The 72089-nt window shown below is 36.6% G+C and overlaps 2 protein-coding genes across 4 annotated transcripts in view; both read right to left on the minus strand.

Moving 5' to 3' along the window:
- Nucleotides 1–24745: 24745 nt before the first annotated feature.
- Nucleotides 24746–49823, minus strand: snx10b (sorting nexin 10b). Its single transcript, XM_028818248.2, has 7 exons — nucleotides 49578–49823; nucleotides 40321–40359; nucleotides 34661–34747; nucleotides 34374–34474; nucleotides 30211–30309; nucleotides 26160–26375; nucleotides 24746–25772 (listed from the first exon to the last, which is right to left on the minus strand). Exons 2-7 carry the CDS (start codon nucleotides 40342–40344, stop codon nucleotides 25688–25690), a joined length of 612 nt encoding a protein of 203 aa, XP_028674081.1. The 5' UTR covers nucleotides 40345–40359; nucleotides 49578–49823; the 3' UTR covers nucleotides 24746–25687.
- A 20095-nt stretch (nucleotides 49824–69918) lies between these two features.
- Nucleotides 69919–72089, minus strand: part of LOC114664224 (chromobox protein homolog 3-like) — a 21122-nt gene continuing 18951 nt past the window's right edge. For all 3 annotated transcript variants that reach the window (XM_028818251.2, XM_028818250.2, XM_028818252.2), the window contains exon 5: nucleotides 69919–70569. In XM_028818251.2, coding sequence (XP_028674084.1) covers nucleotides 70443–70569 — 127 coding nt within the window. In that variant the 3' untranslated portion in view covers nucleotides 69919–70442. The remainder of the gene's footprint in view (nucleotides 70570–72089) is intronic.

The raw sequence follows: 72089 nt of genomic DNA on the forward strand, positions 1-72089 counted from the left end.
TCTGGGTCAGGGACTATAAAAGGACTCTAGGAAACCCCAGCGGACTGAGCCGAGTTGGGAGGAAGGGTGACTGAGCTGCTGGGAGTGGAGGATTAAGAATTGTATTATTGATTTGTGACTATTGAGGATTATGGAGTGTAGGTGCTTTATGCACATTGTTATAATAATAAATTTAATAATTGGACTTTTACCTGGTGTCTGACGTGTGGTCTGAGGGTTCAAGGGGACAACAGTGCCCCCTATCTGTCACACCTGCTTTACCCTACTTGGGAGATCAATGGAAGTTTGTTTTACGTTCAGGACCCAAAGCTAACAAAATTACTACTACTACTAATGTTACTGTTCAGCAAAACATACAGATAAAAACTTTCTGTTTTTTATTGAAACTGTTGACAATTCTTTCAGTATTAAAAAATATCTATCAGCATTACACTTTCTTTCTTAATTTTGGAGGTGAAATGTAAACCTGAATTGAATTAGCTGTGGCTGCACTTTTGTCCTTGCTTGACATGTCCATATATACACTTGGTGCAGAATGGGTTTGTGTCATCTTACAAAATAGCACAGTATAAGGCAGTATGGCACAGGAACATTCATTCACTCGTTAATTTTACAAACCTGCAAAGACTTATCCTTGTATCAACATGCACCAGTCTTTGATGGAACACAAGTCACTTACACACCCACACTTAATAATGTAAAAGCCACTTGGAGTTGCAATTCAACTTCATCTGCACGTCTTTCAGATCTGAATGGATACAAGAGTGCCCAGAGAAGACTCATATAGACATGAGAATAACTCCATATGGAGAGTGACTAGTCCTAGTTTGGCAACCACGGGATAAAGGTTGCCTTATTAAAATTCATTTGTAAGTTTGCATTAATTTAGAGACTGTGTTTAATTTACAAATAATGTGATGAGTTACTAATTTTTCTCATAGTAGAAAGTTAACCATCTACTGTATGTATAGCACCTTGACTACAGATAGTATTTTCACCAGTGAATCTTGTAACAAATATAAAACATGCTATGTGACCACCATACTATTGCCATTGTACTGTATGTATTTTTCATCAGTAACAACATGTATAGTAGTAAAATATATTTTGTTAAAGCTTAAGAACGCATAGTATAACAGTAACATGTTAATTACACATATAAAGAGCCGGGGGAATAACAAGGAATGCAGCCTACCATGGTTTTACCACATATACTGTATCACATCTTATTGATCATTATACTATAGACTACAAGAAGTCAATTCAATCCTCCTTCTGCCATCACTGAACAAATTAGGTACTTGAGTTATAAAATAGAACAAAGGCCTAGGAGGCCAAAGTTATATAGTAGGGTGTCTTTATTGCACACAAGGAAGGAAACAAACAGACAAAGAAACAAAAGTGCATAATAAACTTCTGCTTTTGTCCTGGTTGCATTACGACTCATTCTGACCGTTGCTGTACCTATTATATCTATCGACTGTTGCTAACAACACGTCATTTTATTCTTGATGTCATATTTATTGGCTGTTACTAGCATTGTGTCATTTCATTCTTGATGCCACTCTAGTTAAGCAATTACTTTAAGCCATGGAGACACAGTTATACCTCAAAGTGAGGAGAGACAGGGTCACCACCACCTGACCTCAGCAGTTTCCATATGGTACTCGTCATAGGCTGCCACCTGTCAGGAATTCATTAAAACCATTATTGTTTCATTGAATTTATTATTTTTAACAATATTATTTTTGTGACCAACTTTTTTTTTCTGTTTTTTGAGCCTCTAAATCTTATGAATATGGTCATTTTGTGTGTAAGGTTGCGATGATGCTGCATAGTTGCTAGACACATGACAGCAAATGAACTGAACAAATATTCTGTCCAAATATTTATAAAGGAAAAAACAAATGGAATGTTCCATGCAAAAGTAAGAACAAACTCTGAGTTGCTGGCTTTTAAAATATAAGAGTCAGATGTGCTTCAGGGCCTTCATACAATAAAGACTAAAAAAACCCTTGGAACTGGTGGGATTTTTACCAACTGTATAGAAATAGATGAAAGATGGCATCTATAAACCCTACATATTGATATTTGAGCAGTCACTTGAGAAAGAAGACATAATGGAGGGCTGGAAAGTTGCAAATGTGACTCCAGTCTTCAAGAAGAGAGACAAAATGTAATTACAGACCAATACATACTTCTATACCATGTAAAATAATCAAAATATAATAAGAAATAAATTAGAAAAGTATCAATATGAAAATAATACACTAAATAACAGCCAGCATGGGTTTATGACAAGAAGATCCTGCCAAACCAATCTTTTAGTTTATTTTGAAACGGTAACTGAAACAGTAGACAAAATCAAAAGCATATGACATAATTTACTTAGACTTTGAAAAAGCCTTTGATCTGGTACTACACCGAAGATTAAATCTAAAACTGCAAGCTGTTCTGAGTAGAGGTAACCTACAAAACTGGACCTCAAGTTGATTAACTGATGGGAGACAAAGAGAACAGATAAGAGGAGAATGTTCCATGTGGTCTGGGGTCATCAGTGGTGTTGCTCAGGAGCCTGCCCATTGGCCGTTACTTCTTCTGATTTATATTAATGATTCCAGTAAAACTGATTAGAAAACTTGTGAAATTAATTTAGTAGACTTGTAAAATTCACAGATGACACTAAAACTGGAGGAATGGCAGTGAAAACAAAACCTGAACAAACTTTAGAACTGGGTGAACACTTGGAAAATGCAGTTTAATGTAGAAAAGTACAAAGTGCTACATGGACAAAAAGAACATCAATTATAAATACAAGATGTAGATGCTATCCTACAGGAAGAAAACTTTTGTAATGAATTTATGGGTTTATGTTAACACAACATTTTAATTGCCTAAGAAATGTGCAGAAGCAATTAAAAAGGCAAATAAAATATGTTTTATTATAAAAACTGTTGAATTTAAATTAAGGGACATTATGCTTAGATAATGTAACACACTAGTGAGACTGCATCTGAAGTATTGTGTGCAGTTTGGTTACCGCACTTCAAAAAAGACAAAGCAGAACTTGAAGGTGTGCTTAGGAGAACAACCAGGTGCATCCAAGGACTCAAGGACATACAGACTCAAAATATTAAATCTGATTATTCTTGAGGAGATGTGACTGTGTGGAGACCTAATCCAGGTCTTCAAAATCCTCAAAGGCACTGATAAAGTAGATCTAGCAGAATTCTTTCATCTTAAGGTGAATTACATGTTTGAGGACACCAGTAGAAATTAAGGGTAAATGCACTTAAGTCTGAAGGTAGGAAATATGTTTATACTCAAAGAGTTGTGGGAATCTGAAGAAAACTACCAAGACATGTAGTTAAAGCAGAAACCTAGACAACCTTCAAGAAGTATCTGGTTGAGGAATTGGAACAGCTTATCAATTAGCTAACAAATGAGTTTGATGGACTGAATAATCTCCCTTCATTTGTCAAATTTCTTATGTTCTATGTTCATATGTTCTTATGTATCATGTGACCCATAACATCATGACTCTATGATAATTAAGATAGCTGAGCACTTGGAAAATATGTGTAGGGATTTTGAACTTTGCTTACATCTGACATTGGTTTTTGCCTTGGTTTTACAAATATACAATTGACCATTGTTTTCTCTTCTGCTCACAACAATCAGTTTAAACATTATGAAGACTCCATTTTGCTCATACTGAACTGTATATTGTTACATTGCTCACAGATTGAGTGGTTTCTATTAGGAGTGTGTCTTGGGGTTTAAGTGTGTGCCAGTAACAATAAGCTTGAACTCAGGGCTTTTATTTTCTTGTTTTCTGTTGTTAACTAGCCTACATTATAGGCTGTTACATAATCTTCATGTTCCTTGCTATTTCTTTGAATGTTTAAAATACCATATTGAATGATTTTTTTTCTATACCAATTCCCTTTTTTCTTTTCTAATCAAATTATTAATCACTCCATATTTTGCATAGATACATTAACAGCATGTATTATCACAACACTCTGTACAGGGCTAACAAAATGAATATGCTACAATTGATATAAAAACCAAGCAGTGCAATAATGTGAGAAACCCTGTTTGACATAATTCATCCATTTGCTATGCTTACTTTACCATTACAGAGTCCATGAAAATGGTAGCTTATTGTTAGCCACATCAAGGAGGAAGTAGGAGCCAAACCTGGAAGATATGCCAGTCTGGACAAGACACACTCATGTACACATATGTACACCCACTCCTTCTTTTCCCAGTTCTATGTAGGGTTGAGGTGCCTAATTTGCCTTATCCATACAGCTCAGTCCTGTGCCTTGTCCCCAGTCAAAACCTTTCCCTATCTTTAACTTTACTCTATCCATTCACCACTGATTTGGCCTCCCTCTCTTTCACTTCCTATATTCTTCCATTTCCATCACTTTTTTGTCTACATACTCACTGTCTCTCTATATCACATGTTCATACCACTTCAACCTACTTTCCTATATTTTCTTAGATATCTCTCTCACTTTTACTATAAATCTAATTGTCTTATTTCTTATTCTGTTCTTTTTTGTAATTCCACACATCCATCTCAACATTCTCATTTCTGCCACATCCAACTTCTTCTCCCACACTCACTTTACTGCCCACAGCTCCAAACATCATTTCTGGTCTTACCACTATCTTAAAAACCATACGTTTAACCTTCACATTAATTCTACAATCACACAATACTCCTGATACCTTCTTCCAATTGTTCCATTTATACTGCACTCTGTGGGTTATCTCTGCCCCCAATTCTCCTTCTTAGGCTACCCCTGATCCTCAATATTCAAACTCATCCACTCTTTTCATTTGCTCTCCCTGCAAGCTATCTTATGAATCCTGATTATCATTAAACCTCAAATAGCAAATTGAAGATTAATCAGAAGAAGACAGAGTACTATCTTCCACAGCCATTCTCCATTCTTCCAACTTCCTCCTTTCTGGAAGTCATTCACAGTGTCATTCACCAAGGGGATTGGTCTTGTAGCCCACAAGGCAACACATCCATAACCAAATCAAAGAGGTAAGGACTTGAAGAAGATCCCTAGTGCAGACCTACTTCAATGTCATCTAGCCACCAAGGAGGTAACCCAGCTCAACTTGGGGCTGGTCCCAAGCCCAGATAAATAGAGAGGGTTAGTTTCAAGAAAGGCATCCCGATATAAAATTTTAGCCAGAACAATAAAGATGGAATCTAAACCCACTCCTGTTGATCTAAAATAGAGTCACCATAATATGAATGTTATTGGTACAGATAGAGACAGCATGCAGACTGCACAGAGAGAGGAATGGGGTGGAGCTGTATCTCAGGATGCTGGGATTGAGACCCTGCTGTGATAGTCACTATGGCATCATTTTAGGGGTAGTATTAACAGTAATGAATAGAATTAAATAAAAGGGAAGGTCTCAGGAAGACAGAGAGCTGAACACAAAAGGTAAATACAATCTGTTTTGAAAAGAGTCCACAGGGTTGGCAGTCCCGGGCAGCATGTTATACAGAACACCTTCTGCTTTGCATTGCCTCCACATCTTCTAGACACCACTTCATTATGGTACGGTTCTCATTTTAGCAAACATTCTACTATATTTGTTCCCATTGAGAATGTAAACACCTCTCTCAGGCGCCACTCTTAAGCTACACAGATTCAGCATCTCAGTTGTTTTATTGCATGTTTAGCCCCTTTGACCCAGCTTGTTCTGCTAGCTCAAAAAGATCCAGCACAATTTATCAATTTATTTTGCTCTGTAACTTTATTCCTTTCTACCCTTTTTTGTAATGTTATACTATGTGTGATTTGTATAGATGGCATGTCAGGTATACTTCAGTTCCTCCTTCAGTCTGTCATTCTTGCTTATTTTGATTTTGATGTGATTTTGTGGTACTGTTTAGTTTCTCCATTTGGTAGTGCATTTTAATCTTGTTTGTTCTATAAATGGTGCATGGTATTAAAGGCGCAATATAAAGCAAAAATTGATTGATCAACTGATTCACTGTTAGATGCATAGAATCATTCCTCTAATTTTGTGACCAGCACTGCACTCTTTACTTCGAAGGAGACCTCACTAGAAGATTCACTTCAGAAGAGATGCATGAGCTCTTTATGCTGGATGAAACATCAGAATGAAGATCATGTCAGCTGTGGGTAATTGGCTCAATAAGCTGAACCACTAAAGGATGAGAGTCCCAGTTGCAAAATCTTATTATGATCTGTTCATCATAGTTTTTTTTTAAGAAGCAAAATAATATAATTTATTAAATGCATAGTTCAATTTGTCTGCTATTGAAAAAGGAAAAAAAAAACCTGCCAGAAATTTGTCAGAATGACTGAGGCGTAGATGAAGACATTCAGTGAAGGAAATGACATTAACCAGTGCCGAGTGTGAATGTGCAGAGTATCCTGTCAGTGTGCTGCCAGGCCGCCAGTGACATGATTACAATAAACTGGGCTGACACTGGCTTATCTCAGGGGGAGTGGATCCCACTGCCTCCTCCAGAGAGTTCTCGTGAGCTTCCTCCTGCAAAACCTTTCCGCTAAAGTGGCAGTGCACCCCTCTGAGGTCTTATTAAAAATTTATTCCAACATCATAAAGTATGTTGTGTCAGGCAGATGACAACGCTCTAACAGTTTTTTCCCTTTGTATTGTAATAGAGAAAAGGCGAACGCAGTCATATTATGATGGTGCAGCAAGAGACTGACACTGAGTTGCTAAACTGCAAGGTAGGCAGTTTTATTTTTTCTTACCAAAAAAAAAAAAAAAGATAATAAAAAAGCATGCTATAGATAGAGATCCACTTAAAGGGCCCCAAGACTCGGCACATGTCTGACCATCATTAGAAAGGAGGCTGAGAGGTTTTTCAGAAGTACGCATGGGGTTTGACTTAGCAGGCAATTAAAAAGACAAACGTGGAGAACCGAAAATGTGAAGCACGTCAGTCATTTTAAGTAAATGATTACATAATAAAGATGATCAGTATAAGTGAACTTTGTAAAAGTAAGATCAGATTCAGATTAAGCCTCATTTACGTAAGACCTTTCAAAATCAGACACATCAAAATATATTGGATGATGATAGCCCTGTGTCGACAAGTGAAGAATTGCTAGTACTAGACATGGAAATGTTGGGCTGCCAACCCAGTCGTCCCCATTTACTTCAAAGGGTTTTAATGAAAAATACAGGTGCCCAATGGTGCTAAGGTAACAAATCAAACCAAACAAACCAAATCAAACCAGTTGGGCTCATCTTCAGGTTATATCTCAGGAGTTCTCTCTGTGTTGTGCTCTGCTTGCAGAGTGACACCTCCTTCCGCCACCCCTGTGATATACAGCCAGGAAACCGGAAGGGGCAGATTCAGGTGCCCTCAGTGGGCGCCTTCTCTGTGCAGTGGCAGACATATAAGAGGAGATGATTAGCGACAGCACCCCCTCTTGAGCAGCGGTGGTACCCTTTTTTGTAGTGTCATACTGTGTGATTTGTATAGATGGCATGTCAGGCATACTTCAGTTCCTCCTTCAGTCTGTCATTCTTGCTTATTTTGATTTTGATGTGATTTTGTGGTACTGTTTAGTTTCTCCATTTGGTAGTGCATTTTAATCTTGTTTGTTCTATAAATGGTGCATGGTATTAAAGGCGCAATATAAAGCAAAAATTGATTGATCAACCTGTCAGATTCATTGTTCGATGCATAGAATCGTTCCTCTTGAGAGCAGTGGTGGTACCACAGCCCTGAGGGTGATCCACAAACATGCATACATGACACCTGATATTTCTACAAGATAGGAAGAACCTAAAGAAATGAACGTGAGAATTAACTGGAGATGTTGATCTGTCCATTGACTGTTCCTGCTTTGAGCACGCTACATGCTAAGATAGGCTCCAGTTTCCCCTGACCCTGTCTTGGATAAGGAGGATAGGAAATGAAATGGATGGATGGATAATAACTGTGAACAGTCATATGTATTGGCTGGCACATTGACATGATTATTAACACTGCTGCCTCACACCATCACAAGCTGAGCTTTGAATCCAACTCTGATCACTTTCTGGGTGGTATTCTGCAGTTTCTCCTTGTATAAGTGTGCATTTTTCCACCCACAACCCGAAGATGATCATGTTAGGTTAATTGGATTTGATAAACTGACCCTGTGTGGGTGCAGGTGCTGCTTCCAGTCTTGTGCCCAATGCTGATGGGTTCTTCTTCTCCACCATCCTTAATTGGAATGAGTGGGTCAAAAAATGGATGGGAGGACAGATGGTGCTCCATCAGCTGTATAATTTTGAGCAAGGTCAGTGTAGTACAAAAGTGTTAATTTAATGAGAACAGGAAAAAAGAAGTGAAACAGATACTTACAGATGGTGCCAGGATCAGATTACCTGCTAGTAAGAGGAAAATCCAAATTCAAGTCCCATCCTTAAGGATTAGGGCCTTCAATAAAGACTTGGTCTCCATTTAGTGATCCGGGAGGAACAGAAACTGACAGTTTTAAAATCTGAATTAGCAAATTTTAAAATACATATCATAATGCAACCAAGCAGAAATCGACTAAAAACAGAATTGTACAGTACAAAATGCCATTCATTAACCCTGCTTTGATAAATGTTTTGGTAGCACTAAATAAATGTAGTAAGTAGAAATTTAGAAACTGGTGATGGAGTTGTTTTGGAGAAAGGAAGGAAATTCGACTGCTTAGGAGATGATGGTGCCTGCCCAAAAGTGCTATCAATGGTGAGAGGTACATTGAAGACTTTCTGAGAGCTGTCCTCAATTTCAACTTCTAAAGGAGCCTCTCTAGCATTGAGGTGCAAAGTTTGTGAAAGCTGTGCAAGAGCAGGACATGGCTGATGACTGCAGAAAATGAAGCAAAGCCGTAAGGAATAGAAATGAGAATGATCAGACGGATGTGTAGAGTGTTACAGATTAAGAGGAAAACTAATGCTGAGTTAAGAGAAAGACTTGTGTGGAGGTGACAGCTGATGTGCTGAAGAGAAACAGGCTAAAGCCGGCTGCACCTTACCCAACTTCTAGACAGAGGGGTTATCAAACTTGATGACAACAATGGCTGATCTTGTTGTCTGAGGATGTCAGATTACAATGAGTAGAAATTAAATGTGATGACAAATTACACAACTCTGTAAGGACTTTCCAGCACTTTGTCACATTTCCAACATATAATGTTCTTGCCCCTTTTTCAGACATCCAATAATGTGCTGCCAGACCATGCAGGTGCCGTACAAATGCTTTCTAGGTATGTCAATCTCAGCCATAATCTCAACCCTTATTTTCTTTTTTCCATTCTGTTGTGGTATTTATAACACAAGACATCAGATGAGCTTCTCTTCTCTTTTGTAAGGTCCAAAACACCCACATTCCTTAATCCTTGCACCAGCATTACATGCATTGTACTCCTGAGTGGGCATTAATTGGTTCACAACACACACCCCTACAACTTCAGACAAAATCAAACCTGGGGTAATTCACAAATTGGTTGCACTGAGTTACTGGGAATGTCAGACTACACCACCGGTCATCATAGGAATGTGCGGCAGCTACCCCCAACTTCCTGAGATTAAGTAAAAGAAGTCTGTGACTGAGCATTGCTGGAAAAGTTGTGTAATGTGGCAGGGCCTTAAGGTCACTTGAACATGTAAAGCAAAAGGTTGAGACTGATTTGATGAAGAGATACACCATGATGGAGTTGGAGGAGATGAGGCCAGAGGGTGGCTGAAAAAGACATGGGTGGAGGTGATGGCTGATGACATGAAAAGAATGAATTCCACAAGACCAAAACAATTTGGGGATAACTGACTAAAGTAAATTCAAAAAATGATCATTAATCTAGCAATGATGATGATATAGCTACAGACACATAATACAGGAGTGGTCCTATAGTTCTTGACAAGGCACCTTAACTGAATACACTTCTCCACAAAACTAGGATGTCCAGATGCTTATACTTCTCGACTAACATTGGACAGGTCGGGGAGATGCCCTATAAGCTGAACCCACTAATGTTGTATTTTAAATATGATCACATCTGCATTTCAGTTTCAAACAATTTCCAGAACCTTGTCCTTTTCATGGAAATATGCAAAATTCTGAAAAGATGATCCCCTGACTGTATTCACAGCCTCACTGTTATCAGCCCTGTGAGGTTTTAAGATTAATCTGACACATGTTAAATTAAAGACGATATACATGTAAAGCAGGGTGTGTACAAGTGTTTCTTCACAAGGTTAAGTGCTGGAGTCATTGCTCATCTCGCTTCATTATTCTCTGTGCGCTGAAAATGTAACCTGCATTCCGTTCATTATAGTAATGGAAGTGCCATGTTTGAAAATATCCAGTTGCCAAAATACAATAGAAATCAGCAACAAAAAGTCAAAATTGGATTTAGACATTTTAGTTAAAAAAAAAAACTGCAAAATAACAGAGTTGCTGTGAAAAAGCCATTCACAGCACTAAACATAACATTTCAGGATGGTTAATAAAAAAAGAAAAACCTATCGTTGAAACATTAGGGAATAATACAAACTCAATTTTATGATACTAACAGCATGACTATTTTTTAAATAGGTTAATGGCGAGACTGTGAAAAATTATACATACATTAACTATGATGGACTCTGCCAACTGATGAATTGTTAAGATCTTCAAAGTGCCACATCCAGACTAATGGATAAGTAAACCATTTAACATTGTAGAGCAGCGGTCTCAAACTCCAGTCCTGGAGGGCCATAGTGGCTGCAGGTTTTCATTCTAACCCTTTTCTTAATTAGTGACCTGTTTTTGCTGCTCATTATCTTCTTTTGAATTCATTTTAATTGACTTTCTCTTGAAGACTCAGACCCCTCAATTGTTTCTTTTTCCTTAATTAGCAGCCAAACAATAATGAGATGTAAAATTAACCAAAACATGACCAGAAAACTGTGTCAATCATGCAATATCTGAAAACATAGAAAAGTGAAGGTCTCAGCAATGCTGATCTGCTCAGGTCCACAAAACATTATAACACTGCTCTTAGAAAAGAGAAAATCAATAATTTTGGAAATTTATGCCATTGCACAATGAGAGCAGCAACAAGCCATAGAATTAAAGAACGGGTTTAATTAATAACAAGAATCAGCGCCTAATTAAGCAACTGGTTAGAGTCAAATTGGTTGGAGTTTCAGGCCCTGACTTAGTTGGTCTTCTGTTGGCTCACTCACTTGTCATTTCATTTCTGTTTGGGTGCCATTTAAGAAAGAAACAAACGAAGCAATTCGGAGGAATGATGACGAAATTCAGGAAAACAAATCTTAAAAAGCAATTCAATTAAAATGAATTCACGAGAAGTTAATTAGCAGCACAAACAGGGCACTCACTAAAAAAAGGGTTAGAATGAAAACCTGGAGCCACAGTGGTCCTCCAGGACCGGAGTTGGTGACCCCCGGTTTAGGGTGCTGTTTGATTTTTAATGTATTACTTTCACCATCCATCCATTTACAGAACCTCATGTGTCCAATTCCAGGGCTACAGGGAAACAGCACCTCCCAACCAGCATCAAACACAAAGCAGGAACCATTCCAGAAGCAGACCCCAGGTCAACACAGGACCACCTCCACTTATTAGTATACATGTTTAATTGAGGACATCGCTCCAGTGTAGTTAATTTTGGACTTAATTTACTTTCTGAGTAGAGCTCAGGAGTTAATTAGCAGCAAAAACTGGTCATCAATTAAGAAAAGAGTTAGAATGAAAACCTGCAGCCACTTCGGCCCTCCAGTGGACTGACTGCATGAAAGGGCCTGATGCTCACTAGAGTAATACAGTCCATCCATCCTTCTGTTCTCTGCCCTAGATGTTTCCTTTAAAGGGCTGGGGTAACCTCCTTTATACCGGTCATCAAATAAACTACCTCCAGCATCTTTGAGATGTGCCAGAAATATCAGACTACCTCAAGTAAACTCATGAAGACACGGTGAGAACTTACAAATTCCAAAATGCCTGTGCCAGAGTCCCGGTCTTTAGACCTATGAAACAGCTCTGCTATCATTCAACCAATGGGCCACCCCAAATAATGCAGTGAAAGCAAATAAAAACATGACGTAAGATATATAAAAGTCCATCCGTCCATCCATTATCCAACCTGCTATATCCTAACTACAGGGTCACAGGGGTCTGCTGGAGTCAATCCCAGCCAACACAGGGTACAAGGCAGAAAACAAACCCCAGGTAGGGCACCAGCCCACTGCCGTAAAAGTAAGTCTGATTTTTAAATATAAAAGAATGAATGCCTGTATCAGGTATATTATAAATAAGTATCCATCTGACACCTGTGGTATAAACTACTTGATATATAGACACTGCAGATCAAAGTGAAAGGCCGTAAATAGATAACAGACACCAGCACAGACAAAGTATAATGAATAAACAAGAACATCTTAAGGCTGATTGGCAAAACATCTTCTTTTTACAATGTCGAAGTGCAATTCAATATGCCCTCGGTTCAGTGGAATGGTATTATGATCACATACAACAAATACAAAGAAAACCAAACAAATCACAAAGCAGATGAGCTGATTGAACAGCACAACTGTAAGCTTCTGACTATCATACATGGCAGACTTAGAGGTCATATTAAATGATTCCACCAGCCCAATCCCCAAGCTGATGGATAAAATAAACATTTGATGCATCTGGTACATGACTTTACCTACAAGATGGTTTAAGCAATAAAATGCTGCAAACCAATACATTATTAAGTGGAAAGAAATGTTTGGGTGCATTTAATTACATTCCATTTTCAATCATTAGAGTGTTTTATGGAAGTGCTGTATTTAATAATATTTTAGTAAAAGTATGTGTGTTTGGGACATTGTGAGCAAACGACTGGCTAACATTGTATTTGAATAATGCAACATGAGTAACGCGAGATTGTTTTCTTGGACTTTGGATTTTGTTTGCTGTAGTTCAGTGCTGGTCATGATCGATACTCTGTTATACTAGAAACTTTGTTATCTCCTCTCTGCAAGAAAACATGAGATTAATTTTTTTTCCTGGTCATCAATACAAACAACATGGGTTTAGGTACAGAAAATATCATTTTCGGGTGGAGTAGTCCTTTAATATGACATTTAATAACTGAAAAATAACTTTGAGGGTAATCCTTTCTCAAGGAGCAAGACACGAATAGAGACAAATTGTAAGAGCAAATATTTCAATTCATTGCAGCTGTAAGCTTCACTATCAAACAATGAAAGTGAAAACTCATGGCTGTTCGACTGCTGAGCGCCAGTGAGAGGGGACTCAAATGAGCGCACCTGTTCTAAAGCACGCCAGTATACAAGTGACATCACCCTGAGGCGTTCAAAAGCTCCAGTGCTCACTTGCCCTGATGGAGCTGTTCCCCGAGCTTGACTGGCTATGACGTGTATTTTCTACCAATCTGTCAGGAAAGCCAATAAGCTGTTTGGACCGAAGTGCATATTTCAAATGGGGATCAGGCTTGTAAGGGGTTAAGTATACTCTCTGGCAATAGCACCCATTTATCCCCCACTAGCCATACCACCTACACTTCAGAACAAGTAATCCACCTGAAGCTAAGCATGTTTGGGCCTGGATAGTACTTGGATAGGAGACCATCTAGAAAAAGTTTGTGATGATGAGGCCAGTGGGGGTACTTACCTTGTGGTCTGTGTGTGGATCCTAATGCCCAGTGCAGCACAAATTGGCACCATCCTTTAGAGGATATGTAAAAGTGAGGGCCTGACTCTCTCTGGTCATAAAAGATCTTTGAGTACCATTCAAAAAGTGTAGATTGTTTCTTGATGTTATAGCTAAATTGCCCACCACAGCCAGGTCATTATGGCCCCCTAATCATCCCCTGTCCCTTATAGACCAACTTTCTCTCTCAACCCTTCACCACCTAACAGCTAATGAGTGGTAAGCGTAATGGTGCAAGAATGGCTGCCATCACATCATCCAGGTAGATGCTACATATTAGTGGTAGTTGAAGGGGCTCCCCACTGTCTATGTAATGGGCTTTAAGTAGATTTGATGATCATCTCCCTATATATAAAATCCAACATCTGTCTGTCAGTTTGTATGTCTGTCCACTTATCACAAGAGAACTACTTAACGGATTTAGATTGGGTTTTTTTCTATAATTTGCTTGAACATTCCAGTTCATCACGCTAAGTATCATTGTTCGGATGCGGTAGCAATTTATTTGCATGAATCCTAGAGACAGGCTGCGGGCTGAGGGGAGGAGAAGGTGGGACCTCGGGAGTAGGGAGCTGGATCGGGTCTTCCTCACTCACACGCCCGCCTCCGTTCGAGTCACTCTACCTCTCGCGACCTGTTGGAGCGTACCCTGCCTCCCCTTAACTAGTGATACCTGATTTGTTTATTGATTCTTAAAGTTTGTCCTGTTTCACTAGTACGCAGGTGGAGCTGCGGGGGACAGCTAGTTCATTATAAATGTAATGAATTCATTATTATTATAATGTCATCTAGGGTTCTGTATCCGACAGCCTGCTCTGGCTAAAGGACCCCCATCATGTTCATGGGACTTCTCGATTCGCACACATTGGTTACTGAGTTCTGATTGTGTTTGGCTGTTCTTCTCCTATCTTCAAGGTACTCTCCTCTTTTGGCACTCTTTAACCAGGCAGTGTCTTTAGATATCAGTGACTTCAGATGTCTTGAGAATATATGCTAGCATTGCAGAGTACCATTCTGTGGCATACAGTTAAAGCTTCCAGAGGAACCAAGTGTCTTAAGGGCAGCTTGCCCACTGGGATACCGTGGGACCCCAACAAACCCTAACTGACTCTAACATGTCTTAACTGTGCTTAGCTACATTACAGTCCTGAAAAGCATTCATCCATCCATTTCCCAATTAATTTTATCCAGTAATAATCACTTGTACCATTGCCTACCAAAAAGAATGCAAATTAAAACCAGGATAAACCCACATAAATCACAAAACACTAACTAACACTTGGCTAAATTGATTTGCCATTTCATATAACATCTTGTTTAAAACAATGCAGTCCCCAGGGACAACATGAACACTACCTAAAAGGAACTTTAGTAAAGGATCAAAGCAGAATCCAAGTGCTGTGAAGCAACAAGACTAACTCCTACCCACTGCACTCCTGTGCCATCTTGTGCTCTCTGCAAACAACAGATTTTTTATTAAAACTAAAATGGTTCTCTCCCATAGGAAGCAATCGGAAAAGCAGCAGTCTACACTAAATTGAGTGAACTACTAAGAATTCGTTGAAAGAGTTACTGCAAGTCAGGTTTATAAAAAATATTCCATAAAATGAGCAAATAAGTAGCATGGAGGTGCAGCAGTTAGTTTGGGGTATCCAGGGTCTTTGTCTGCATGGCTTCATTGACTTGGTGGAGTTTGCATGCTCTAGTAGTATATTTATGGATTTCCTTAATGTACTTCGTGTCTCGGCGCTCATCACAGATGTTAATGTTACTTTAATTTACGGACCTTCGGTTAGCACCTTATGGATGGTAACAGGCTTAATGTATAGTCGATTCTAACGATATAACATAGAAATGTGCGGGTTGGCAACGTGTATGGGTATATGAGGCGTACAGCATGCTGATGTTTCTGCCTTTTTCTCGTTTAAGAGCCATCAGTAATGATGGGCAAATGTGTTTGAAGAATGCCCCATAACCACAAGCTGTAGAGTAATATCCTTCATCCGTTGTCTACGCAATTGATCTGCTACGGAGAAAACACACTCTCCGGTCTGCAACCCGATTAATATAGAAGCGAATGTGTTCTTGTAAGTTTGATTTGCTAAAGCAGTGAACAGAGAACCCCAGTTCGCGTCCCGTGAGGACGAGAGTCGTCCGTTCAGAAACTACACTGCTGCTGTGGCCATGGAGGGGCGGCGCAAAAAGCACCAAGCCACGGAGGTCGAGTTGCCCGAAGTGGAGACTGTAGTAGAGTTGAACTAAACTATCTCGCTGTAGTTGATTAGTCTGCAGCCTGAGGAATACTCGTTTAGCTCCCACTGGCTAAGAAGGTTGCTGTCCGTGCAAAGTGAAGACCCGATTTAAACGTGGTGCCTATTCGAGACGCCCGTGCACTGAGGACCCACTTAAATCACCACAGCTGCGGCTATTCGAAGTCCGTCCTGATGTGTTAATTTCTACTTGGACATAACTACGGTGAAGGGGGCATCAGCGCACGTAACGGTTTGGAGGGATAAGGGATGAGCGTGCTCTCTTGCACAGTAGTCTCACGTTTTCTGGAGCCTAGTCGTAAGGAAGAGGAGACTCAAATAACTGAAAGAAAAGCCTGATCCGGGATAGTGCACGCCCACGTACACAAGCGCGCGCACGCCTGTATTGCCATATTTGTTTTGCACACTATTCACACTCGCATAATTTTGTGAATTGTGGATCTGTGCTACACGGAATGTAAATTTCTCCAATATTATTACTTTGTTTTTTTTTGAAAATATGTCACGTTAATTAAATAATTAATGTGGGTGGAATGATTGGATGGATAAATAAACAAGCGAGGCCGTCACTTTTAACTCAGATGTCCAAGAATCACAAACATCATTAAATAAAATGATCGTATTTTTCGTTATTTTTAATACTATGGTGTTTTTAAATGCATTCGCCGTCTAAGAAATATACACGCGTGCACGGGCAAATTAACCAATCAACTTAGCTGTTCGTGCCAAGTATCTTAATTAGACAAAGACACGGGTTACTTCACCCTCCGTGGAAAATCAGTTATGCTTTTGTCCGTTTAACTTTGCCGTGGATGCACACGTCTTAAACTAGCTGTCTGGGCAAAGTACCGCCTGTTATAAAAGTCACGAATAAAATACGTGTGAAAAAGCAGGTTAACGGTAGCGAAGTGGAACGTTTTCAGGATACATGAAAATATGTACTGTATGTGATTATTTGTGCTTCCCAACATCGGATGTCGTATAATGGACAGATTGATGTGTATACAATGAGATGAAAGTTTTAATAATAACTTAGCGCATTGTTCGCGTAATCGGTTCGCACATGGTTAATGGTATTTTGTCTGACACCATGTGAAAATCTGAAACGATAGATAGATACATAGATAATCTCTTCACAAAATCGCACTTCACATACATGTATAGTGTTGTACATTCGTGTATTGTTTCGAGGAGAAACTGGGGTGTGATAGGTTTCTTTCTGTAACTGCCACAATATAACATATTTTGTTTTTTTGTATTTTACAGGATCGTTTCTCCCAAAGAAATTGACTGTAATTGTTATGCTTTCATTTTAAATGTGTTTGTTTATTTATAAATAGATGTCTTTTAATGTAACTTGAGCTATAAATCGTTCCCTTTTCTTTCCTTGGGCAGTCTGTCATTTATCATGGAGAAGGTGCAAATACAGCAAGGAGTAGCAGGCAGAAAGAGGCCTCTCACTTTGATACGTTAAAATGCTGCACATGCCCTCTACTGGTCAATTTCGATTACAACAGGCTCTGGTTGTTAAACTCCCGCTTCCTATACGCAGCGGCAAAAGATTTCCATATGCCCGTCCATTTTTAGAACCCATGTGCTACAAATGGAGAAAAGAAAAAGCATTTAATATAGGAAGAGATGATCATGCATCGGTCAGAAACAGCGTTTTATTTTTCTATGGCGATCTTTAACATGCATTTTATGCAAAAGCAAAGTGGGGTTACTTATCGGAATTTTCCAAGTATAAATACTATATATTAATAGAATATGAAACATTTGAAATTGCTGTTTATGACACGTTGGCTTTTATTCTAGCACTCGTTTCCTCAGGGATTTACAGTCGAACCCTTTAGCATCGGGCACAGGACCAGCAGCTAGTGAGTGCATTGAGACTTGTGGAAACGAAACGTCACACAGGCAGGGGGACAGCGCGACAAACTCCACCCTAACAGTGTGCGGGTCCGGCGTTTTAACCCGAGCGCTAACCACTGCGCAACACTGCTTTTAATTTGTGTTTATTTACTTGAATTTTATGTTGCTGTATGTTTTATTTCTTCTTATTATTATAAGAAAAATAATACATTTATTTTACAGACATAAATCATGATAGGCGGTAAAACCTTTAAAATTAGTGTTTTTATTTTGACACACATGCTATTTACTAAAGTAAGCGTCGATTTCATAATTAACACATTTATTTCTAATAGTAACACAATAAAAAGTATTGCTTTCTTTACCGAAATATTGTGTCGTAATATACCTCTACACTCTGTTATTTATTTTAACGTTTCACGTGTATTTTGCCAATGGAAAATATTGTCTTAGAAATTTAATTGTAAAGAAATTTAGGAAGAAAACTAACTGCCTCGAAAATCGATGTACTGTAGCGCTTTCCATGCAAGACGCTACATAAAATAAACACCGATGTAATTCCGCGACGTGTTCTCCGATCACTTGTGGTTTTCTTTTTATATATATATATGATGTTTCATATTACGATCATTTCAGAGACTTCTTCTTCGCGGTTAATTCTACGTTTAACCAGGCTAAAGTAATTTCTGGAACAACACATAAATGTAAACAATAATTAAGATTACAGTAAATATCCTGATCTCTATGGTCTTAAACACGTCCGTTTGTGTGATCGTGTCTATTTTGTAATGACTTGTGTCATTAGAAGTGAAATTAGATATTTTCTTAGTCTTTACTGTCTGTCAAATAATACGTGCATGAATTGCCGATAATACGTAGCGGGCGGGTGTAGTGCCGTGACAGAGCCGTGGACCCCTCTGACCAGCAGCTTCTTCTATGTGGCCCTACGCACTGCTGCAGCAGCACCATTATCATTTAAATTAATGGTGACGACTACACCCCAGTGGAAGACAGCCAGTTGGCCAAAACGCATTAGCAGGGGCAGTAAAACACATCCACATTGACTAAAAGGGCGCATTCCAAAGTAGCTCAGTACCTCCTAATATGCTGGACATTATATGTCAAGAGTTCATCCCACTTCTTGCTCAAAGAGTATAAGAAGGACGAAACCTTCCAAAGTTCCTCTCGCACTCTTAAGTAGAACACGACAGGCCACTGCTAAGCCTGACCCTGGCACTTCATGTCATTTCATAAGCTAACCCTTCGCTAAATTAGCATTTAGCGCCATGATTAAATGTTTTGCTTTTTAAACGAAGCTTGATAATCCACCTTTTAAACAACTGTTTTTATTTTCGTCTCATTTTAAATCCTTATTGTTGAATACAAAACAGTCCGCCTGACTTAAGCAATTGGTTTGTTTTTTTCAATTCTCTTGTCATTGAAATTTTTACTATTTGAAAGAATAAGGCGTTCAATCTGTATTCGCTATTCTTAATATGAGAAATGTCAAGACAAAAATTAATGAGCTCCAACTTCTTTATCTCATGATAACTAGTTAAGACTGGTCAATTAATTGCCAAATTCCCTTTCAATTATTTTGGTTATAAAGTGTACATCTCTCAGTTTTTAATTGATTAAGGCCAGACAATTCTAGCCCCTTAACAAAAACACTGAAGTAAATTTAGTCGTCTGAAAATAACATTACATAAAATCTTGTTTCTTATGCTTTTTTAAAGATAGAAATACACTTTTTAAATGAATTAGATTAATGGATTGGGTTATTCGTTTATTCAGGGATAAGAATTATTTATTTATATGTTTGTGCTTTTCTAAATTATATTTTCTTGATAAACTGTATTGAAATTTATAAAAAAAAAAAGCCATTACGTATTTTGCACACTATGGATCACCAAGGACATAATAATCGGAATATCATAAATCATATATGCGCAAAATACTCCTTTTCATAAAACAGACGTATAGCCAACTTTGAAACGTTCTCGTTCACCATTTTAAAATTATGATAGATAGATAGATAGATAGATAGATAGATAGATAGATAGATACTAACCTCAAATATTTTTGCAACAGAAATTGCATTTTTTTTATCTATTGGCATAACGTACTTTTCCCCTTATGAAATTAGTGCCGCAAATAGATTGTGCGTTAATCTGAATAAAACGAACTGTTAAAACAATGTAAAAGACGGTTACGTTAGCCGTAAGTTTTCCTTAATGAAATTACTATTGTTGTTTGCTTTCGCAGTGCTTCAATAAAATCCACATAAGAGTTAATTACACTCGGCTCTACCTCCTCACGCAGCGCTAAAAGTGCCTGAAAATGAGCAGCCGCTCCTAAATGAGCCCGTTATATTTACTCGGCTCTTACGGCCCGGCGTGCTATTATTCCTCTGAAACTGTAAAAGCAAAACCCCATAAACAAGACTTTATTTCATGTTATTGTCCGCTGGTTTGATTGAATGCCTAGCCAGCGCCAATTTAGGAATGGGGTCAGATTTATTGTGCGTACCAGAACGAAGCAGTCATACAGAAATTACACAATAATGACATTTCGAAATCGTGTTAAGAATTAAGGGCAAGGGCAGAGCCCTCTGCGATGCCAAATGTTGTACTTGTGAATTGAAGTGAAACTTAGCTTTAGATCAATTGCGATGTAGAGAGTCTTGACTAAAATAGTAATAACAGTGCACCCATTGATGGAGCTCCATTTCCCTTTAAAAGAGTCAAACGTGGAACTTCAGCACCTTTTCATGCGTGATGCTTTAATTTCCCTGAGCGAAAATGTAGCAAGCAGGAAAATCACCAAAGGTGTTTATATTATATCAAAGGACCACGTGTATGTGTGAGTGTGTGAAGCCTCCGGACCACCTTGACACCAAACAGGAAAACGTGGATCCTTAAAATGAATATACATACACGAACGGTAATATGTAGTATAAGGCATTTTTTTTGTAAAATATAATCTCATAATAAAACCCATATCAGATCAGATACCACTCTGTCCATTTTATAAACCAGCTAATATACACACTTAATATGCATACTCGCTCATTAATTTTATATATATATACACACACACACACACACACACACACACACACACAGTGGGTAGCCTTAAACACACACAAAAAATATTTCTTCCCTGCTTTATTTACTCAATGCAACCTATAACATCTGAGTGAAAGATAACACAGCTACAGTTGAGAAAAATAATAAAAAATCAAAACCAAGACATACTGAGATTAATAAAGGATCACCCCCAATGTCAATATTTTGTTGAACCACCCTTTGCTTTAATGACAGCCTTTAGTCTGTTGGGATATTTCTCTATCAGCTTTGCACATCTAGATTGAGCAATATTTGCCTGCTCTTCTTTACAGAACTGTTCATGTTTGGTCAAATTGGATGGTGAGCGTTGGTGGATTGCTATCTTCAAATCTTTCCACAGATTAGGTCTGGGCGACACTAGGACATTCACTTTTTTCTCCTTCAACCACTGTATAGTCAATTTTGCTGTGTGCTTCGGGTCATTGTCATATTGAAAGCTGAACATTCTGCCCATCTTCAACTTTCTGGCAGAAGGTAGCAGGTTTTCCTCAAGAATTTGGCATATTTTGCCCCATCCATTTTTCCTTCTACCCTAAAGAGAGCACCAGGCCCTGCAGCAAAGAAACACCCCCACAACAGCATGCTGCCACCTCCATGCTTTACTGTAGGTATGGTGTGTTGTGGATGGTGAGCTGCATTGGATTTCCACCAAGTGTACAATTTGGTATTGAGGCCAAATAGTTCCACTTGGCATCAGAATCTTCAAGGTGCATTCTGGCAAAGCTCAAACGAGCCTTAATGTGGCCTTTCTTGAGAAGTGGCTTTTTCCTTGCGACCCTCCTGAACAAACCACAATTGTGGAGCGCTTGTGAAATTGTTGTCACATGCACACAATGACCACTCTTTGCCATAAAATCCTGTAACTCCTTCAAAGTGGCCATTGGCCTCTCGGTAGCCTCTCTTACTAGTTTCCTCCTTGCTCTTCATCCAGTTTGGAGGGACGGCCGGATCCAGGGAGGGTCCTAGTAGTACCAAACACTTGCCACTTCTTTATTATGAACTTTACTGTGCTCCTTGGGATTGATAAAACCCTTGAGATTTTTTTTTGTATCCTACTCCTGCCCTATGTCTGTCCACAACTCTATCCCTGAGATTGCCACCCATAGTCAGTTGTTTGCTGTCAGTTGCACTACCAAGCAAGGGAATGCTCCAGGAACAGCTGTTTTTATGCTTCACTAATCACACTGATTACAACTGACCATGGTCTGCAATGAAAATGGTGGTTACTTACACCTAATTGAGTTTACAAATATTGTTTGGGGTTGGGGGGGGGGGGGGGGGGGTAATCCTTTATTAATCTCAGTATTTGTTTTTTATTTTTTTAAACTCTTCTGAACTGTAGCTGTGATATCTTAACTTGGATGTTATAGATTGCATTGAGTAAGTAAAGATAGAAAAAATATTGTTTTGATTTAAGGCTGTAAAGCAAAAAAAAAAAAAAAATGGAATATTTCGAAGGGAGTGATTCTTTTCCATACCCACTGCGTGTGTGTGTATATATATATATCGATCGAAAGAAAATTGACAAAAAAGCCATAAGACAAGAGTGTTCCTATATACTCATTCATTCATTCATTCGATTTTTTGGGGTCTTCTTTTAATTCAACGGGCCCTGAAATCCCGCTCCAGAACGTAATGCCTCAAGCACTTTCACTAAATGGAAAATCGCTTGGTTTGCTGCTAAATATTTAAAGCCATTAATTCGTATAATGTCACTCTGGTGATATTCATGCCTTCTGTGCGTTCATTGTTGTCCTCCACACCATCCCCCATCGCACCGTTAAGGGGGGGGGAGGCGGGGGGGGGGGTTAAGGGTGACCTATGGCTGTCTGTCTCCGGTTGCCGTGCGATACAGGGAGCGTTACTAAGGGTAACTGGGAGCGTTGCTATGGGTTACAGAATGAGGCGGCCTCGTTCCTATCTGACAATCAGGGCTGTTCTGCCGCACATGGGCATGCAAGAGACAGAAGCAGTAAGATAAAATAATAATAATAATAATAATAATAATAATAATAATAAAACCTGCTAACTATGCACAGGTCAAACTTTCCAGGGAACATTAACTGGAATGGAAACTTCGAAGGATGAAGCCAAGAACAGCCGTCTTCTTCTAATGGAGAACAAAGATGGGTACATAACCGGCAGTTCTAGTGAGTTATTTGTGGTTTACTGTTATCCCGGAGTATCGCATAGTTCGGTAAAAAGTTTAAAATACAAGATTTCAAGTGTTTACATTTCATAGCTATAGTTGCAAAGTGAGCAAACGCATCTGCATCGTTAGGGTATTAATTACAAACCGTTAATACTTTAGTTTTTCCTAAATCAGTGGTTATTACCAGTTGTACTTTCAAAGATGCTTCCCTGCCTCTGCCTGGCGATGAAATTGCGACGTCGGCCTTTCCACTTTCTGATATTTCTGTTAACTGTGTACCGTCGGCCCGGCCTCCGATTTCTGTATCGTTAATCGTAATATGCTGCTGAGATTTCCCTTTCGGTAAAAGCATTGATTATTTTTTTTTTGGTTGGTATCTGAGTTGCCAGGCGTTCAAGAGCAAACTTAAGATGAATTTGAGGATCAGTGAAATGCAAAATATAGAAACTGGTTTAATGTTAGATTGTTGTTATTCCAAAGGCCTTTATTGAATATTGAACTTCCGCACCTGGACCGCACTTTTCATTAAATGTTTATGCTGTCATGTGGTCGTACGTGAAAAGTAATGACTGTAAGTAAAAAATTACATTTTTTGGAGGAAACAAGAAAGATTGACGCGTTTTATTTGGCATCTGCAAACTACTGAAAACTTGTAAATTGTTATCTGGATAAGATTTCATGTGCATGTTAAAAAAGATTTACAGAATTTACTTGAAACACAGGACTAAAAAGTCTATGCAATATCATTAAGGAAACAAGGTGTATGATATGATTGTATTTGACATCATTTCATCTCAAATGAGAAGCATCATCTGAGTAAATGTACATTTATTTTAACCAGGTCTTAAATGTCTAAATCATTTTTGACTATAAAGCATCCATTTCAAAAGCTAGCATTAAGTATTATAGTATTCAGGTGTGGAGGTCCAGATGTTAAATATAACAGTTGACGTTTTATCATAATTTTGTGTGTCTCTCCCGTGTGAATGAAACTTAAAAGTATTACATTTATGTTCAAATACTGATACTGAGACAATTTAAACTTTCAGTTAAAATGTATAGGGCACGTTAGATATTTATAAACGGAATTTATACAAATACGGACCGGAGTGCACATATTTTTTTAGTCGCTTAGAAAAAGTGAGGGCAAAACCTGCCGTGCTGTTGGGACCCTTTATAGATGCATTTTTTACACTGAAATATATAGCATAAGCTAGACATAGAGGGAAAAATGTGTATGGGGAGCCTAACAAATTAACCATTTTATAAAATCCATGAGATTACTTATTGTATGAAAATGGATTACTCTTCTTTAAGTTATGAAAGATACTTTTTACTTCTGCCATTTTTTTCCTGATTTTGTTAGCTATGTTTTCATTTTGTTTAATGCAGTAATGTATATTTGGAAATTTATACATAATTTTTGAAATTCTTATATAAACCAGATTAACACATAGCAGTAAGAAAATACAAAAAACAATTTGTTATTGTCATCAATATATTTTCTCTCTGTTAGGGATTAAATAAAGTAAGGCGGATTTGTTGTCTTTTTTTTTTTTTTTTGGAAACACAATTTGTAATATTAATAAATGACACTTTTAACTTTCACATTTATTCACAAGTACATTTTTGAAGGTAAACTTTATACTGCATTTAACTGAATTGAACAGTAAGCAAATGTCGCCCTGAAACATACACACACTTCCAAAAATAACCTTACAGTAGTATATTGTTAAAAAGATCATGTACATCAAATACTCATATATGCTACAACACATGAAATAAATTAGTCACCTTCAGAAACCAACCTGAAAAATTACATCATACTTGGGGGAGGAAAAAAAAATATCACAACTGTCTGACATTTTAACATTTAAGTCTTTACTGTAGATTTGATTAACAAAATTGTATTCTGTATTGGACAGTATAAAGTATTTTACAAATGTACAATTTTATAAATATTTCATTATATTTGTTGTATGACTAAAGATTACATACATTCTCATAAGTTATAAAATTAGTATGTTGAAAAATTCAGTATTAAAAAATGTCACAGTGTCATAAAATAACAAATAGCAAAAGTCCATACCATCACATTAACTTTGAGAAATCTTCTTTCCACATATCTGTTGTTATAAGTGGGATGTGCAAACCACTCATTAAATTTGTAGGACAAAAGTGTTGACATTTAACTGGGCAAACTATAATCAGACAACAGAGTTTCATTGCTATTATTTATAAAGAGATTGTTTTTATCAGATGAACAATTATGCCCTGGTAGCTTTTTTTGTCATAAAAAGTTTAACTCAAATATTTAAATACAGGTTGTGTTCAAAAACAATACATTCGAAAATATAAAGCATGTCATATTTCCACCAGTGTCTAGTAACATTTTTTTTATTACTATTAGCAGCACTATAGCCAGTTCAGGAATTTCACTAATGGGCAGTTTCTAGATTTGCTCATTTTGGAGCAATGTTTAGAGTACTATACTTCAGATGGCAAACATGGTGGCCAACTAAACAGTTTCCCCTTCAGACAATTTTGTTTTGCAGTCTTGAAAAGTGTTGTCATCGCTGCTGTGTCCTAGCCCCGAGGATGAACTGCAGGGAGGAAAATAAAATAAGAGGAAATTGGTTTCCACAACATACTGAAAGCCTGAGTAACAGAGGAGAACCTTAATTATCTCCAGTCACACAGAGAGACAGGAAATTTGGACTTTTAATTAGCCGTTCGGAGTGCAGACTGATATTTTTTTAGCTAGATAATTTAAAAGGAAATAATTCAAGTCTGACTAAATGAAATTCACATAATCAGAATGCAGATAATTGAATTTCCTCCACGTTCATTAATTCAGTGCAGAGGTGTAGGCAAAGCCTATATGATGAGCTGTCACAGCTCAATAAAATCTCAGTCAATTAATTTTTTCATTATCTTAATATTAGATCAACAGAAAGAATGCAGACTAGATAAACCAGAACACAAAATACCTCTCAGAGTCAGAGTCTGAATAGGTTTTGCTTTGCTCTTCATATTCTGTTTCCACTGGGAATCGTCTGCTTGAGCAGGCATATCTCTGGATGGCATCTGCCACACTGTACTTTGTCTGCCCAGAAGCACATGCCTCAATGTTTTCAGGGCTAAGCTGAGACTGAAGAAACAAGTGTAGTCGACTATCGGACAGCAGAGATGTGTTTTGTAAAATTCTGTTGATAGGGGAAAGAACAACAAAATCTGTCAACTGAAAAGTGATTTGTCAAATATATACATTACTTCACAAAATTTCAGAACAGACAAGAATAACTCTATAGCCCTTTGTTTTAAACGTACAAGAAAAGCATATGTTCACAACTATACAGTTATGGTTTCACTTATATGTACATGTATGGTCATAAGCACACATAATAATCATATGAATCATCATATGACTGTTCAATAATATCAAACTGACAGTTACTTAAAAAGTTAAAGCTCATTTATTCAACACTGATGGATGGTAGATTGCAACAATCTCCCAGACTTCATAATCCAGGGTGTTATGCAAGTACCATGTTCATAACAATATGCAATCCAGTACATGAATCTGATTTAATTTAATTCAATTTTGCTCATCTTAAACTGAACAAAGTTTTTTTTTTAAGATTATCCGTTCAGGGGAGGATATTTATGCATCAAACATTTTAAAATATGAAAGTGAGTTAATTTACAACACAGCTTCAACAATCCATTGTATAAATATACACTATTCATTTGTCTCCTAATTAAATCTTAGTGCTTTTATGCAGGTGCTATACATTACAATGCCCTCCTTAGTGATGAGCGCTTCCTTGTCTGAATTCTCTATATTTTACAAAAGCTTGAAATTTTATACAGGAATGTCCAATGTGTTTTTTGTTTTTTTTTGTTTTTTTTTTTAGAGACTATTCCATCTCATCCCACTTGATAAATTATCTCTACATGCTAAACGAACTAAAGTAACAACAAGAAAGTTTGATCAAATTAACAAAGAGACATTCAGAACTGCGCTACATTTAAGCACTTTCCCCTTACCCCCTCAAGCACATTTTCAAATTAATAAAAACCTTAATTTTGATAAATTGTATGAAGTACACTATGGCATACTTGTGACATTGCAAAAATCATTCATTGAAAGCACACGGAAAAAAGGCTATCCAAATAAATGGCAAGCAGTTAACCACAAGTGTGTGCACATTTATTACTTTATTGCATTTCTTTTAAAATGTGATTTACTTTCCTTATAAAATAATATTTATCTTTAAAGAGATTTGGGATGGTTTGAGGCAGGCCACCACACATATAACACCCACTAATGTAAATGACAGTGGACATTAATTTATTTCAACTTGATTTTATGCCCAAAGCAATTTTTCTAACGGCTGGCTTGGTGAAGGACTTTAATATACTTCATAACACTCTTTCACAATAGTACGGCTAAGAATGGCTTCATAAGAAAGATTGAAAAATAAACTTTGTTATGACGTTATTCATTTCCTTTATTCTCAATGCTGGAAAGGGGAGAGAACTCATAATCTTCACTGAAACATCAACTAGACATGCATTTGAAGTAAAATACTCTGTGTACATCTTGCTTCAGTATTAGGGCAACAGTAATAGTCCACTAATAAAGTTTAATCTGCTAGGTGTCAAAATGAAAAACTGCAGTGTGTATAAAGAATTACCCCCATCGACTTTTAAGCATTACTCTCAAGTGCTCAGCCATCATGTTATTTATGCTTATCACATTTTTAAAATAATTAAAAAGGCCAGAGAAGTGGGTACTATCAACCATTTTTTCCCATTTAATCATTTTTAAGCTGATCTGTTATATTTGTTACTATATTCGAGTATCACTAAAATTATCCCAATTAAATCCTAATAGTATTAATTAATGATATTACTACATTGTATTCAAAAACGTGTAAAATATTTTAGCCTAAAAATAAATCAAATTTTGGTAATAAAAACAGTCATTAACAGTAAGAGTAACCGAGGTACAAGAAGGAAAAAACGGGGAAAAAATTGTTTTGTTTTTTTTTTTTTTAAGTCACACTAGAACAGAACCAAATGCAATGTTTACTTTTAGCCACTAGGTGTCGCTATATGTAAGCAATTGCTTAGTTTATTTGTCTTTTTTTGGTGCAGCAATACAAATGGAAAAGTATTCAGTTTAAGGAAACTAAGTTAATTTGTATTAAGTCATAATAGTGTCTTTATATGAAAGATACAGTGGATTCAGAAAGCATTCAGACCCCTTCACATTCTGCACATTGTGTTTTAGATGCGATTTTAGGCGCAATCTACATTCACTAACCCATAACAACAAAGCAAAAGCATGTTTTCAGAAAGTTTTACAAATTTATTTAAAGTTAAAATCTGAAATCTCTCATTCATACAATTAAGTAGATCCATAAATCAGTACTGAACTTTACAGAAGTCCCTTTGGCAGCAATTGCAGCTTTGAGTCTTCCTGGGTTAGTCTGTACAAGCTTTGCATACTGAGAACTGGGCAGGTTTTCCCCCCATTCTTCCTGTTAGATCCTCTCAGGGCCCATTAGACTGGATGGTAAGCATCTGGAAACTGCCATCTTCAGGTCTCTCCACAGATGTTCTATGGGGTTTAAGTCTGTGCTTTGGCTAGTCCACTCAAGGATGGGTAGTGATTTGTCCCAAAACCACTTCAGCATGGCTATATACTTTAGGTTACTGTCATGCTAAAAGGTGAATCTTCGCCCTAGTTTAAGTCACATGCACTCTGGAACAGGTTTTCTTCAATGACCTCTATGCATTTGGCTATATTCTTCCTTCCCACAATTCTGCAGGGTCTCCCTATCCCTGCTTTTGAGAAACACCCCCATAGCATGATGCTGTTGCCATTATTCTTCACCATATGTACTGGGCAGGTGATGAGCAGTGTCTGGTCTTCTCCAGACATAGTGCTTGCAGGTCTGCCCAAACAGTTCAATTTTTGTTTCGGCAGACCCAAGAATCTTTTTCCTCAAGCTCTCAGAGTCCTTTAAATGCTGTTCGACAAACTCCAAATGGTCTGCCATATGCCTTTTACTCAAGAGTGCTGCCAAGTTAGTTTCTCTTCCAGATTTTTCCATATTAACAGAGGACTTCTGAAGCTCTGTTAGACTGACCCAGCATTCCTGGACACCTCCCTTACCAAGGCCCTTCTTGCCCAATCTCTCAGTTTGGTTGGACGACTTTAGTAAGAGTTCTGCTGGTTCCAAACTTTTTCCATTTCAAAATTATTTAGGCTACTGTGCTCCTGGGAGCATTCAAAGCTTTAGTAATAGTTTTATACCCTTCCCCTGATTTATGCCTCACCACAACGTCAGCACAGAGGTCTACAGAGAGTTCCTTATATTTGATGCCTTGATTTTTGTCCAAACAAAGTGTGAATTGTGGGACCTTATATATACAGATGTCTGCCTTTCTAAACTATGTCTAATCAATTCAATCTGCCACAGGTACAGATCAAGTTTTAGACGCATCTCAAAGACAATTAAACACGATGCACCTGACCAAAATCTGGAGTACGACAGCAAATGGTCTAAATACCCATAGAAATGAAAGATTTTAGTTTAGGTTTTTCATAAAATTTGCAAAGCTCTGAAATCCAGTTTTCACTTTGTAATTATGGGCTATTTACGAAGTGTAGACTGATTGGCAAAAATGACAAATTTATCCATGTAAAATTAAACCTACTGCACAATACTACACAATAATACTTTCTGAATCCACTTTAAACCTGGTATATAGTATACCCAGTTTATACTGTATTTAAGATCACCTTATATGTGAAGAATTTTTTTTGATAGCCTCAAAAAAATAAAAATCCACAGTTGTACGTTCAATATTTTACACAATGTTACTCATGCTGCTCCTATGATATTTTTTAAAATAAGGAAAGTAAGAGAAAACATGGGCAATTAAAAATGTTTTTTGTCAAACAAATGTATTATCACATTAATATTGATTTGAAAAACACAAACCTATAAAATAACAATAACTTACTTTTCAAGAAACTGTTGCAGACCTTTAATTCTTTCTTCCAATTGTTGCTTATTGCTCAAGCTGAAAAATGGTTTCTTTGGAGGCAGATCTGGTAATTCTCTACAATAAGAAACAAGATTAACATCTAACAGTCCAAAAATGTACAAAATATACTAATTATAAATATACAGGAAACAAGGGAGATGAATCAACTATAGGTCCTTAATCCATCATTTTATTTTTTATGATTTTCTTCATTTTGAGCAATTGATAGGAATGAGGAGGCACACTCAAACACATTCTATGGCAAATGTTCTGAGAATTCAAATTAAGTATTGTTGGGCATCCTCATTTTAGCATGGGTTCATTTAAAAAGAGGAAGAAAAAGATAAGATAACTGTTTAGAGTATCAGTATTCTTTACTAGATGGCTATCATAAATAACAGCTAGTGCCAAAACGTTTTTCTACCAATATATTTTGGATCAATAATAAATACTGTTTTTTTTTTTTTTGCACCAGGAAATCACTTTTATCTACCCACAGAAGTGGCAAAAACCCACCATCACAACATTCTTTACTTAAACTTGAATACTTGCTTTATTTGAACCAAATCACAGGATTCCAATTTTGGAGCAAATATATATTTTTTAGTGTGATTTGAAGAAAACATTTTCATTGTACTACACACACACATTCACACCTACATACACAAATCACCCAACTAGATTTGTTAGTAAGCTTTAATCACAATTAGCAGTTATGTATTACAATTGTATGATGCCACAGACATCACTATATACTTTTCAGAAAACAAATTAAATATGAAACACTATCTGTGACAAAGAAGCATTAAAAACTACTTGTAATTGTATTATAAAATGTAATTAGTTTTTAAGTATGCCGCAAATCAAATTCGCAACATCACTAACATAAATTAGTCCCATGATGGAAACTGTAATCTTATTTCAACTTAAAAAGACTTCTGTCCATGACAAAATGTGTTCTTATACTCAACTCTACAGTCAATTCACAATATGCATAAAAATTTTTTATTTTTGATATCTGATTTAGGTTTAGCATAATGAGCGTTTCAAGAGATACAAAAAGGTAACTATGGGTAATATAGATGAAGTAATTGTAATATATTAAATGTACAAAATAATCTTAGTGTCTAACAAAGCAGTGTTCGTTCTATTTACAGTGAAATGCATTCAATTTAACTGAGTGACAGATTTGCAATATATAAAAAATTAAATGTATTTTTAGGAAACGGCACATTCAAATTGTTCCATTTAAAGAAATTATTCAAAACTTTATCATCTCGTTAAAAATAACAAATGAACATTCAGGTGATAAATAAGAGCCCTAAGTAATGCATGTTTTCTAACTTAAAAACACATTTTGCAAATATTAGAAGTAGGCTCCAGAGGCTTTTTGATTTTAACAGTATAAAATGAGTATGTAGTGTTCCAGGTTAAACTTTAGCATGGCATGCAGAGTGATAACCAATCCATATGTACAGCAGCATACAAAAGTTTAGGCACGCTTGCTTCAAATGTCTGTTACTGTGAATAGTTAAGTGAGCAGAAGATGAACTGATGCCCAAAAGGCATAAAATTAAAGATGCATAAAATGCTGAAAAGAAATATGTCAAGATTAATATATTGTTCTTGTTTTGTACAACTGTACGGGGGGAAAAAAGGAAAGGAGCGCCATGCAAAACTCTGGGCACCCCAAGGTATGTGAGGTCTTGGATAACTTTCACCAAGGTCTCAGACCTTAATTAGCTCATTAGGGCTATGGCTTGTTCACAGTCACCATTAGGAAACCCCAGGTGATGCAGATTGCAAAGCTGTATACATTCTGACTTCTCAAAGCTTGTCCCAACAATCAGCAGCCATGGGCTCCTCTAAGCAACTAACACTCTCAAAAATAAAATAACTGATGCTCACAAAGCAAGGGGCGGCTACAAGAAGACAGCAAAATGTCTTCAGGTAGCCATTTCCTCAGTTCATAATGTTATTGAGAAATGGCAGTTAACAAGAACAGCAGAGGTCAAATTGAGGTCTGGAAGACCAAGAAAACTTTCTGAAAGAACTGTTCGATGGATTGCTAGAAAGGGAAATAAAAACCAGTACAAAGGACTTTCAGGAATATTTAGCAGACTCTGGAGGGGTGGTGCTCTGATCTACTGTGCAGCAACACCTGAACAAATATGACCCTCATGGCACAGTCGGCAGAAGAAAACGTTTCCTGTGTACTAGACAGAAAATTCAGCATCTGAAGTTTTGCAAATGAACATTTAAGCAAGTGTGATCCATTTTGGAAACAAGTCCTGTAGACTGATGAAGACAAAATAGAACTTTCTGGCCACTAGGGTGCTGGATTCCAAGAAAAGAATACCCCTCCAACTATTAGGTAGTTTCGGATCGATCATGTTTTGGGCTTGTGGTGTTGCAGCCAGTGGTACAAGGAACATGTCATTGGTAGAGGGAAGAATAGAGTCAAATAAATACAGTACCAGCAAAATCTACAAGCAAACATCACACCATCTGTATAAAAGTTGAAGTTAAGAGGATGGGTCCTACAACAAGATAATGATCCGAAACACACCTCAAAATCTCCAGTGGAATACCTCAAGAGGCCCCAAGCTGATGGTTTTGCCATGACCATCACAGTCCCCCAACATAAACATAATTGAAAATCTATGGTTAGATCTCAAAAGAGCAGTGCATGCAAGATAGCCCAAGAATCTTGCAAGGGTGAATGGGCGAAAAAAAACAAGTAATAACCGACTCTTAGTTGGTTATAAAAAGCATTTACAAGCTGTGACAATTGCCAAAGGAGGTCTTACAAAGTACTATGTCAGTCGCCCAAACTTTTGCTTCAGGCCCTTTTCATTTTGTTGGTATTTTGCACCTGTGAATGATGGAAATAAAAGCGTAATCTTGTTTAAAATATTAAGCAAATGTGGCATTTTTAACTTTATACCCTTTGGTGATCAGATCTTCTGCTCACAACAACAGACATTTTAAGCACGAGTGCCCAAACGTTTACATGCCACTGTATGTTTATGTGACTTTCTAGTCCCTCAAATGTACAATGAAGCAAATGCAATTTTTAATTCTAAACAGTAAAATTAAACAATGTTATCAGCAAAAGTATTTGTCAGTCTAAGTAATAGTTCCTTCTCAGATGCACAAACAATGCAAGGTGTTCAAGATATAAAACTCTTACTTAACAGCAGTGAGAACAGCAGTACAGACAATTGAGATCAAAGGAATTTAATGCCAATATACAAGAAAGAGACTAAGCTCCAGTTTATCAAACAAATTTACAATTTATCATGAAAGTAGCGCTTTAATCCATCTTATTTCTCAAGTTTTAGGGAGCTGGAACTCGACAGTCACCAGTGGAAATGACTGCCAGCCATCATAAAGCAATCTTAAGTAGGGGTTACATTTCCTCATATTAGATTAAATTAATGCCACATTACATCCCAAGGATATACAGAAGAGTGCTCAAAGTAAACCTACATGAACACAGAGAGAATATGCAGACTACACAATTTCCTTCCCAAGAATTCAACTTGGGCGCCTCTCATGCTATGATGCAGGATCTAGTGAATTAAAAATAACTTCTTAAAAATCCTTCAATAAAACTAGATTTTAAATTCCAACACAATACAAAATGTAGGAGTATTACATTAACTGCATGATCACACTTGTGTTTAATAAATAATCACAGAAAATAGATGGATGAATCTTGTGTGTTAATTCTGAACACAATATCCTACAGTATTACCAATTCTAAGAGTAAGTACTGCTGGCTATGTACACAACACAGACACCAGGTTTTACATTTATTTAATGAGTTAATGTTGGTTTATTGTACAATCCAATTATATATCATGCTGTTTCTATGAAATAAGGAATCATCATAAGAAACGGCATATGAAACAGGGTTAGATTAAAATACTAAATTTACTTAAATATGTATATAACAAGTGAAAACATAATTATAAAAAAGACAAATAGCAGCAAACATCATAATGAATATGAGCCTTAAGTGTATTACCATTAAAAATTAAAAGGTGTGGAAGTTAGTACTATTATGATCATAAATAACTACAAAAAAAAGATAGAATTATTAATTTCTGAAGAATTCACATTATGATACATACATTAAAAGGGCATTATCCTGAAGCCTCTGTCTTAGCCACACAAATTCTTTATATCTTCTTCTAACACATGTTGTCTTCTTTCTAAAGCACATGCTATTTGTCTGAAACACAATATACAAAATATTAACTAATGTTTGCTGGCAGAATTTTTACAAAAAAATAAAATTGTAGACAGAAAAGACATATGCATCTTACATGATTACCATTTACTGTTTTGCATAGTAGTTGAGAAATTGCTTAGAGCAGCCTTAAAATTAAGCACAAAACATGGTCTGAAATATACTTACATGAAGGCATATTTCATAATCAATGAAAGAGTGCCAGGAATCTTCTTTTTGTACCCTTGGGTCCCGAACCCAAACACTGACAAACTCCTGCAGAATCATTGCAATGGAAAGGAAAAAAGCAAAAATAAATAAGGGAGTGTTTCAATGTAAGCAAGCAAGCACAAAGACCACTTCCAACCTGCTGTCTGCTTGCTTATCTATTGGCAAAAGGAGAAGTAAAACAGGGTGGTGACTCATAGTTTTACCAAAATTGTTAAGCTATGTACTTAGTTGGGAAACTCCTATTATTGGGTTAAATATCCACCCCATTCTGTTGCAACACATCCACAATTATTAGCATTTACGGCATTTCTCAGTATTTCTGGTTAAACAAACGGTTGACAAAAGAGAAAAAAATGTTCCCCTAAAATATGCTAAAGTGATGCAAGTTTGACAGGCACATGCATTTTCTTAGTATTTTAGTTAATTTTATTAATATTTTAGTTCAGCCTATACATCATGTGCTCCCAAAAAGGTCGATTGTGCAGATTCTACATAACATCACATAATAAGCAAACTCTCAATGAAAGTTTTAAACCTTTTTGTATATTTTGCTGCATTACCATTGGACATCCATAAACTCAAAAGTCAAAAAATATTTAGATAAGATTATGGAGTCTTAGTTGTGTGAAGTTTCGAAAATGGAAAATAAATTAATAAGACTGCCCTTTAAAATAATACTTTCTGTATTTTTCATTTATTATAAATTGACTCTCTTTTTAGCAGGTGTGTCCAAAAAGGTGGTGCCCATGCCTAAACACTACATATGGTATCCCCTATAAAATTAAAATGGAGAACAAATTCAAAACAGTAATAACTATATTTAAAAATGTTCTTAAATTAAAGCTTTTCAATGTGCATTCCAAATTTAAGTTGATAAACTGTTTTAATGTAAGAAAGACACATTGTCAAGGGTTTTTATCGTATAGCTAAAAACTCAAAGGTCACAAAGAAAGAGCACAAAAATTAAAACAAACTGTGCAACCTCCATACTAACATTTATTGTTGACAGTTACAACATTGTGGAAGAAAAGCAGAAACTGTAGTTTATGTAGTGAATGCTACTCAGATTTTAAGACTAAGCACATATTCCAACTTCTCACCCAGTCCCTACTGCAACCTCAGTTAGTACTGTTTTGCCAAATGTTAATTAATATTACAATACAGTCAAGTCTTATTTATTCTTAATAAAAAATTAAATAAAATCCTGGTTTGTCTAGAAGAATTTTATTGTTTTTGTAATCCACAGTCCAGCTGAACAGGTTTTTAATAAGTTGTTTTCTGTTACTGAATAAGCAAAATACTGCTAGTCACAGCTTCATATGTATGGAAACATATCTGATATCTAGCCTAGTCACCATTTACCCTTCCTGTGTCCTTCTGGGTATTCTCTGGGTACTCTAGTGTTTTATACCATCAAATGCATGTTTTAAGCTCAATTGTAACTCTAAACTGGCCCAGATAAAAATGAATGTGTATATGTAGGAGTCTGCTTTATAACCGAATGGCTTTCCATCCGGAGCTGGTATCAGCCATACACCCAATTATGTTTTTGGTCTGTAATTCTCTGTGAGTTTGCAAAAAAAAATAGTTGGATGGGTGTAATAATTAATACTCTACAGTTTGCACAATGATAGTTTTTCCCCACTCCTTTCCCACTAATGGTCTTCAACATTTTAAGTATTCTATATTTGTTTTTGAAGTTTTTTTCTTTAATTTCACTAACAAAAAAAATGAAGAACTCTGCTCATGTATTGAAAAGAAGGGTAACATCATTCTACTTTACCACCAAAAAATGACAGAAAAAAAAAAGACACAAGGACATTACTCCATGTAACAAAGACTTTTTTTTTTTTTTATGTAGACACAGTATTATGATAGCGCTTTGAGTACTGAGAAAAGCGCTACATAAATGTAATGAATTATTATTATTATGTATAAATTCTTAAAATATAACCAACATTTCAAGGAAAAAATATGACATTAACTAACGGGTCTTTGTTGGTTGATTGATTTGTTTCAATACTCTACTCATTTTAGGACTGCTCAACAGATAAACTAAATGAAAGAGTTCAGAGGAAAGCTGCCGTCTTCTGCTTTTCCAAGCCATGTATGCTGAAAGTTGAAATGAGATGTTCCACTTTTAGGGACCAAGTAAGTATATAATGTTTAATGCAGACTGCAAGAGATGGGAATTCAGTTTGCAATATTTTCAACATCAATGTTCTTTTTTTTCCCCTTTCATACTGTCTAATTTCATAAATAGTATTTCAAAGTACAGATTAAGAAGGGCAATATTAACAAATTATGTTTTAAATAATGGATTAACTAACATGTTATTTGAATAACCATATGAATGTTTTCAAAAACATTTGGCAGCTGACCCAACAACAGCTTTACTCAAAGCACTTTTTCAACCATGATGACATAAATAACCTCAACCATGAAACCAAAAGTGACTCTTCCAAGATATTTGTGTGTGTTATTGGTGGAACGATGCATCTTATTTTGATTACTGATAGCTTACATACAGCTATGCACTCAAACAATTGAACTCTTTGAACCAAATTTTCCTGTAACTGAATGCTTCACAAACAAAGTGACACGCAACACACTTATGCGGACAGCTGTACAGTCTATAGAACTGTGACTTGTGTACTCAGCGAGTTCTCCTCTGTCATGGAAGTGATTCATATTTCTAATGTAGAGTATGAATAAATTACTGTTTATGAACTAGTGTGTTTTTTGTCTTGTGTTTTACATGTAAAATTAAACAGTTCTACATTTGAAAACACCAGGTCCATAAACTTGAATGAATGCAATTTTAATGATTTGAGTGGCTGCTTTATTGGTAACACTTGACCTTCACATGTAGGCAATGCTATATATACACCAGGTAAACAGGTAACTTCAGGTGTGTAAGTGACTGACTACAACATTGCTGCAGGTGCCAAAGGCACCACAGTCAATGAACCACTATCCAAAACCCATCTAGCTAATATCAGCTGACCATGGCTCCGAATAAAAAAACAGGTTACAGTCATCTCACAGCTTGCAAGATTGTCATGAATGAGGCATAGCAGCCAATGAGCCAATTCTCTTCTAATAATGCATATACAAAACAACAATCCAAGAAGAGATTATCGTAGGCTAAAGTAATCAAATTTATTTTCCTTCCAACTAATTTACACTGCTGGAAGGATATCCATTGTGAAAACCTGTTGCTGTCAACAATGCATCCATTGGCAATAGTGTAAAGGTGTAGCATGCATTTTCACATCAGGTATGATATCTTTTGATATACGTAGAATAACATTTGAATTACACAAGATAGCTGAACATTAACTGCGAAATCAGTGTGAATGGGTTCTTTCAGTTGAAGAATGTTTCATGATAGGACGCTCAAGTCCTGGAATAGCTCTAGGAAAATGACAGCAAGTTCAGCTTAATACAGTGACCTTCCCAGTTACCAGATCACAAACCAATCCAACATCTGTAGTATAGAACAAAATGAACTATCTGTAAAATAAAGATTCATCACCAGGTCATTTGCAACAACTTCAGAACAAATATGGATGTCAATGTGGCACACATGGCCTTATAAACTGGTCAAATGAGTTTGAGATGCATGTCAATTTAGGTTTTGATTATGTAAAAATGATTTGTTCCTAATTAAAGTCAAAGCACTTTAAGATGATTAAATATCCACCTTTGTTCATTCTTCTCACTACTCAGTCATACTGTATCTGTTTCCTCTGCACTCGGAGAAACATTTCATTTTGTGGGTCAAAGAGGCCAGAGCCTGTACTGGTGAAAAAAGAGCCCTAGATAAGATTCCAGTAAATTAAACAGAACACACAAATATCATGAGTAATCACGGATAGCAGTCAATCTGACAGCATTTCTTTTCAAAGTGGAAGAAAAATAAAAGTCCCCAGAGAACACTCTGTGCTCTATCAACTACACTACTGTGTAGCCCCATTATCCTTTATATTAACGTTTAACACTTTTTTGTACTCTGCATTGTCCGTCATCAGTAATACCCCTCAATCACTGATGCTCACATCAACTTTTTCCTTTATTTTCTCCAGTGAGTACTGCTCTACTGGAAGAATTAATTTTGTTGCTTAATCTCAGTCCCTTTCCTTTTCAATATACTGTATGCCATATAGCAAAATTATTTCTCTCTCTGTATCAACATTTTTAAGATTTCATACAGCCATACAAGGATAATCCTAATGTTCTATTACTATTAAACATCAGCGTTTATTTTAAACAATCAAGAGTAGTTAAACTGAAATTTTATTTAGACTTGTTTATTTAGAATAGCTAAACTTCATTACATTCACTCAGTACTGTGTACACTTCAGCTAGATTCAAAGTCAGATAAACTTTCTAGTGAAACAGTCTCAAACAGTTATGATAATAATCTATAAATGAAACACAAAACTACACAAACTTCCCAAAGTGGGAGACTAATATAACAAACAGTTTAACTTTACCCAGTACACTTGATTTCTGGATCATTTGTGCACATGCAAGAATGCAGCATAAAACAAAAATGACAATTCTACCCATTACAGGTATGCATCATGGACACGGTGGCTTTTGTAAACACTATGCATTACACTGATACAGATTTTAGAAAAATGTAAGTCTGTCCAAGTTTTGCAGTTTGTGACTAGAAATTTATATATAAAGATATGAAAACTAGGACTGTGGAAACAATTTACAAAACCTCTGTCTCCGACAACTCAATTTATGGTACCACTGACTCAGACTTCACCTCTTCTTCTATTTGTAATCAGACTGCTATTTTTACTGTGTTGATTGACAGCACATAACATACAAGATACAAGACATTTCATCACTGCCAATGTGAATCATCAAGCTACTTTTTAGCACCCTAACCAGTTACACTTTGGATTTATAGGTTGTAACAATGTGGCTTTTTAATATTTATTAAGGAATTAAGTGACATTAAACAAAAGACAAAATTTAAACAATTAAAAAAAAGACATTTTCATTATTAAGGCTAGAGGAAAAAACATTTTCATTGAATTTATATATGTGAAATTAAACTTTTTAACACATTATACTAACAATACACATTTAGACTCCATGACTCAGACTCCACAGCCCAGATGAAAAGTAATTAAAAAAAAAAAAAAAAAAGCATTCAAAATTATTTTATATTCTACAAGTTTCCTCCAACATCTCAAACACATGTATTAGTTTAACAGATGCAACGCTACATTGGCCAAGTGTGTGAGTTTACTCTCTGATGAACTCTTAGTGTGTTTTCGCAGTGCTGCTAAGATATGGATAGGATTATAATATAGCAGCTACCAAATACTTTAGAATGCTATGTTTCAATAGATTGTATATTTTAATAATAATAATAATTCATTACATTTATATAGCGCTTTTCTCAGTACTCAAAGCGCTATCCACACAGGGAGGAACCGGGAAGCGAACCCACAATTTTCCACAGTCTCCTTACTGCAAAGCAGCAGCACTACCACTGCGCCACCTTTGAAAATCCACCAGTCTCATTTCAGTATCTAAAATACATGGTATGAAAAAAAAAGTGAGAATATTTCATATTCTCTTTCACTTACCTTTTTTTTAAATATGTCTTCCATTTCCCGGAGCCAAGACTACAAAAAGAAATTAGTGTACATTAGTTACATACTGTATATAATTCAACAATTGTTTTTTTTCATATACAGTAATTAATATTTAAAACTGACCCAGAAAAAAGAAACTAAGTACAATATCAAAAGTTAAAAACAAAGCTGCCTTGTACAGCACTGAAGACATTGCATTTGCAATATATTTACTAAACCGAACGACCATATAAACCTATAAATATTTACTTGCACACAACATGTGGTCTTTAAAATACCAGATTACAAGTACAAAGTCTGTGACACATCTTATTCTTTAAAATATCTTAAACTGAACAAGATGAAAGAGCTGGTGGTGGACAAATAGTTTGATCTGAAACATGGTATGTGTTCTTTCACATCTCCTATACTGTTGCACACATCTAAACTGAGAAGCTGGTAATTGTTGTCTGTATTAAATTTAGCAATTATTATATTGTTAAAAGATTAATTCAAGGGATTTCATATATCTGCAAAATGCTTATTCAGAAAATGAATGAATCTGGGTAAAACAAATATACAGCACATATATTAAAGAAAAAACACTTATTTTTCAGCACTCTGAAGAATGTTGCAAGCTATAAATGGAAAATATTGCTCCTTCCCCTACTGTAACCACATGCTGTTTCCCAAGTGGAAGTACCACTGAAACACATGATAATGCATCATCATCTTATAACCTAACAGTGTCCGATAAAGATTGTACTTCTAATACCGTCTTGGATGCTGTCTTGTAATTTCACTTGCACACATTACTTAGTATTCATTTCCCCACTCCAGGATTAGATCAATCATGACAGCAAGCCAAACTGCAGCAAAACTTCATCTCAAAGATGCAAATAAGAACAGAAGTGGCGGAGGAAGGCAGAGTAACTTTACTGGTTTTTTGCCAATGGTGCTCATACTGTCACAACATTAAATTGTGACTTTACTTTTACTTCTCTCTGATCTACAGACATAGAAGATCCCAGGTTATGTATAGTTAATGTAATTACCTGTAATATATTTTCCAGTTCACCTGCACTTTCATTACAGAAAATTAGAGTATTGCCATGCTCATCTCTGTTTTAGTTAGGTATTTTTCTGTACTTGGAGGTTAATTAATTTTAAAAGAAGTACTGGAACCCTGCCTGAATATCGATTTTGGTGTTATCTTAGTGGAGGTTCCATATTTCCTCACTGTTTTGTCAGTTTCCCAAAAGAACTCCACATTCCCCCCAAAGTCGAAACATTTGTTGACATCTTAACTGGAAAACAAGCTAGCTGTAATAATTAGTAAAGCAGATGATTTTATTTATTGAAATAACGGTTTCAGAAAAGACTGGTCTCCAATGAACGTGCTTAAATGTTTTCTCAAAGTATCAGAATGTTATTAAATTCTTAAGCACAGACACTGTGTCTTTCCACTTTGCTACTGCTGTATATTTAGAACTTTCAACGATAGGTTAGTTATGTCATATCTTGTAGTATTACTTAATGGTGCACTTATTTTTCTTATAATGGTGTTTTATCTATGTTTTCTGCCATATTGTTTTTGAATTTTTGCCTTTCTTCATTTGAACTGCAATATTTTACATTAAAAAGGTGTTATGTTTTATTGCTTTTAATATTACATTTTTCCCAGCGTTTGCATTTTCATAGACTCAATACTTAACTCATTCGGGATTTGTTCAGGCCCCAGATATTCACATTCCTGTAGTGGCCAGAAAAGCCAGATAAATGAGGCAATCTCAGGAATGCTAACATGAAATGAATACAGAGGTGTTTTATCTGCACAAAACGTCAGAACCTCTCAACAGCTCATTAATTCCATCTGTGCGCATGCACAGCTATTAGTTTAATTTTTGGAAATAGCTTTAATTTCTGACTTAATAAATTAATAAAAGAGGTTAAACTTCAGTGGCATCTCACATTGCAATGACCTGTAACAATGTCTGTATATACTTGTATTACTGTTTTTTTGGGTTTTTTTTTTTTTAAACTTTTGTAGTCTTAACAATTTGAAATTACTTATTGTAACCAGTGCAGTGACGTGCAGTTTCCAAGCCTTGGGAAATAGTTATTTCTTCCCCTTTATCAAGTGCTTTATTTAGTTTATTTTTCCATGATGTTGGAATATTATACCATAAAAGTAGAACACAGATTTTTTTGGGAGGTCAGCTTTCAGCAAGCAAAACATTTTCCACTCATATGAAAATCCTGAAAAAATTAATCTAAGCAGTATAGTTTTAATGGAGACTACCAATACACATCTTACAATGCTCCGCTCACAAAACATTATCATCATCGTTTTGGGCCACATTGAAAGAAACTTGCAATTGAAGCAGCATGAAAGTAGCTCTTGTCACATCTACTCCTTATTTACCTAAAGAATTACACTGTCCTGTGTTCAAGGTCACAGTATTCCATTCAGTGGCCTCATTGTACTTGAAACTACCTGCCACTGTAACATCTTTGCCTTTATAGAACTTTAATTATTCTCTGGACATTGCTGCACAAAACAATTTACCACATTATCTCATGTGGAATGCATTTTTGATTTTTCTCCCTTTAATAACTGATGAGATTTCTTGAAGAGAAAAAAAATGTCTCCTTTGTATTAACTGGTAAACCACAAATCCCTCTAAATGAGACATGGGAAATCCTGGTCCTGGAGGGCCACCTTTATTCTTAGTTGGTTTTCAATCCAATTTACCTCTTGACACCTTTAATCAAAATAATAATTGAATCTGATCATAATCTCAAGTAAATGAAGCTACAGAACATGCCACTGTCTGCACAAGTCAGTTCAGAATGCTAACCAGCACTGTACTGCAATTCCTTTTCCAGTACTGCAGTGCTAACGTTTCTAATGACAGCAACACAATTTTACCTGAGGCACACGTGAAACCTTTTAGGCTGATTATGACAAGCTGAGCACATATCCAGAATATGCAGCACTGAGAAAGTAAAAATAAACTTCTCACTTTCAGCAATATTTTAAATGTACACATTAGTCTAATCATTACAAACAGTTTATTATTTAAGTGTCAACATAGTTTCTAACAATTTTGTGATCTATGATTCAAATACAAGATACTTGATGAAATGACCAAACAGTATATTAATCATTCAAACATTTTATTTAGTGTGAATTTTATTTTATCTTCTTCTCCCTTCTACAGATAGAGCCATATTCCAGTGCAATCTAATTTTAAAACCTTTGTAACTGGGCAATGATTTAACACGTGCCTTTTTGATGATTTATTTTGCAGTGAGTATAATTATGCAAAATTCTTTCCAAACAGTTATCTAATAACTAGTAATAATACTCTCATCACATGCATAACTTCTATAAAGCATCTAAATTTCGTGCACCATTGAGCACAGATTAAAATGGCAGAACTGTTAATTTTATCCAAAATGTACTTAGAAAAAGTGAGTAGTTAAGATACAAGTTGGCAAAAGACTGCTTGGTTTATTTATAACTATTCTCAGATACTCTGGTGAGATGAGGAAGCATATAATTGTGGAACATAAAAGTCACTCTGTATTATGTATAATTTCCTCTTCAATAACATGATTCAGTGTGAAGCATATACTGTACCTAAAATCAATGCTTCACTGTGCAAAAAATGTAATTTTCTGAACCAGGACCCTGTATTAACCATTGTGAGGGACAGTAGCTCATGCATTGAAGACAGTCTTGTCTAACACACTTAACCCCATATTAAACTGAATCCATTCTTCCTTCCCTGTCAAGTTCCAAAAACAGCACTTAATTATATTTACCACTCAAACAATGTTTGTCACATCAAATATGTCAACTCCCACTTTTAAATAGTTTATTTTTCTATATTTATTCCTCACAATATTTCCAAACCTGTCACAAATACTGTATGTTAGACTAAGACAGGTGTGTTGTGTGTGTATATATAAATTATGCTCATGTGTTAAACCATCACATTTGAATATTAAAAATATTTTTTTCCACCCAGTTTTCTTTCCTCTTGACTGTTTGTATATTCCACCATGCTGCCATGTTCACAAGCACCCTGGGTGTTGTTATCAAAAGACACCATTACAGGCATCGCAGTAGAGGCACACTACAGTGTTTATTAGCCACAAGTCCCATAATGATGGCTTTATCACACGTTGTTAACTGACAGGAAACACCCCACCACGCTTGCAAATGTTCCTGTTACACTAGATTCTCAGAACTACACTTCAAGCAACACCTTTAACATAACCCATCTTTTCAAGGAAAAAAAAAATCTGCTAATAAATAAATGATGAATCTACAAAAGGTAATGTACAAAATTATTCCTTTATCCCTACAAACACACTTATTGATTTTAATCAAAAAAGAAACTTAACAGAGCAAGGATTTCTTGGGTGAAGAGAAAAAGACATAGTGATTAAAAAAGGCAGCTCACTCCCTGGATTATATACAACCAACTGAAAATAAACAATAAATCCAAATTTCTGTTGGCTCATATTATGGTTCTAAGAACATCTTCTGGTGTATACAGCATGGAATGACATCACTTTGTGAGTGCTTCTACAAAATGCACAATTCAGCAATTGGTGAAAGAGTGGCATACTATGGGGTCCTATGAGGAATGAACATAAACCATGGGAACCATCTACCATCTATTGTGAATTTCCCCCTGGGATTAATAAAGTATCTATCTATCTATCTATCTATCTATCTATCTACCTTCTCCAGTGGTTGTCATCGATATTGCGGATCACATGGAAAAAGTCCCCATATGTCAATGCAAAGATTACTACAGAAGAGCTCAGGTCCATTTTCATTAACATGTAACAGCACACTGAACTTTGTGAACTTTGCAGAACTGCTGGTTGATGCCAGTTTCAACACTTTCTTTAAAATGGTCAGTAACATTCTTTAACATAATTCTCTAATAATAAAATAATGTTTCAACTGTAACATTATCTCCTATTAACATTGACACTTAAGAATTAACTACTTTTTCATTCACCTCCCTGTATTTCACCAACCGCTGAACATGCACTATTCAAGATGGATTTAAAAATAAATTTAGGAATCAGTTTCTAATGCCCAACAAAAAATTCCTTTAAACAAGGTGATGGAGTTGGCAGGGTGGAGAAGACAGTTAGTGTTAATCCCATCCCACTCTCAGGAAACAGGTGAACAACTGAGGAATGGTTTCCTCTATTTCTATACCAGGACATTCTGATGAAAGACCTCCCCAAATCTACGATCTACCAAACTTCTCCATACAGAGCTACATAAAAACAAATTCTAAAAGAAAGCCAATGTTTCTTGCACTGGTAAAGCTAATTATTATAAACACGACTAATGCAGTCACTCAATTCACTATCACTACTGCAATGAACAAAAGCAAGTGAAAAAAGTGACATATGTTGAAGCACAAGTTTATTTAAAGCTAGTCATATCATTAATGTACTTATTTAGGACGTGCATTTCAGCACAGAAAAGACTTCGATCAAAAGAGCTTTTTGTCATCAACATGCAAAACTGCAAGTACTTATGTTATAATCAAACAGTAGAAGATGCAAACAAATGATTCTGACTTCTGTCTAAAAATCAAAAAAGTGCACAATCACACATCTTAAATGAGGTATTGTTTTAAATATAAGAATAGCATTTTTAAAATCAAATAATGGTAAACCAATAGTTAATTGGTTCCTTGTGGTCATCAATACTGGCTATACAGACAATACCAAAACCAACATTTATGACAGGAAACATGAACAAATTAAACTGCATCTTGCATGCCTGCAAGAAAGAAAAAAAGCCTCTGCCATCATACCAGCAGTATTATGTAGATGAATGCCCCAACCAGATTACATGCAGATGATAAACTCTGGGCAGTGGAAAAAAAATCACAAAGGTTGAGGTTCATACTGGTGCAGTTTTGCTCAATTACTGAAAATAGTATAGAACTCCAGTTTTACAAATAAAGTCAGTATCTTAATTATAAATGAAAAAAGCACAAATATTAATCATAAAAAACATTGAGACTTAGACAGAACACATATTACAGAGAAGACTGAACAAGGAATACATTTGGAGTGCAAAAACAATTGTTCATTAATAGGAAAAAGTGAAGACAATATAAGAACGTGTGTGACTACTGACAAAAACTAAGCATGACTATGAGCCAAGACACATTTTTCCACAGACAAATTGTCACCTTTAAAGATATTTTGAGCTTGTTACCAGATCTGCAGAACACAGTAAGATCCTTAACACCAACAATGTAAGTGGTCTACAATAAAAGTAGCAGGTAATTTTGATTACTTTTATTTCATTTTTAATAAAAAGATGTCCCTTTAACCTGAAATTGCTCAGTCCTGGGTATGACAATAACCTGCATCCAGTCCTTCATTGTGTGGTGGGTGCAGCAATGTGCGGTTAGCAGGGACAACAGTACAAATTCAAATGCAAGCAAGTGTGTACTATTACCACACCAGTTTGGAGTTGCCAATAAATGTAACAAATTTTTAAGAGTAAAACTAAATTCATAAAAGCACGAATAGTGTATAAAAAAACACTACACAAAGGTAGCACTTCAACTGCAGTTTTTGTCTATGTGAGGCATCAACACTGCTCACTGTAACATTGTGACTATCATTCAACATGTAGCAAAACATTTTTTTTTACTTTTTTAAACTCTACTTCTTTTTTCATTGAAAGATCTTACAGTATATAATCACTTTAAAAAGCATTATTACAGTAAAAACAAGTACAAAATACTTTTAATTAACAAAACATTATGGTAATATCATGCAGGAAAGAACACCTACATTCAATAAATACAGTATATTAGGAACTAGATATGTTTAAAAAAAAAAAAAAAATCAGAAAACTGCTTTCCAGTGATACAATCTTAGTTGTACACAAACAGATTCCAAGAACAAGCGGTCAAAGGGCATCTTGTTTGTTCAGCCTCGGAACACATAAAAATAAATCAGAAAAAAACAAGACCAAAATGCCATCCATCCATCCATTTTCCAACCCGCTGAATCCGAACACAGGGTCACGGGGGTCTGCTGGAGCCAATCCCAGCCAACACAGGGCACAAGGCTGGAACCAATCCACGGTAGGGTGCCAACCCACCGCAGGACACACACAAACACACCCACACACCAAGCACACACTAGGGCCAAAAAAATGCCAGTAATAGTATTTTTGTTTGAAAAAAATGATAAATCACTTATTTTTATGTGTTAAATATCTTTTTTGTACAGCCTGAAAAACAATAAATTTTTCACTTCGAGATTTCATTTATTGCTGGAATATCACATATGAAAATCTTTTTGCTTGAGATATTTATTACAAGGGATTTTCACGGATTTATTTAAGATACTAAAATCCTTTCCCACTTCTCATTATTCTAAAAATCTAAATCACTGTATTTTTAAAGACGTTACATGTACAGTCATCTAATGACTTAGAAAAAAAAAAAAACACATTATGGCACACATTTATACCCAGCCTGGCATAAGATTTACTTTTAGTCTCCGAGTACTGTCCCTGTAAATGAGATCTACATGTTTAGAAAATTACAAAAATTCAGATAAGAAAAGGTCACATTCTTTAAATGCTGTTTTGATTCACAGCTAATGCTGACCCAAAAAAATACTAATAGTGAAGCAGTGAAATGTTCAATGTGAGTTCTGCAGGTTACACACCAAATAAACGTTTGGATAATGTTCTCCGATAAAGATACTGAACAAAACAACAGAAGTGCCTGATGTGTGAATAGGACCATTTCATAATGTAAATGAGCTACCCTCAAAGGACTAAAGAGTGTTTCTGCACTTCATTCATAAAGCAAGTATACTACTTGGTGTTCAAAAATGGTCCCAAGGGTCAGAGCAAGTGCACTGCCAAGCCATATACATAAATAAAGCAACAAGTATCATTAACTGCAAGAATTGGCTTCTAATCGTAAAACTGTTTGGTGTGGAAAAAAAACCTGAAGCCACTGCAGCCCACCAGGAACGAGGTTGGGACCCCCTTATCTTTTTTCCTTTTATTTCGTGGAGCTCAGTACTTAATGCTTAACTAGCAACCAGTTATGGGGGGGGGGGGGGGGGGGGGGGGGGCAATTTAGGCTTAGGAATCTTAAACAGCAAGTCAACACCAAGGTATGTATGTGCCATTAACAGCGCTTAATTGTCATTTAACAATTATCAAAGTGGCAGGAATTAAAATCTGTAGCAACTACACCCCTCCAGGAACTTGAGACCCCTGCTTTAAAACTGGTTTGTGGTCAAAGCGATTAAGTAAACTGTACTCATTCGTGTTTGTTAAAGGAATCTCCATCCATTCTCAGAAATCAAGTCGGGGTCTTCTGAAGCCCACCCAGTTACATGAGGCGCAAGGTATTAACCTTCCCTGGACGGGACACCCATCCATTTTCAATTCAAAAATCTTTTGATTGTAAAAGCGAAACTGGGAAAAACCGCTCGCATACACACAAAAATAAACGTATACAGAAGCCGATGGTCCGAATCCACACCAACAGTGCTATTACTTTTGAAGATTCAGCCAAATGTTTGCACAAATGTTGAAACTAAACTACAAAAGAAAGTGCTGTCTGCAACTCCACAATATCCTGGTCCGTTTTATACACTATGAGCGCATCAAAACTGAACAGGAGTTACACTTGATGTTTGTGGCCGGAATTGGATCTTCCTTTTGACTTGAATGGAAAGCAGAAGCGCAGGATCGGACAGCAAGTCTGCTTTCCCTCCCCCTTTAAAATGTTAATACTGAACACTCATTTATACTTTACAAGAAAATAACGCAGCTGCTGTTTTAACATCGTAATCTCGCAGTTGGTAGCCGGAGTGCACGAGTGCATGGCAGGGGCAGGCAAGCAGGCACGTGCGTACGCCGTCTTCCTCCGGTTAACGACCCACATCGTTTTTTTGCGAAAGCTTACGTCTGAAGTTTTTTTTGTTGATTCGTTCTAAATAGTGCTTTCCTTTCTGATCACATTTTTAAAAAATATGTAAATAGCTGTGACCACACAAAAGGTATAAGGCGGAAAAAAAACTCACCGTCCGAGTCTGAGCACAATACTATCTCATTTCCGCGCATGTCCATAAAGCAACGCTATATATATATTAGCGTATTAGAAGCGAGAGTCAAGTGCCGACATACATTGTGTATTTAAAACGAAACCGCACAGGTTCAAAATCCTTACCGTCAGTTATTTCGCCGAGAACTTCCCCAACGCTCTCTCTCTCTCTCTCTGCAAAACGCTGCGTTGCGCGAGTCTTCCTATTTTCGCTTTTATTATTGCTGTGATCGCTTCGGCTCCCTCTCTCGGCGGAAGTGTTTTCGGGGAATCCACAGGTTTAGCAACATTCCTGGGAATTTTTCTGTCCCGAAGCCAGTAGTTTGGAATTTCCAAGCGAGGAAAGACCATTTACCTAGCTAATCCACAAAGCTCAAAATATAAATGCACGTTTCAGAAAACGATCATAGCGATATTTTATAGCGCCTTATTAATGAAGCGGCGTATTAGTAAAGACAGTGACTGTAGTAGAATTAAATTGACATTCCTGATTAATCATAGCCAAAGCTGCTGCCCCAGATCTCATGCTGAATGATTTTTTTTTTTAAATCCCAAGAACCAGTGTACACAAGATCAAACTGTATGTACTGCATATCCCAAACACTCGAGGTGTTACGTAAAGACTAAAAACTGGCCTGGTGGATAAACCACTTCTACAACAATGGAATGGGGACCCAGCTGTGGTAGCGAGAATATGATCTGCTCCACCTCCCCTTGAATTTGACAACACGGCTACAAAAATAGATTACTAAAATCTAATTGTTTTTTTTATTATTTATACGTGTAGTTTGTGGGTTCAAATCCTGATACTGACACTGTGTGACAATGAGCAAATCTCTTCACCTGCTTGTTCTCCAATTTCAAAAGAAAATGAAATGTAACCAATTATATCTCAGATGTTGTAAGTTGCCAAATGTTGTAACTCAGCCAATTAAGTAAGTAAAACAAAACATGTAAGAAGTCAAACAAATTAGTAACTATCTCTAAAGTATGCATACTGTATTAGCATTATTTAAATTTCTAAATATTAAAAAATATCAAGGGGCAGTCGAACAAATTAATATAAATGTAAAGCTGTACTCTTTTTGCTTTATGTTACGTGTCTAAAGGTACTATGTAAAATTATCACTGATTGATATGGGAAATGGGAAATCCAGATTTCTCTTTTATTTCTGGACCACAGTTCTTGTACTAATTCTGTCTTTATATTTTACTTTTTTTGTTCTGTAGCACCCATTTATGTAATGAATTATTTTATTCTACAGGGTGTAGAGTTGCCTGGTAGCTGTTCTGTGGAACCAGTGACATGGATTTCAGTCCTACACCTGGATATTTTCCATGTTGAGTTCTAATGTTCTGTCTGTATCTATAGGAATCGTCCTCTCACGTGACTATAGGATAATATAATATAGGATCACTATTTTCATGCATACGGAATGCAGTGAAATTCCTATTTGTGTGTGGTAATCAAACTGGAACAACTATCAAGCACCATGATTAGGGAATATAACAGCCTTAACTGAAATGTTCTATCTTCCTTACTTGAAAAATCTCAAAACATATTTGTTAACAGGCAATCAGAATTAGGACACTTATACATATTATGAGGTGTTTTTCTTTCAGTATAGCCTAATTAGCAAATATAAATTGAAGAAATGCTTACATTTTATAGCCCTGATATCCCCAACAGAGAACTGATTACTATTGACCCTATAAACCTATACACTGTCTTCATTGTGAGTATTAGTGTGGGCATGTGTGTGAGTAGGCCCTGCTATGGACTGACACCCTGTCCATGACTGTTTCCTGCCTTGTGCCCACTCTGCATTGAATTAGGTGGGTTTGAGATTGACTTACAGAGAATGGACTATATGACTGATCATTATGTGTATTTCTCTGTTCTTAGTGCTAGGTTTCCCAGGTTTCTCTTGATTAATCTCAATACTACATTCTTGTTGAAATGTATTTAATAAGTTCATCCTCAGTTTATGTTATGAATTAATCTACTACAGCTCTCCTTTCCATTGCAATACATGGCTGATGAAAGTCCACATCACACAAACATATTTATAAAACTGAAATGTCTCAAAGGTGGTGACTAGAGTGGGAATCCACATCAGATTCCTATAAATCTGGGGCATCCATTCTAACCTCCTCATCACTGTGCACTCCTACCTGTACTTCAGATACTGTATATTAAAATGGCAGTACTGAGATGAACTGGCACCTCATCCAAGGTTGGTTCCTGCCTAATGTCTAATGTAAGTGATGCCCATCCTGCACGTCTACATGATTTGATTAAGGAGAATTGGTGAAGTAATTGGATGGACAAGGGTCATGGGTTCTGTCTTGCACTGTAATCTTGTTTTCTTTAAGCTGGTGATTATCTTGAAAGATGTTACATACATTAAGGACTGATTGATTTTATTGATCAATCTGAGGTGCCCGTGGATCACTAATTCTAGGTTTGTCCTTCTATTAGAACTATGATTAATGCATTTAACTCAATGAAATGTACTGAGCTGTGCTCCTAATTGACTTTACTGTTGTATCAATTCCAGTTTCAAATTTTTTCTCCATGCATTGTTTTCTGTTCTTATTTGGTCTTTGCAAAGCTCAATCTATCAGTCATACATTCTTATTTCTAATTGTTCAACAGTTATTGTATTTTAAAATTGTATTCTTTTCAATTGTGTTCGGGCACAAGTACAACCCTGATATGGAAAGCAGATACAATGTAACAGAAAAACAATGAATTTACATTTTGTGATATAATTTTATTTTTTTAAAACAAATATTTAACCTATCTGCTGCTATATGAACCTACTAAACTCTCCTGGTGGCATCCATTGTCTCCATTTTTTATTTTGGACTGTCTGACTGCAGTTTGGCACTGTGTAGTCTATGCAGATGTGCTAGATTTTTTTTAAGAGTGAAGCATTAAAATGTGCTTTTTTGAACAATAATCATGCAAAACATGTTTATTCGTTTGACATACTATAATTTTTAGCTTATTGCATTAGTGCTTCTGACAGGTTGGCACACTGACAGCTATTCACTTTCATCACCCTCCTACCTGGCAATGAGGCCTAATGGTAAACCACAGAGCTGCCAAGTCACTCCTTACCACTGACTCACTGTATAGCCCTGAGTGTCTCCTTTAATAAGTCAGTTCACCAAAGGCAGACATCTGTAAATAACTGTACTCTGCACTTGTGATTTGTAAATCTCTTTGGATAAAAGCCATTTTTAAATAATTAATTTGAATTTCAAAGGTCATTCTTCATGCTTGGCACAAAGCTATTACTGATGTCAATTATGCAGCAGACTCCTCAGCCAAAGTCTCTTATTTAGTTCATTTAGTTTGTTCCTCTTCTTCAGAATCTATCACCTATACCTGCTACATGACCAAGAAATCTGAAGCAGCTAGCTGTCTGCATCAGTGAATGGGGTGTAGTTCTCCAGAGCCCAAATCCCCCTGCTGTCTTTATTGGGGTGCTTGTTTCTATGGGCTATTTGTGTCTGGTAATGTACAGTATAGAGCCAGACTGCTGCAACAAATGGACAGTTATATAAAATATCTAAATAATATGATTATATGACGTTATTAGTAGTAATTAGATCTTGCATTCTGCAAGTCATTTAGTTTTTGTATGGAATGAACAGCATAGTTATCCTAATTTTACTTATATGATACTAATTTTTATGAACTGGAATGATTCAATGAGGTTGGATTTTTGTGGACCTTAAGACCATGAGGCTGATTCATTAGTGAAAACTATTTTTTCTTAGGCTGTGTACAACAAGCCAGGCATTTAATCTGGCTGTCTTCAGGCATTTATTATCAGACAGTCAGTCAATCAGGAATATGCAGCTTTATACGGATAGAAATTGTGGATTGGATTAACAGTGGTTAGTGCTGCTGAGTTACAATTACAAAGTCCAGGTCTCAATTTACATCCACATTTGTTAATTCCCACCATACCCACAAGAGGTCTTTTTTTCTAGACATGTATCCACAAGGTTTATGGATGTGATGAGAGAGGACATGAAAGTGGTGGGTGTAACGGAGCAAGATGCAGAGGACAGGAAGATATGGAAAAAGATGATCCACTGTGGCAACCCCTAATGGCAACCAGCCGAAAGAAGAAGAATATATCCACAAGGTTTGTATTTTGGCAAGTTGGCCAAGTGCTATTATTGAGTATACATCAATCAATGTGCTCTACTGTGGATCAACATTTAGTCCAGGGTGGGTTACAGCATTGAATGTGTTGTTGCTAGGGTAGACTCCGTGACCTTGATATGGTGGGTTCACATAATAGATTAATAATTTGTGTAATTATGTTCAATATTTTTGTTAAAGTATTACTATTGTATTTAATATGCTTTTCTGTCTTTTGTACTGTAGGAACTGAAATTGTCCATAAAACATTGCGTGGCCAGGATGGTTTGCCTTCCAGAACAAATGAGAAGAAACCAAAATACTAGTATATATTACAAACTCCCTTTGATAGCACAAAGCATTTTTACCTGATTCATATGTTTCTAAACAATAAATAAAATAAATGAAAGAAACACCAAAACTACTCAGTGAGGTACACTGACATACATACATACATACACAAAAGTTTAAACCTGCTTAATCCAGTTCAGGGTTGCGGGGGTCCACAGTCTATCCTGGCAGCACTGGGCATAAGGCAGAGGACAACCATGGACAGGGCACACACACACACACACATTTGAGCCAATTTAGACTTACCAGTTAACGTTAGCTGTACATCATTAGATATGTGAGGAAAATCCATACATAGTGTGTACTTAAGGCTGTTTGTTGCTTTAAAAGATGTTCAGATTTTTAATAGAATGTGGCACTTGGTGAAGATGGATACATTGACTGACCTTTCCACCTCTTCATATTGTTCTGGGAAAACCTTCCTATTTTTACTCAACATTAAAGAAAGTTCACAATTTTACTTCTACCATAAAATCTGAAATGTTTCTACGCTGCAGTGTTTTACTTCTAGCTGTGAATGAATGCAAATCACAAAATCTGCTTAGATTTCTTTGAAGAGTATGCAATTCTAGTAACACCAGATGTTCAAAATGTTAACATCCCTGTCAGAACAAATTGAGACATATCTGTGAAATATTACATATCTGTGTAACTCATTTAAAACAAACTATACAAGAATTGGGTGGCACATACAGTAAGTGCCGTAGCTAGTGTTGAAGACTCACAGCTCCAGCAGACTAGATTCAGATATTAATCTAAGTGCATACTATTTTTGTGGAATCTGTATATTGTTCCTGTAGATTCTCTCTGAACAGTCCAAGTCCTAAAGTTGTGTGTATTAGATTAATTGGAGACTCAAAAATGAGTCCTGTAAGAGTGGGTACAGGTATGTGCACTATAATGGGCTTGCATCCCACCAAGGTTTTCCACTTAAAGCTTTTAGGATAGTCTCCTACACTTCCTGCGACCCTGATGTAGATTAAGTATGCTAAAAAAAATGGTTATATAGATAGATAAATAAAAATGTATTATGTTTAGAAGTGGTGGACAACAGAATGCTGCTATATTTCAACCATCTAGCGCAAAGATTCACACAGTTTTATAACATTATTAAATTATTTGAGTTATGTTCTTCATGTTTGTAAACATGTTTTCTCCACATTTCTAAAGTTGTACAGCTGAAGTTGAGTGGTGGTTCCAAATTGGTCCCTGTATGATTGTGACTGGGGAGAGTTAAAATGGACCAAACCATGGACTGAAACCTTGTCCAGGACTCTTTCCTGTTTTGTGTTCAGTGCTGTCGGGATAGGGTCAAGCACCTAAATCTGAATAAGTGGAGTATGAGAATGTTGTGAAATGATATATTTATGAACGGTTCCCCACATTAGACAGGAGAGTCATCTAATTGATTGAGGATTGGCTCCAGTTCCTCATAAACCTGAACTGGATTAAACAGGTTTAGTGATGAATTGATGAAGGGTGTTATGTTTTAGCCAGAGTTTATTTCTTAGCGTATATGTATTTTATGTTTTATTGTGTTTTTGATTCAGTTTTAATTATTGTTATTCACATCTTCATGTTATTACTGTTACATTTGTTTGTTTTTGACTTACTGTATACTTTACCTTTGAATGTGAATCTCTCCCAACCTCAACACTCCCAGGATCTTTCTCTGGCTATTTAAAAGCCAGGGAAGGGGATCTTAGGAGTGGTGCATTGAAATTTACAGGAGTCATTTTATAAGTATTTTTTTTTGTATTGAATATACTTTTTTATTTTATTTTACTCTGTGTATTACATTTTTTGGCTTTGGATTAAATCTGCCTCTTTAAGCCAGAGTTTTATTACAGTTTCTCATCCTTGAAAGTCATTTAAGATATTTTGAGATTTTAAAGGTGGTTTTATGCTTTGGAGCCAAAACCCATTTTAGGCCTGTTTAGGCCAGTAGATTTGGAAGTCAGGCTGCCTGGGGTAAGTCTATTCTGAGTAGATTTGGGAAGGCCCAGACTGTTTTCTTTTCAGTCTGTTTTGACGAATTACTCCCTTTTAACCATGTCAGAGTCTCCATGACATAATATATGAATATTTGGTAACAATTTCATTACATACCCTGGTCTAAGCAATACTTCCCGAATGTGAGGCATGACTTTATTAAAACTGAGTAGACAAGAAAAGGAGGCTCAAGCCCCATACTAAAAAATTTCATATATGACCACCAGGCCTTGGTACAACTTTTGTTTTCCAAAAAGATGGAAATCACAACACCTTTTTATATTAGCCCAGATGTAAAACAAGCTCAAGAGATGAAAACACATAGAAATGTTTTAAGGGATTAACAGAGAATGGTCAAGATATGCGCTAGGATCAGATACCTAGGGAATCAGAAGCAACGTGCTTCAAAACCTAAAATGAAAAACCAAAAGTCCCTAACTAGAGTAATTCACAATAATTCGTTTTTGTTTTTTTTTAAATTAAATTCAGTCTAAAAACTCAGATGCCACATACTTCTTAAATACCACCAGAGTTGTGCTTTTTCAAATAGAGTGGACATCCTGTCACATGCCTGCCATACACAATATGGGTGCTCACATGAAAGATAAAAAAGAAAGTAGTGTTATGGAGAAAAGGTAAAAATACAAAAATAAATCTGAAATATAGGAATAACATTACTATTCATGACACATATAGCTGTTAAATGGAAGTTGTACTTATTAACTGCTCACAGAATACTATAGTGTAGTAAACACTTTTCATGGCACAATACACAAAATAGGGGAAGTCCTCAAATTCACTAGCCAGACCAGGATTTCACCTTGATTTGGCTCTCTAGAGCAAGCTTCACCCCTGGCAGCCAAGCCCACGAACTCAACAGGCAGGCCTAAGGCCTGTCTAAAGCTAAAAATGTGGCAAAGGTTTTAAAATAATATAAAAATATTAAAATATCAGAAGGTCAAAATTTCCAGAAAAAAAATTATGAAAGACTCTTTAACTGTCCACAGATTGCCTACTGTATCTAAAGTTGTGGCATTTCCCAGCATATTGCTGAGGCATTAGTTCTTGCTATGCTGTTCAACTCCCCTTTTTTAAGTTCTTTTGAGGTTTGTATATTCTGTAAGTGCTTCTTTTTATTAGCTGATTTGTAGATTTCTTTGCTGTCTCTACCTATTTTTTCATCATTATTTCATGTTTTTTTCACTTTTCTTCAATAGATTTTACTGTTATAAGAATTATTGTGTTCTTTGGGCTAAGGGTTTAATGGTTTCCCATTGTCATTTTTAAATGTTATATGCCTTATATTTTTGAGGTTACAGGTTCAGACCTGCTTCAAGTTATAGAGTTAGAGCTACTATTATTTTGAGCCTTGTTTGAGTTTTTTTAGGCATAGTTTTTGAAATTGAAGCCCTTTTGAGTTGCATATCATAACACTCACAGGTCAAGTCCAGAACTGTATCCTACCATCCAGCAGACTTTAAAAACTGAATCTGCCTCTTGCCATCTCCAAAACATTCTCTAATACAGTGGCAATCCCATAAAGCAGCCTGGTTGGACACTAGAAACCTCAATTTTCATTATCATTCCCAGGTGGCTTCTGTTTGTCCACTCTGAGTACTCTGAAATTTCCTTCTCTGTCCTGCCCAACTCTGGTGGCATCTCTGAATTTATCAATCCCTTGCCATCCTGGTGACAAGTGCTTGAAGTGGACCGTTACTCACAAGTATTCTGTATCGGTACTTCTGTGTTGGGCTGTTTAGAGAACAAAGAGTTTTTCTTGCATACCAGTGGTGTTGAAGTCAACTTTTTTCTTTTAAGGGTACGTCCATTTTTTCTTTCTGTACTCTGTACTGGCACATCTCACAACCCCTTAGTACTACAGTATTATGCAACATATGCCGACTGACAGCTGTCTCTTGGGAATTTAATTGAAGCACAAGGAAACCAGAAAACCCTCAGCATTCAAACCCATCTCCTACTTTAAATCTCTGTCTCCTAGCTTATATATGTACAGGAGGGATCTACCAACAAATTCAATGGAGAAACCAATAAAGCAGCTGGAGTACCATTTTTTGTTTTTTTTTTTTCACTTCAATCCACAGGATATATTCGATAAGTCTTAAAGACTTAACATTGAGGTTCAGCTTGACTTACGTCTATGTTTTTCACCCTATAGGATCCAGACATTGGATCAGGACACTGTGGGACAGATGTTCTACTGCTGCATGTTCAGAACCCCAAACATCCTGCTTTCCATACTGGGCAGTTAGGTAGAAAGCCTTCCAAGATCCCAAATGAACAATAAATGGTACAAAGGATTGTGATACTCTAAAAGGAGAGGCAGTGTTGAAAAGGGGTGCTACCTTTACATTTAAATATAGTTGAGATATTTTAACTTATAGCTACTTGAGGTTGTAGGATTTCTGTAAACTTCCAAAGTGCTCCAAGGCATTCCTGACATGTAGTAGTTATTTGAAAAAAACAACAGCTGTCTAAAAGGTGTGTCAGTTTCAGTGTATTACATAAGTCAATGTACCTGGCAAAGCAACAAGCCATTACTTGTAAAAGTGCAAATACCAACATCTCAGAGTATCTATCATTATGGATTAAGAGCTAAGCATAGCATCCTGCTGGGCTCAATAAGCCTTCTTCATAGCCAAGAACTGTGTGTTAAATTGTCTTATTGTCTGTGAGTGTGGGTGTGCTCCTAGAATGCCCCATGATAGATGGATGCCCCATTCAGAGTTAATTCCTACTTTGCTCCATTGCTGCTGTAACTGATTAAGAAAAATGCTGGAAAAATAAAAGAATAAAATGTTTAAGTATTCATTCTGAAGTATGCGTTTTTAACTGTAGATTTTAAGGGAAGCATTTCTCGTAACCCAAGGATAATCCTCTGTGACTTGTTCCCCTATGACAACCCAGGGACATTTAGGCATATGCATTGTTTTTTTCCTCCTGTGGTGGGTTTCTGATCTCTAATCTCTTGCTCATTCTTTTCCCTGCAATCAGCTCCTGTTCCTCTGTTGTCACATATTGTTGTAATCTTGGATCTTTCATGCCTTGCTCTGTCATTGCACTAGTGCAAATTCTTATGTCTCAGCACTGTAGTTGCTGAACTTCTTCTTGCTTCTAGATGGAAGGCCCTGAATTGTCAGCATCACAGATTAATGGAGCATCCATCGAATCCATTCATAACTGGGTATATACTGTCTCCACAGTTAAAACCCTTATGTGCAGAGACTCATCATGCAGGCACTCCCTTGATTCTGAAAACATGAAATGAAAAAATGTTGAATTAAGTAAAGAGCCTGAATCCAGGTTCATCTTGGTTGAAATGCTTGTTATGTTCTTGTAAGTTTCCTCTGGGACTACAGCTTCCTTTATTAGGTAAGATGAGTTGTTAACATTAATATGTTGAGAGTATGGATTGAAAAGAACAGACATGCTCCAGTCTAGGTGAAATAACAAGGGACATTCGAAAAGTTTCCATACTTTTTTTAACTTTATTAATAATTTCAAAAACAAATTACATCACTTTTCAACATAGTCGCCTTCCTTTGAGATGTAATTTTCCCAGCCTCATACCAGCTTTTTAATGCCATCAGCAAAAAATGTTTTTGGTTGAACATGTAGCCACTGATGCACCGCTGCTTTTACATCAGGGTTCTTTCTTCATTCCTCGTGGTCATGGCTGTACCTGGACGTCTGGAGCGCTCTGCATCTGTCACACTAGTACGGCCATTTTCAAACATTTCAATCCACTCATAGATGACTTCACAAGAGAAAACTTTATCCCCATACTGAGCACACATGTGGAGATGAATTTGTGCTCCCGGTACACCTTCTGCCCACAAAAAGCATTTGACAGAATGCTGCTCCTCTTTGGTGCAATTTATACGTTTTGCAGCCATCTTCACCACAGGGTGACAACTCTTATACTAAACTGCAAGGGCTGCCGGCTTGCCAGACAGAACTAGTCACATGACACTCTCAGACATGTCCAATTACTACTACTCCCACCTTCACCTTTTCCAATGAAAATATAAAAGTGTGGAAACTTTTTGAACAACCCTTGTAGATGATTCAAGTTTGAAAATGGATAGCTATAAAAATAATTTGCTTTATTGATTCAAGGTCACACTTCTTGACTGGTGGCTTTAGCCTAGGCCAGTGTGAGTGAGTGTATGCATGTGAGCATAGATACTGTATGCAACTTGCATGCAAACCAGTTTTGGTACATACATTCTTCTCCCAATTAGAGGTGGCACAAAATGTGAAAATTAACTTTTTTATAACCCTCAAGAGCTGTTATAAACAATATGACACCAAAACATACTGAGCATATCATTCTACTGAAAAAGGCTTTAACTTCCAAAACAAATCATCAGCAGCAACTGCATCTAAAACTGAGGAAAGTCAATTTTAGTTACGAGGCAAGCCTAGCTTTGAGGCCTTCAGAGTCATACCAGCTTCAGTGAAGATGGGGGATCTTTTTTGAGACAACGCATAGCAGGTTATGCAGGTAAGGGGTGAGCAGGTCGCTCTGACTGAGCTTGAAATAACATTTGCTATGGACTCCAGTTAAATCCCTTATTGTTCCATCCTTTAAAGGTGTACAGATTTTTCTACCAAGAAATATATTTGATTACAAGCAAACATGCGTGGAGTTAATAGGATGGTGGGTGTTGGGCCACCCTAATATTTGCACTATGTTACTAAAATAAATCACAAATAAAGCATATTTTTTCTCAAAAAGTTTTAAGGCCACAGCTAATGTAAATAGAGTATGTTAATAATAACCAAATATAATCATCCATGTCATCGAGCTCTAACTAAGGCTGTCTTGTATTTTGCCTGTCCTTAAAATAAAAAATTATTCTGTCCACCTTAATTGCACATTAGTCTGCTCTTTCAAATTTACCTTTAGAGAGCTTATATCAATTTGCATATTTTGTATGCCATTTTTCCCTCTTTTACATGTCCGACAGCTGCTCCTGTCAGTAAGCAGATCCTCAGTAGTCAGAACAAGCTATTGAAACTGTAGTAGAGTTGTGTGTATGTGCCTGTGGTTTACACCTGAATGTGCCACCTGTATACACAACAACATGGCGGCCTGAGTAGATCTTTATCTTATGTCACATACACCCGTTACAAAGTATTTTATAAACAAAAGTGAGATATATGTCTCTGGTTAACTAAATAAAATTACAAATGCTTGAACTTTCTTAACTATAACCCAATCCCTGAATATATCCAAAAGTTATACCAGGTACACATTGTGTAACTTGATTAAAAATAAAAAAAGTTCTTATTTTGTCACAATTACAATAATAATAATAATCTCTCTATTCTATAAAAAAAATCTTGGGACGAGACGAGACTTTTTCAGAGAGATAATTTCAAGTCCCGTGAGACGAGACTTTGTGCCAAGAGATGAACTGAAAACCTAACAGGTCCAAGTGGGGTGGAAATAAAAGACAAACAATAGAAGAAGAAAAGACAGAGAGTAGAAGACAAAGTAGAACATCGTAAAGAGGTTCAAAAATGTTGGTGCGATCAGGGCCGGATTTATATGAAAAGAGGCCCTAGGCTATTCCACTTATGAGGCCCTTTCACCTTCCATTTTTAAGTTTGTAAATTACATGAGAGATAATAAAATGTTGCTAACAATTTGAATGTAGGCCCCTCTTGATCTTGAGGCCCTAGGCTGAAGTCTAGTTAGCCTATAGGAAAATCCGGCCCTGGGTGCGATAGACATGCAGAGCAGGTAAGAGATTATGAAAATACTAAAATTCGATTGTCTCAAAAAACTGATAGTAAAAATCGCATTAGCGCTAACAAACGGAAATTATTACTCTGTGAAATAATGGAACAGCGAAAAGAGATTGAATATATGGACATAGGTGACATGGCAGAAGTATGTAGATATTGGTCGGCTTTAAAGTTTAAGTCAGAGACTTGTACATCGTCTAATTCATGTTGCCATCAGGGAAATGTAGTGCTTCTTCTCAATTAAGAGACATACCCACAAGAAATAAAAGATTTCTTAATTGGTGAAAGTGAAATCCACAAACACTACAGGCAAAATATCCGAATCTACAATAATCTGTTCGCATTCGCATCATTCAATGCTCAAAAAACGTAGATTTACACGATTCAGGACCATATGCTATGAGAATCTGTGGTCCCGCAACAATTAAAGCTACTACAAGTTTAACTTCAAAGAAACCACAGTTGGGTCAGGTTTATATTTATGATCACAGAGAAGTGATACAACATAGAGTCGAAAGAGAATACGTTCAGACGTATTACAAATTCTACAGCCAATAATGGATACAAATCCATACGTTCAAAAGTATCGCACTTTACACAAAATTTATCTTAAAAACACTGACAAAGAAGTTTTCTTGGATTTCTATATGAACCCGAAAGATTATGCTCGCATATATAATAAACCAACATGTGACGAATTGTCAGCGATAATAGTTTCAAAAGACAGAGATATTAAAGACAGAGTTGATATTTTCGTGTTTATCCAAAAGCACAGCACGATTCATTGCAAGTGGCAGATCCGGGAAATAACTAGCGTGTACGGCCCGCATGGGGGTTGAAGAGCAAAGCAAACAGGGGGCAGAGCCCCCTAGTAATAATAATAATAATCATAATAATTCTTTATATTTCATATAGTGCTTTTCTCACTGCTTAAAGCACTTTACATCATGAGTATGAAACCATTTTAACCACCATTAATGTGTAGTATCCACCTGGATGATGCAATGGCAGCCATGTTTTGCGCCAGTATATTCACCACACAATTAGAGACAGGGGATGATTATGGGGGAAGAATGACTAGGGTATGGAAGGCAATTTTGCCTGGACATCAGGATATACCCTACTCTTTACGAAGGATGTCCACAGAGAATCAGGACCTTCATCCGAACGACAGAACCATTTTTACAGCAGAGTGTCCCCATCACTGCACTGGGGCATTGGGCTCCACATTCAGACAACAGGGTAAGTGACCCCCTGCTGGCATCACCAACACCTCTTCCAGCAGCAACCCAAGTTTTTCCTACATGGTCCATCCAAGTACTGGCCAGGCCTGAACATGATCAGCTTCAGATAGATGACTTCTTCTGAAGTGCATGTGGTATATCAGCCAGAGAAGGCGGCCAAACCAGAGTGAGTGACCTAACAAAAAAAAAATTAACATTTTTCTATTGTTTAAATATTGTTAACAGCACTTGTTCATACTTTCAAAGTTTTAAATGTGTTAATGTGTGATTTATTTTATATTGTAGCACTGTGCAGTGCTTGTCAGTGCCAATCCAATGGATTTTTGCTCTTCACATCACTCTTTCGGTAATTGACTGGTTTTAGAGGGTGGCTCACTGTCGCTACACTAGCTGGAATTATGTGATTGTGACTGGCTTTGCATTTTTATAGGCAGCTGGCAATGAAGCGGCTCATTTGAATATTGTAAAGACAGCTCACACTATTGGTGACTCATCACTGATGCCATTCCCATACTGCTGCGACTTGTCAGTGCCACTACAATATTGTAACTTTATACAGTATTATGAACAATTTATGTAAATGATGTAAATATATAGCCATACAGTTATGACTGTAAAATAAGGCAATTGATTTTATTGCTTCTTTGACCCTTCATCCCAGTCTAAATGTCAGACTCTGGCCATGGAAAAATTGTTTTTATTTGCATCTAACCAGCTAATTCATCTGTTCTAGCTACTTGCTACTTGCTACTTGCTACAGTTTACATATGCTACTAAGTTCAAATGAGCTCCCTCTCTGTTCTCTGCCTTGTCAGTCCCACTCATTCCCAATTGGTATGTCCAGAAACTATGCAAAAAGGCCTACAATAGTTTGCTGAATTCTGCTATCGTAAGCTACGTTAAAGGCCCTTTATTGTGGCCTTTGTTGAGTCCTGCCTAGCAAAGTTCTCTTTCTCAAAACACTACATTATGGGACAACTATCATAATGTTCTCAAACCTGCTTACTTGGATTCAGGGTTATGGAAGCCTGAGGCTATCCTGGAAAAATTGTACACAAGGCAGGAACCAATGCTACAGAAGATGCCTGCCTTCAGTACAAGAACATAAATTTGACAACAAGAGAAGACAATTCAATTCATCAAGCTTGTTTGTTTAGTTAATAGCCAATGTGTCACAATATCTTATCCAGATTCTTCTTAAAGGTTGTGCTAAGGTTCTTGCTTCAAGTACATGTCTCAGCAGTTTGTTCCACATTTCCAGAACTCTTTGAGTAAGGAAGGGCTTCCTGTTTTTAGTCCTAAATGATCTTTCCCTTAATTTCCACTGGTGTCCTTGTGTAGATGATTCTCTGTTTAGTTGAAAGAATTCTGCTGGATCTGCTATATCAATGCCTTTGAGAATTTTGAAGTCCTGGATTAGGTCCTCATGCCATCCTCTCTGCTTAAGACAAAACAAGTTTATTTCGTTGAGACTGTCAGAGTATGACATGCCCTTAAGTCCTGGGATGTGCTTGGTTGCTCTCCTCTCCACAGGACATGGTAGTAAAACCTACACAAACAAGAGGAAAACATACAGTCAAAAACAGAAACCCTCAAGACACTTCATCTGTGAGAAAGCAGCTCTAGTTTATGTTCTGCTATTCCACCCAAAATGGAAAAACTGTATTCATAAAATGTATGTATCGGCTTCTTACTGTTGATTTTGTATTTCTTCAGTTTTTAATCTTAGCTGTATTATAGGTTATTTTCTGCCATAAAACGCTTTAACCTTCAATAGAAGGTGTCTGATTATAATGTGACTCTTCACTGTGTCGAATAAGTAAATTATTTTCCAACAGAAGCCATGCCAAGCTAAAAAAATGGTCCCTTATCAGCAGAAGACATGTAGCAGTATGCCACATGAGGGGAGATTTTGGAACACATCAAGAAAAGATTAATTAGGCTGCACCTATTTTAAAAACAGATTTTTTAAAAAGCTTCAAGAGTGTTACAAAAGTACAGCATATGTACAAATGGCAAAGAATTAGGTAACCCAAGAGGAAGGGCAAGAAGACAGATAATCAATCTTTAATTTTTCTGTAGCACCTCCCATGATAAGCATCATCCCAATGTGCTTTATACAGAGAGCACAATACTTGCAATGCTGTGCATTTATATATTTGATACAAACATAGTTTTGATGACCAACTTGGGGTCCTAACCAAGCCTACAGTACAAATTGAACCAGCACCTTTGGGTTTTCCAGTCCAGTTCTAACCAGCAAGGCCCACAGCCTGGCTTTACTGTCAGTCATGTCACATGTTTTAAAAAATAACAAAAAAAAGAAAAAGGTAACAAATGTATGCTTTAATTATGGAAATGGAGCAGGTTCCCAATGATCTATTCTTCTGACAGATTAGGGCAGGGCATCCTAAAACTTGTCTTTGTGAGCCCCTTTGACCGCTGCTTCCTGCTTCATCAAAATTTTAGGCCTGCTTCACCATTCATTAAAGTTTGCACCTTATGATACTGTACAAGGTAAATGTTTGCTTCTGTCCTCACTTCTTATGTGAAGTAACAGACAGACTGCTCATAATCCGTTAGCTAGAAACTGAGGGCTGCAGCTGTCCATGCTAGAGGGTCAGTACTTAACAATGCAATACAATAAAATTTATTTTTGTATAGCCCAAAATCACACAAGAAGTGCCGCAATGGGCTTTAACAGGCCCTGCCTCTTGACAGCCCCCCAGCCTTGACTCTCTAAGAAGACAAGGAAAAACTCTTGTAGGGAAAAAATGGAAGAAACCTTGGGAAAGGCAGTTCATAGAGAGACCCCTTTCCGGGTATGTTGGGCGTGCAGTAGGTGTCAAAAAGAAGGGGGTCAATACAATACAATACACAGAACAGAACAAATAACTACTTTAGATACTTCACTACTTTAAACGTCATGTGCTGGTTTTTGGCTTGCAGTTGTTTGACAGATTTTCAGCTCCTACTACTATGTACTCTAAATGGATTTATTCTATTAACTTAACTTTTCTCATTTGCCAGGGTCTAGTATGGCTGATGCTAACAATGACCTGACATTGAACACGACCCTTGCTGTTAGTTGTCTGGATTCTGTCCAACCAGGCTGTGCATGTTGCCCAGCATTCAGACGCTCAACAATGATCCACTCTACCAGGCCAGTTTTCAGCAATGTGCCCCGCTATTCTGTTCTGTCCGAGATTAATTTAGATTTATTTAGAACGATCATGTCATTTTGTATTATTCTTTGTCTTGCTTCTCCCCTTAAAAGAATACTCCATCCACAAATGATATATTTTTTATAAGTTACTTACCCCACGTACTTTGTAGTGATGGCCAAGAAAAATTTTAATCCCAGAACAGATAAAATAAAATTTCAGTCACAGGTGGTCTATGGTGACCAATGCTGAACAACAGCAAACAATATCAAACAGTTCATGAAAAAAAATCTCATGTTACTCGTGTCATATAATCCACATGTCAAATCACCCAGTTATATTTTCACAACATCGCAAACGTGTATTTTCACTAAAATATTGTTAAATAAACCACTTCGGGAAATGCCTGTCATGAACAAAAATGGAACCTATTCAAATGTAACTGGGCATTTGAAATGAAGACCCTCCTCTACACCTCCTTCACTGGTCACAAGTCCATCCCAGTAGCTGCTTATTCACTGGCTAACATTGCACTTCACGTGAAACTAACAAAAAGCGTCAACTGAGAAACAAGTATAGCTAAAGATTTAAAGATATAGAATAACGAGTGAAAGCATTATCGGACTTGTTCATATCTGAGATGCTCCAACAAGCAGGTCACTTCACTTATTCAGTGTCCCAGACAGCCACTAAATAATCTCCAGGTGCTCAGGCTGTACAGTAGATATGAACATAAATGAAACGATGAGAGGCCATTGGTACATTTCAAACGCTTGTTCTCGTCTGAGTGTTTTCCGTTTTCATTCGTAACAGCATGTTATGGAGTTCATTTATTTAACAATATTTTAGCAAAATTACATGTGTTAGGGATGTTGTTAGCAAATGACGGGTCGATTTAACATGTTGATAATGTAACATTAGTAGTGTGAAATTTTTTAATGGATGTTTTTGATACGTTTGCTGTTGTCCAGTGTTTATTACAATAAACGCCTATTATATCTGACACTTATGCATGAAAACATGTGAATTTAAGTTTTTTTTTCTTTAAAATCAGTTTGCCAGAGGTAACCCCATTTGGAAATCTTATCTCCAGCTAATAAAGATCCATGGATAACTTAAGCCAGAGACACGTGACATCTTGTCACAACTGCTTCTGTTGACCTTGTTACCTAAAAATGTCAGATTAGATGACTAACAAATCGCAGTGGATGATAAATTATACAACTCTGTTACAACTTTCCATCACAATTTCAAATTTCCAAAGCATCGTGAGCTCGCCACATTCTGATAGGACATGGTGTACAAAAGCTTTCCAGGTATATCAAGCTCAGCCACAGTCTTGGCCCTGTAATTTTCCTTTTCTTTTCTGTTGTGGTATGACAAACAAGAGACATCAGATAAACAAACCTGTCTCCATTTTACATGGCCTTAAACATCCCTTCTTATCTTTCATGCCTACACTGTATGCATTGTACTTCTGGGTGAGCACTCATTGATTGTCATCTCTCACACACACACAGGCCCACCCATAAAACCTGAGACTGTCCAGCTCAGTCCAATGAGTCACAGATTGGTTGCACTGAGTTGCTGGGGACATCACACTACATGACTTAAAGTCCCAGGAGTCCCATCTCTGATGGTTAAACCTTAGATTCAAAGAGTTCCAGATGTGCAAGGGACCATCTTTGAGGGGTTCTGAGCATTTGTTAATCCTGTTGAAGGTTCTCCAAAAAAATGGAGTCCCAGGGCTGCTACTGTGTGCTACAGTGCCTACAAAAGGAAATTACCCACTTGGAGATTTTGTTTTATTTGTTATACAGTATTCAATCACAGTGGATTTAATTTGCCTTTTTTTGACAATGATCAACTGAAAAAAAAGACTCTTTAATGTCAAAGTGAAAACAGACCTCTGCAAAGTGGACTAAATTAATTACAAATATAAAACACAAGTCATTAATCACATTAAGTATTGACCCCCTTTAATATGACAACCCTAAATCATCATTGTTGTAGCTAATTGGGTTTAGAAATATCCCTTAATGTACCTGGAAGACGGGGGGCCTAACCTACTGTACATGATGACCACCACCACCAACCCACCACTTCATGCAACTCTATAAAAAGGTGATTGAAAAGCACAAGTCAGGGGTTGGAGACAAGAAAATATCTAAGTCACTGAAAATCCCTTGGAGTTAGGTTAAATCAATCATTAAGAAATGGAAAGAGTATAGCAAGAAGACTAGTGGGAAGACCACCAAGAGACTTATATAAAGGAGTTACAAGCTACAGGGGTTAAACTGGAAAGACTGTGCAAACAATAATTGTAGCCCAGGTGTTCCATCAGTCACAGCTTTATGGGAGAGGGACAAAGAGAAGTCATTCTTAGAAAAATGCAAATGAAAACTCAGCTAAAGTTTGCCAGAAGGCACATGGGAGACCCTGAAATCAGCTGGAAGGAGGTTCTATGGCCTGATGAGGACTAACTTTTGCTTTTTGGCCATCAGACTAAAGGCCATGATTAAATACTACATGTTTAAAGATACACAATCCCCATCATGAAGCATAGTATTGGTAGCATCATACTATGTGGATGCTTCTCTGAAGCAGGCCCTGGAAAGCTTGAGAGAATGAAACGAATGCAGTAAAATACAGGGAAATTCCAGGGGAAAACCTGCATTTTGGTGGATTTGTTTTTATGGCAATGATCAAAAGCATAAAGCCAAAGCTACACAGGAATGGCTTAAAAACAAAATTAATGTCCTGGAGTGACCACCTCAGAGTCCACATCTCAATCTAACTGAGAATTTGTGTGTGGGCTTGAAAAGGCAGCTCATTCACAATCCCCATGCAACATCACAGAGCTTGAGCAGTTTTCTAACATGAATGGTGGGGAGGTAGTGATGTATCCAGATGTGCATAGCTGATAGAGACCTTAGGATAGTTGACAGGGTGCAGACTGTCTTCTGTTTTTCTTGATTTTCTTTTACAAAATATGTAAACGTGTGTTTGGGAAGCTAATCTTTGCACCTCTCCTGCTTGCAAATTAAGATGCTCTCTTGGCCTTATCAGACTGACATTCATTAAGCATCAGAATAACTTGCTTTTGAGTGTTAAGAGAATTAGAATCTCCAAATTGGAGGTCATTATCTCCCAGAGAAGAGTGGCTCACTCACTGCAGGTTAGGGCTGAGTAGCCATACCTTGGTGTCTTGACCATTAAGATTCACTCAAAAAATCAGTGCACTGTCAGCAGTTTTATGGATGTTGTGTTAGGTGTGGTGTTAAAGTAGCAACTTGGTCTGTCTACAGTGGCATGCTTACGTATGATCAAAAACCCTGGGTAATGACAGAATAAATGAGAACTCAAGTGCAATTGTCCAAAACACGTTTCCTGCGCAGAGGTGTTGGGATCAGCAATCATGAAGTATTTTAGACTAGTATCATTGCTTCTCTAAATTGAAAGAAGCCACTAGAAATGACTTGGATATGTAGTTACAATACCTCTTGTATGTCTCTCAGTGTAAAAATTCCAGGCATGGGAAACTTGAAGAAGATCTAGGATATGGTGGAGGGATTGTCTTTCGACTGGCCAGAAAAAATTCTTCAGAAGAAGCTATCAAATTCCACAGGAAGAGCAGAAAATATAGGGAAGCCTGGCCTGCCTAGTTTGGAATGTTGCCACTATAACCATCATTAGGAAAACAGGACTGTGGTGAAACGTAAAATTATTATAATGTTTACATTTTTTTTTTCAACAATAATTACAGAAGCAAGAAATTAAAAAATTTCAGACTCAAATTTAATAAAAAAAATGCACAGGGCACATAATCAATACAATATTGCTCACAGAAGTAATGCAAACTGAATTAAAAAACAAATTTGCAATTACATCAGATCTGTGTTGAGTGTGAGGCAAGGAAAGTACCTTAAATTGGAAGATAGAAACACAGATAAGCATGTTCTATCAAGATATGTCAAGATATACAGTATATTTAAAGCAATATAAAAACAACCATAAGTGACACAAACTTTTTTCAAGGACCAAAAAAATATACTGTTATCATTAACAAAAGTTGTTACATGCAAAAACAAACCAAGAACGAACCAACAAATAACTCAGTGACTTGTAGTGTATTTAATTCATCCTAAATGAATAAATTATTGTTTAATATTTAAATTTTTAATCCAAGATGTTATGCTGCATCAAGTTAGAAAAAAAATAACAGGCGTGCAATAAGCTTGTTTAGTTTAAGTCACATTCTCTTCTGAGGTGAGCAGCATGGACAAATATACAGGTTTTGTTATGGTAGATCCTCTTCTGAACATGAATGCCATGTGAGTTTTTCCTCATAAAAAGCAATAACAACTTCAGGGCACTTCATGCTTGCTTCTCTAGCTGGCACTAAATCTACCTCTTCAGAGTCTTTCCTAGGAACAAAAAATAAACAGTGAATTACTTGCATATACATGTAATACTAATGAAACATGTTCCCAAACCAAACACACCACCCCCATAACCCCCCCACAAAAAGTACCGTCACCACCGGTCCTAAAATAAAAGCAAAATAAAAACCAAGTTAAATATAAGAAGCTGTTGATACTTCTCATGTTTTGTAAGTAGTTAGTACAAAAGACTGGGTATAAACAACAGTAAACTAACTGGCTGTTGTATACAAACACAAGAACTTACACTTGATAGTTACTTCTTTCAGTTCCTCTTGAACTCAAAACGAATTTTCTTACTTCTGGTGGCACATCTAAGCAAGCTGAACTTTTCTATTTTAGCCACACATTCTTTTGTTATCAACATTAAAAATTAGAGCGAACAATTATCACATTGCTGATGTTAGCTGTTAACTTTGGTAAACAGTGGTCTTCAAAGAAACATTGATGTAAGGATGTAAAAGCATTGCTTTATATGGTTAGAAGTTTAGACTACTTGATGATGTACTCAATTGTCACTACCCATTTCTGTCTCTGGGCCGTTCCTGCATTCTGTATCATGCACTTTGCCCTACATGTCTACTGTATTAACCTTATTGTTTGTGTGCTTCTCAATTGCTCTATATAGTCAGGATTACTCCTTGCTTTTCAATGTGGTTTAGCATCTTGACATTATTTGTTGCTCTTCTTCACTTAATCACCTTCTGTGATTTACTTGATGCTCAGTAGAGGTCAGTGCTCTTCTTATTCTTTCTGCTGTTATAGCAGGTAAACACATTACCACAGGTCAATTTGCTGAGGCTGCCACTACGTAACATTTGTTGAATCTCCAGAACCCGATAACCTAATCTTCTCAATTGCTGGCATGCATTTCTAAGTCTTTGTCGTTCTTGCATTCTGTATCCTGCACTTGACATTCAGCACATATTGCTGCTCTTCTTCTTCCTATTATGGTGTTCTTTGTCAAGTGATTGGGCTCTGTGATTTCTTTGACAACAGATGTTGCTGCTCTCGTTTTTCCTATTGCCATGTCACTTGGTTAAGCAATCACTTTTGCATAATAAACCCATGAGCAAGTGTCACTTTGCTGTGGATGCCACTACCCACATTTTTTTTTATTTCTTGAATGTATCAAGTCGTGAGCTTTCAATTAAGATCAAGATGAAGGTAGTTTACAAGTAATCGTGTGACAGGCAGACGTACCATAGCAGACAAGGAGAGATCAGGCAAACTCCACCTTGACCACAAGGAACAGGATTTGACCTAAGACACAGAAACTGGCTGTGGCTCTAATCATTGTGTCACCATACCACTCAATTTAAACATATGGGCCTTCTAATAAGTATATTGTGTAAAGCTGTTTAAAATATAACTGGATAAAACTTAGTGAAAACAAGTTAACCATTATAAAGGTCTTTCCTTCAACACATTGTATACTTTAATGCAACATACACACACACACACACACACACACACATATATATATATATATATATATATACAGT

This window comes from Erpetoichthys calabaricus, chromosome 13 (genome assembly GCF_900747795.2).
Source record: "Erpetoichthys calabaricus chromosome 13, fErpCal1.3, whole genome shotgun sequence".
Classification (NCBI taxonomy): domain Eukaryota; kingdom Metazoa; phylum Chordata; class Cladistia; order Polypteriformes; family Polypteridae; genus Erpetoichthys; species Erpetoichthys calabaricus.

What these genes read in the sequence shown, in the direction of transcription:
- snx10b (XM_028818248.2), bottom strand. Translation starts at nt 40,344, where the DNA reads ATGGAAGACATATTTAAAAAAAAG. An exon ending in CTGCAACAGTTTCTTGAAAA is followed by an intron (nt 26,376 to 30,210) that starts GTAAGTTATTGT and finishes CCCTATCAACAG; the next exon opens with AATTTTACAAAACACATCTC. An exon ending in TCAGACTCTGACTCTGAGAG is followed by an intron (nt 25,773 to 26,159) that starts GTATTTTGTGTT and finishes TCCTCCCTGCAG; the next exon opens with TTCATCCTCGGGGCTAGGAC.